The sequence below is a fragment of the Furipterus horrens genome, unplaced genomic scaffold (assembly GCF_987537825.1).
Source record: "Furipterus horrens unplaced genomic scaffold, mFurHor1.1.pri manual_scaffold_8, whole genome shotgun sequence".
NCBI lineage: Eukaryota > Metazoa > Chordata > Mammalia > Chiroptera > Furipteridae > Furipterus > Furipterus horrens.
The window spans coordinates 52348612-52420700 of NW_028327178.1; the positions used below are offsets into that span (position 1 = coordinate 52348612).

The 72089-nt window shown below is 40.2% G+C and overlaps 1 protein-coding gene and 2 pseudogenes across 1 annotated transcript; 2 read left to right on the top strand and 1 right to left on the bottom strand.

Annotated features, from left to right (window-relative positions):
- The first annotated feature begins 15486 nt into the window (after positions 1-15486).
- Positions 15487-50557, top strand: APCDD1 (APC down-regulated 1). The gene is made up of 5 exons (XM_090285817.1): positions 15487-16017; positions 28313-28496; positions 31413-31944; positions 47759-48080; positions 49464-50557. Exons 1-5 carry the CDS (start codon positions 15720-15722, stop codon positions 49913-49915), a joined length of 1788 nt encoding a protein of 595 aa, XP_090141943.1. The 5' UTR covers positions 15487-15719; the 3' UTR covers positions 49916-50557.
- A 10309-nt stretch (positions 50558-60866) lies between these two features.
- Positions 60867-61594, bottom strand: LOC150002906 (protein MEMO1 pseudogene; annotated as a pseudogene).
- A 1275-nt stretch (positions 61595-62869) lies between these two features.
- LOC150002907 (small ribosomal subunit protein eS17 pseudogene) lies at positions 62870-63321 on the top strand (annotated as a pseudogene).
- The last annotated feature ends 8768 nt before the right edge of the window (positions 63322-72089 follow it).

Below are 72089 nucleotides of genomic sequence, written 5' to 3' on the forward strand. Positions count from 1 at the left end.
ATCTCATCGTGATTTTAATTTGCATTTCTCTGATGATTAGTGATGTCAAGCATCTTTTCATATGTTTGCTTGACATCTGTATGTTGTCTTTGAAGAAGTGCCAATTTAGGTCCTTTGCCCATTTTTGAATTGGATTGTTTGTTTTATTGGTGTTGAGTTTTATAAATTCTTTATAAATTTTGGGTATTAATCCTTTATCATATGTACCATTGTTGAATATAGTCTTCCATTTCAGTGGGATGTCTTTTCATCTTGCTCATGGTTTCCTTTGCTGTGCAAAACTTTTTAATTTGAAGTAGGTTTATTTTTTTTCTTTTATTTCCCTTGCCTGAGGAGATATATCAGAAAAAAATATTGCTACAAAAAAAATGTATGAGATTTTACTGACTATGCTTTCTTCTAGGATTTTTATGGTTTTGAATATAACATTTAAGTCTTTAATAAGTTTTGAGATTAACCTTGTGCATGGTATAAAAAGATGGTTTCATTTTTTTTTTGCACATATCTGTCCAATATTCCCAACATTATTTATTGAATAGACTATTTTTAGGCCAGTGTATTTTTTTTTGCCTCCAGTGTCAAATATTAATTGACCATAAAAGCATGGGTTTATTAATGGGCTCTATGTTCTATTCCATTGATCTATATATATATGTTTCTGTCCCAGTACCATGCTGTTTTGATTACTATGGCCTTGTGGTATAGTTTGATATTAGGTAGCAATCTTTATCAAGATTGCTGTGGCTATTTGGGGTCTTTCGTGGTTCCATATACATTTTTGGAATATTTGTTCTAGTTCTGTAAAATACGCCATTGGTAACTTGATAGAAATTGCATTGAATCTATGGATTGCTTTAGATAGTATGGACATTTTAATGTTAATTCTTTCTACCTATGAATACAGTATATGCTTCCACTTATGTGTATCTTCTTCAGTTTCTTTCTTCAGTGCCTTATAATTTTCTTTTTATAGGTCTTTTACATCCTTATTTAAATTTATTCCTAGATATTTTATTCTTTTTGAAGAAATTGTAAGTGGGACTGTTTTACTCTCCCTTTCTGTTAGTTTATTATCAGTGTATAAAAATGCAACTGATTTCTGGATAGTTCTTTTGTGTCCTGCTACTTTGCTGAATGCATTTATCAGTTCTAGTAGTTTCTTGGTGGAAGTTTCAGGGTTCTCTATGCACAGTATTATGTCATCTGAAAATAAAGACAGTTTTACTACTTCTTATAATTTTAATGTCTTTTATTTCTCCATTTTTTCTGATTGTTGTGGCTAGGACTTCCAGTACTATGTTGAATAAGGGTGGTGAAACACATACCCATCATGTTCCCAATCTTAAGGAAAACGCTTGTAGCTTTTGCCCAGTATGATGTTGGGTGTGGGTTTGTCATATACGGCCTTTACATCAAGGTATATTCCATCTGTTTCCACTTTGCTGAATTTTTTTTATCATAAATGGGTGTTGTATTTGATCAAATGCTTTTTCTGCATCTATTGATATGATCCTGTTGTTTTTATCTTTCATTTTGTTTAGATGGTGTACCACATTTATTGATTAGAGGGTATTGTACCAACCTTGCATCCCTGGATCCCGTTTGATCATAGTGTATTATCTTTTTAATGTATTGCTGAATTTTGTTTGCTAGTATTTTGTTGAGAATTTTAGCATTTATGTTCATCAGGTATATTGGCCTATAATTTTCTTTCTTTGTAATGTCTTTATCTGGTTTTCAAATTAGGATAATGCTGGTCTCATAAAATGAGTTTGAAAGTCGTCTTTCCCCTTGAATTTTTTGGAATAGTTTGAGTATGATAGGTGTTAGTTCTTATTTTAATGCTTGGTAAATTTCACCTGTGAAGCCATCTGTTCCAGGACTTTTATTTGTTTTGGGAGGTTTTTGATTATTGCTTCAATTTCACTAGTTGTAATCTCTGTGTTTGTATTCTTAGATTCTTTCTGATTCAGTTTTGCAAGCTTGTATGTTTTTAGGAATTTATCCATTTCATTCAGACTGTCCAGTTTGTTGTGATATAGCTATTTGTAATACTATCTTACCATCCTTTGTATTTCTTTGGTGTCAGTTGTTACTTCTCTCCTTTCATTTCTGATTTTTTAAAAAAATTATTTATTTATTTATTTGTTTGTTTGTTTGTTTGTTTTTAGAGAGAGGGGAAAGGAGAAAGAGAGGGAGAGAAACATCATTGTGTGGTTGCCTCTCACTCATGCGCCCGACTGGGGACCTGACGTGCAATCGAACCAGGCGACACTTGGCTTGCAGGCTGATGCTCAATGTATTGAGCCACAGCAGCCAGGGCTTCATTTCTGATTTTATTTATTTGGGTCCTCTTTTTATTTTCCTTTCTCTTGATTAGTCTGTTAAAGGCTTGTCAATCTTGTTTATCTTTTCAAAGAACATTCTTGGTTTCATTGATCTTTTGTATTGTCTTTTAGACTCTATAGTGTTTATTTCTGCTCTGATCTTTTTATTTCTTCTACTCATTTGAGATTTCTTTGTTCTTGTTTTTCTGGTTCCTTTAAGTGTAAAGTTAGATTGTTTATTTGCAATTTTTCTTATTTCTTGAGATAGGCCTGTAATGTTATGTCTTTCCCTCTTAGAAGTGCTTTCATAGTGTCCCATAGATTTTGGGTTATTGTGGTCTCATTTTCATTTGTTTCAAGGTATCTTTTGATTTTTATCTTGAGCTCATTGTTAACTAATTCATTGTTTAGTAACATGTTATTTAGCCTTGATGCCTTTATACAATTAAAAATTTTTTTCCTGTTATTAATTTCTAGTTTCATGTCATTGTGGTCAGAGAAGATGCTTGATATTACTGTATTACTGTCAATCTCTCCCTTATGTCTACCAACATTTGCATTACATATTTATATGCTCCTATAATGGGTGCATAAATGTATACAAGGATTATATCCTCTTGTTGGATTGTTCCTTTTATCATTATGCAGTGTCCTTCTTTGTCTCTTACTAAAGCCTTGGTTTAAAAGTCTATTTTGTCAGATATAAATATTGCTACCGCAGCTTCTTTTTCCTTTCCATATGCATGAAATATCTTCTTCTATCCCTTTACTTCTAGTTTCCGTATATCTTTTATTCTGAGGTGAGTCTCTTGTAGACAGCATATATATGGGTTTTGTTTTCTTATCCATTTAGCTACCCTATGTCTTTTGATTGGAACATTAAACCATTCACATTTAAAATGATTATTGATAGGTATGTATTTATTGCCATTTTAATCTTTTAACTATGTTCCTCTGTTTTTCTCTTTCTCCTTCTCATTCTTCTTTTTCAAGAATGCCCTTTAACATATTTTGTAATGCTGGTTTGGTGGTAACACACTTTCTGGGAAGATCTTTATTTCTCCTTAAATTTTAAATGATAGACTTGTTGGGTAAAGTAGTCTTGGTTGTAGGTCCTTACTTTTCATTACCTTGAATATTTCCTGCCAATCCCTTCTGGCCAGAAACATTGCTATTGAGAAATCAGCTGACAGTCTTATGTAAGCTCCCTTGTAGGTAACTAACTGTCTTTCTCATTTGGCTTTTAACATTCTCTTTTTGTCTTTATTGTTTGTCATTTTAACTATGAGATATCTTGGTGTGGGCATCTTTAGGTTCATCTTGTTTGGAACTATCTGTGCTTCCTGGAATGGATGTCTTTTTTCTTCACCAGGTTAGGGAAGTTTTTGGTCATTATTTCTTCAAATAGTTTCTCAATCTCTTGCTCTCCCTTTTCTCCTTCTGGTTCTTCTGTGATGTGGATGTTGTTACACTTCATGTTGTTCCAAAGGACCCTTAAACTATCCCATTTTTTAAATTCTTTTTTCTTTTTTCTTCTCTGTTTGACTGTTTTTCCTACCTTGTCTTCCAAATTGCTCATTTTATCCTCCTCTTAATCCAGCCTACTCTTTATTCCTTCCAATGTATTCTTCATTTCAGATATTGTTTTATTTATTTCTGACGTTTTTTTATGGTTTCTATGTCATTTTCCATGCTGTTGAGCATCCTTGTAACCATTACTTTGAACGCTGTATTTGATAAATTGCTTACTTCCATTTTATTTAGCTCTTTTTCTGGAGATCTCTCCTGTTGTTTTTTTATCTGGGGCATATTTCTTTGTCTCCCCATTTTAGCTGCCTCTTTTTGTTTATTTCTATGCATTAGATAGATCTTTGACTCTCAGTCTTTGTGGGTGGCCTTATGTAGTGTCATGTGGGGGTCCAGTGGTGTAGTCTCTTTGATCACCTGATCTAGGTGTTCCTGGAATGTCTCTTTTGTGTTATATGGGCCCTGCTATTGTAACTGAATCTTTATTGCTATTGGCTCATTCATGCATGGGATTGACCCTCAGGCTGGCTGACTGTGAGGTTCAGCCCTGACCATGGCATGTGAGCTGCCGTGCAGGTGCTGATCACATGAAGTGAAATTTGCCTCAGCAGGGGTTGGAACCTGCCAATATATCCCTTTGAATATGCTGCTTGTGAATCTTATTGGATCCTGGCCTAATGTTGTCTGAAGCTAGCCACTGGGTATACTGGTTCTGGGCCTCTTAGAAGGGACTCTCGTGCAAATTAATGTCAGACATTGCCTGTTACTAGTCCTGGGCAACCTGTTTGGAGTTATAAGCAATCCACTGTTTGTGGCTGCCTCTGATGGATCTGGGTGTGCACGAGAAGTACCAAGCTGCACACCAATTCCAGCTTTTACCAGCAACAGTGTCCTTGTGGCAGATCAGCGAGAGTTCCAAAGCACCCCAAGATCCAATTCTGCCTGCCTCTACCTCTGGCTGCCTGTTAGGCTCAGTCACTGAAAGAGCTTCTGGCCTCATCAAGTTGCATGAAGTAGGTTCTCCATGAGTCAACAGGTAGGGGTGAGTGGTGTGTGTTTACCAGATTGATACAGGTTCAAAATCAGTGCCAGTGGTGGATCTAAGACCACTCAGCAAATGTTCCTGGGTATAATGACTCTAGCTGCCACCTGCTGAGTTCTTGTATAATTTTGTGTTTGGGCAGGCTCTTGGAGTTGTCAGGGTGAGGCCAACAGAGTTTATCAGGCCCAGAAGATCAAGTTTTGGCTGTGTGAAAGGAGGGCTCTTCTCTGGTTGGGCTTTCAAGGGAAAAATGGCCCCTGTCCTAGAGCCACACAACTCAGTCTGTAATAACTACTTCCGTACAGTGTTTTAGGCCTCTTCCATGCCAGCACCCTCCTTCTCCACCCTGCCTCAGTCCTGCACAAACACTTGGACTCCATGACAAGGGCATTTCTCTATGGCAGAGCAGTGCATGAGTGTATGGGAGGTGAGAGGAGAGGTGGTCTATGCACTGTTTTTGTACAAGATCTAGATTTCAAACTTGTTACTGAATTCAATACAACATGTGGGGTCAGCCCTCTTCAAATGACCTTCTTCTAGCAAGCAGTTCCATCTCTATAAGTGTCATGTTTAATGATGCCTGTCTACTGCAGTGGCTTTCATGGAACTGGAGACAAGATAGCACCATGTTAAATTCAGCACAGGCTGGTAATGCCTTAGTCTCACTTCTGTAATCATGGAATCAACTGCTGCCCCTCTCCTTATTCACCATGTTCTTGAGGAGCTACTAAGCCTCCATCCTCAGCATTTCCAGCTGTTCAATGACAGGAAAATGTCTTCCATATTTCATCCTGCACTAAAGTACTAGAATGATGGGTCAGATTATCTGGAAAGGTATGGCAGAATGTATATCAAAATGTAGCCTCTAATTTCTGTCCTTTGTTCATCTCTCTCCAGGCCTGCTCTGAAACATGAATGAACTCATCAGGAGTACTTATCCCTATGGCTCACTCTCACCAAATCACAAAGGCTATCCTATACAGAGGGGCACAAGGGAAATAGCTACTATGACAGAGACAAAAAAAACATAAGTATTACAGATAAGGTTCAGTCAATGAGTTTCACAATGTTAGAAATGTATGTAGTGATTATAAACCAAGAGCTTGTTGTGAAGTAGAAAATACTTGGGTACTAGGACAGAAGAACCTAACATATCTCCAGGAGCAGCAAAGCCAGAATTGAAGCAATGAAGGAAAGAATTAGTGATGCAGATATACATGTGAGAGGATATCCAAAATACAACTAATTTAACAAACATAATGCCTCATAATGTTCTGCTTTCTAAGTTTTTAATCTTTAAAAGAAAAAATATGAGTCTGTGAAAGTAGAAGATGCTCTAAAATATGATGGGGAACCTGGTGTCTGACCCCCGCTACAGACCTGGCTCACAGCTCATATGACTTAGGGGAAGTCTAACTTCAAGAAGCCTCAGTCTCCTCATAGCTCTGAGCCCTCTGGCTGTGACCTATGGTCTTTGCCACCCATCACAGATAGTCTCTACCTCTGCGAGTTTAAGTGTATCTGCTTGGAGTTGCTGCCATCTACTTTATGGTCAGTTGTTTCACTCCTGACTGTTTTGGAGTTGCTCGACTCTTCTCAAATTTCAAGATGATAGAAGTGAAGTCTGGCCCAGATGCTAAGAGTCTGACAGTACAGCTTGACCACCTGCTCCATCTGGAGCATATGTGGACACCATGTGTGATGTTGACTATGAGCTATCTTCATTCATAGTGATGCCCTATGAAATGTGGTCAGCCGACTGGTCAAAGATAAGCTCTTATACCCAGAGAATCCCTCCTAATAAACAAGTTGGCCCTTTAGTTCTGGGCGAGCTTACCATCATGTGACTCTTGTTCTAACAGTTCGTTTAGTGGACTTAACCCAGTTTCTTAACTCCTTGTCTATTTTCCAGCATAATTTTGCCAGTATATTTGCTGCTTTTCATTTGACTCAATGGGTCCTTTGCAAGAAAGTATTCTAATCACTTGAGTTTGGACATAGCCACTAATTTTGGTACTGGGCTAAAGCATACAAAATTTTTAGAGAGAAAATGTGAGAAAATAATCTATATACACATGCCAAGATTTCCTACATTGATATGGCTAATTTATTTTCAGTTGAACTCTGGTGTTTTTTGAGTGTCTGTGTCTATTTATAAAAGTTTCCCCCTGTGGTCTGCCTAAGGGTAGAGGCAACAATAACAAGTTTTTGTATAAAAAAATGAAACAGATTCTAAGTTAGAGCCTGATATGTCCCCACATGAATAAACTGTATATTGCTAGTGCCTGGAAATACAGAATTGTGAAGTGTTATGTGTCTTGAGGAGGTCTTGTAGAGACATTGTAAGCCTCTCCAAACCTCAAGTTTGCATCTCTAAGTCAGAACAACCTTGGTTATTGTCTGGCCTTCATAAAATTGCATGAAGATCAAGAGAGACCATGCATTTGAAAGTATTTTGAGAATTACAAAGCACTAACAAAAATATGGAGATGAAGCATCATTATGGAGTTCATGGCATTCAGTTTGGTGGCCCAGAAAATTGTTTCATTTAATCTCACCGCTGCTTTAGAGACCTAACATTCAGGTAGATGAAATGTGTTTGCATATGGCCATAATTACCTACACAGCTCGTTGCTCTGAATATGCGCAACCAAAAACATGATAACACAGATGTGTACATTCTGAAAGGACTGGCCAAGTCCTATGTTGAAAAGTTGGGAAATTCACAGCAGTCAGTAGACAGCATTTTAGTGACTATCTGGTTTACCCACATGTTTTATGGATTACAGTAATCTGTTCTAAAAACTAAACTGTTTGTGTATTTTACACATAAGACAGTAAAATGCCACACCAAACATTTAGATCCTAACTACAATAAATGTCCAAGTAGCCTATATAGCATTCCCCTTTTAGCTCGAAAGTCTCAAAATACATCAAAATCAATTTCCTGCTTCTGAGAGGTAAAAAACATTTTTTCTACAACCTTAGAGCTGAATATAGCACTTTACTGGGAGTTCAAAAACCTGCTGATTCTACCCTATAAGCTGTATTATTTTCAGGAAAATCCCTCAATCTCTTTGACCTTAGTTTTACAATTTATAAAGAGAGGTTAGTAATAGCTGAAGAATCTAAATCAAAGATAAACAATATTGAATATGATGTTATGTTAGAATGCTGCTCCAGATGGTCAGTTGAAGAAAAATATATATTTGGTTTTGTATAATGAAAACATATCTGGTGAATTAAAGAAATAGTTATTATAAATGTTTAATATATGATTAATTATAATAGGATTAATTGCATACTTTATTCCTCTCAAACTCTTTTTCATTATTTCCCATCAAGGAGCCTCTCCCTCCCCTTATATTGAAGGAAATATAGATATATTATACCTGTTTAAGCGCTGTGTCATTTTGGAGAGCCACAAACCATTGTAATAGCTATTTTTCTCATACAACAGCCCCCACCCCACTGCCAAGAAACAATTTTTGGTTCCTTGGAGGCAATTTCATGATTGTTGAGAATGTATGGTCTAGTCTAAAGTCATTATTATCAGTGAGTTATTTTTTAGAGTGCAGTTACATAGTGCTTGACTGCATGCAGGTATATCCCCCCATTTTTAAATCATTTTCCATTTTTCAATTACAGTTGACATACAATATTATCTTAGTTTCAGCTTTACACCCTGGTGTTTAGACATTATATAACTTATTAATTGATCATCCCGATAAATCTCATACCCATCTGACTCCATACAGAGCTATCAGAATATTATTGACTATATTCACTATGCTTTACTTTACAGCCCCATGACTATTCTGTAACTACCAATTTGTACTTCTTAATCCTTTCACCTTTTCACCCATCCCCCAACAATCTGGCAACCATCAAAATGTTCTCTGTATCTGTGAGTCTGCTTCTGTTCTGCTTGCTCATTTATTTTGTTTTTTAGATTCAGTTGTTGATAGATATGTATTTATTGCCATTTTATTGTTCATAGTTTTGATCTTTTCTTCTTCTTCTTAAAGAAGACTCTAACATTTCTTGTAATACTGGTTTGGTGGTGATGAACTCCTTTAGCTTTTTCTTGTCTGTCCAATTCGAAATGATAGCTTTGCTGGGTAATCTTGGTTGTAGGCCCTTGCTTTTCATCACTTTGAATATTTCATGCCAATGTGTTCTGGCCTGCAAGGTTTCTGTTGAGACATCAGCTGACAGTCTTACAGGATCTCCCTTATAGGTAACTAACTGCTTTTGCTGCTTTTAAGATCATCTGTCTTTAACCTGTTGCATTTTAATTATTATGTGTCTTGGTGTGAGCATCTTTGGGTTCATCTTGTTTGGGACTCTCTACACTTCCAGACTTGTGTGTCTATTTCTTTCACCAGGTAGCGGAAGTTTCTTGTCATTATTTTTTCACATAGGTTTTCAATATCTTGCTGTCTCTTTGCTCCTTTGGCACCACCATGATATGAATGTTAGTATGCTTGAAAATGTCTCAGAGGATCCTTATACTATCTTCATGGTTTTGGATTCTTTTTTCTTTTTGCTGTTCTGATGTCTTTTGCTTCCTTATATTCCAAATCATGGATTTGATTCTTGGCATCATCTCCTCGTCCTGTTGATTCCCTGTAAATTATTCTTCATTTCAGTTAGCGTATCCTTCATTTCTGACTTTTGTGTGTGTGTGTGTGTGTGTGTGTGTGTGTGTGTGTGTGGTTTCTATGTCCTTTTTCATGCTGTTGAAGCCCTCATTAGGTTTCTTCAGCATCCTTATAACCATTGTTTTCAACTCTATATCTGTTGGTTTGCTTGCCTCTATTTTACTTAGTTCTCTTTTCTGAAGATTTCTCTTGTTCTTTCTTTTGGAATCTGTTTCTTTGTTTCTGCATTTTGGCTGCTTCTTTATGTTTGTTTCTGTGTATTAGGTAGAGCTGCTTTGTTTCCTGGACTTGGAACAGTGGCCTTGTACATAGGGCCAGTGACACAGCTTCCCCTATCACCCAAGTTGGGCACTCCAGGTGCACCCCTGTGTTAGCTGTGTTCACTGTCCTCTTGTATTTGAACCTTGGTTGATGTTGGCATCACTGGGAGGGATTAACCTCCCCTCCCAGGCCAATAAGGACTGGCTGCTACTATAGTGGATGAGCAGCTGTGCAAGAATCAACTCTACAGAGCAGGACTTGTTTCAGTGGGGCTTTGGCGCTCACTGAGTCCACCCCTTGGTGGGAAGGCTATAATCTTGTGTGGTGTGAAGCTATCCACCAGGTGACCTGGTCCTGGGACCTCCAAGGAGGTGCAAGGTCAGCCACCATCTGTGCCCTACATGGGGCCACCCAGCATGAACTACAAAGTGATCATCAGCAGATGGCTGTTACTTGTTCTGGGCTTGGAGGTGCCCAAGAGAAGCCAACTTGTGAACCAAGGTGAGCTACCACTATTGCTGGGCCTGGGGCCATTTAGCAAGAGGTAGGGGGTACACAGAGGCCAGATGCTGTTTGTTTGAAAGATTTTTGGAAAGTCTGAAGCATGAGGAAAGAGAAGCCAGTTGTATGGAAAAGCCACTCCAAACAGCTTGGATGGTTCTGTAAATTGGGCGTGGTGGAGTCTCAGGGAATCACCAGGGTGGGGCAAATAGTGTGAGACAGTTTGATGGAGATGCAGATACCATTCCCACCTGTCCACTCTGTGGGGTGGATGGTAGCTCAGAAAAGGAACAATGATCTCTGCAAGGACTTTTTTTTTCCTGTAAGAAAGCTGGCCCCCAGCTCTCGCCCTGATGTCAAACAATTCAGTTTCTTCCTGTATGTCCCTGGTGCCTTTCAAGCCACTGCTCCCACGCTGGAGCACAGAGGGAGTAAGTCTGACTAAGTCTGTGCATAGGCCCTTTCAGAGGAACTTCCTGGGATTCCAGAAGCATTTGGTCTCTCTCAGCTACAATCCCTACTGGTTTTTACAGCCAGAAGTTATGAGGACTTCTCTTCCTGGCACTGGAATCCCGGGCTAGGGGTTCTGTTGTGTGGCTGGGACCCCTTGCTCCTCAGGGGAGTCCTCAGCAGGGACCTCCACAGCCAAGATATCTCTCCTGATTTTAAACCACCACACATGGGTGTGGGACCAGCCAGTCTAGATGTGGCTTAGTCTTTAAATCCCTAGTAAATAAGACTTCTGTTCAGCCATATTTCAGGTGGTTCTGTAGTTTAGTTGTATTTTTGATGTGGTTGTGGGAGGATTCAAGTACCACATTTACCTACACTGGCATCTTGACCTGAATCATATTCTCCCATTTTATAGCCATGGTAGGTAACTTGCCTAAGGCTCTTCAACTGAGAGATTTGAGCCTGGTGCCTCCAGCTCCTTAACAAATGGGGCATACTGCCTCTCACTTGTCAAAATATTTGAGTGTTGCTATGTGTGCCATAACAACCCAGGGCATGCTTGGATTGAATACCAGTCTTTTGTGTGTGTCTTCTTGTGGCTGCTATGGCTTCGGGTGGTGTTGGCCTCATAAAGACTCATTCTTGATGGTCTGATCTTATCCTGCCCTATCTATTAGCTCAACAAATGCCCATTATGAAAGGACTTGTGAAGGGGATGAGAGGGAGATGAAAACATAAAACCCGATTTTCTTCCTGCCCTCAAAGACCAAATCTAGTTAAGCAAATAAAGCAGTTAGATATACAAGGGAGCCAGCACTACAAGAAAGAATATTATGAGAGTTACATGAAAGTATAAACAAAAATGTTACTGAGGTCCTTTATTGACTCCTGCTTTTAAATATTTTCCTCTAATGGTAAAGGTCCTTAGTCTTCTTATCAGCTCCCTAAATAAACTTGTGACAGAGGGTGAACAGATAGTTAATCTAAATATATCCTTAGCTTTGGATGGTTGCACATAAATATCTGATAATGCATATTGGATGGATGAATGAATGAATGAACTAACAAAATAAAACTGACATGAATATAAAATGCAATGTTATCTTTAATTTTATAAGTTCAGAAGATGATGCCACTCAAAGATAAGTCTAAACTACATTTTATTTTCAAAATAGTTTGTTCTAATTAATGTTTTTAAAGAATATAACTCAGAAGTATACCCTTTCCTAAGGACGCCTCACAATAATTTTATTAGCTCTGGTTCTGAGGAAGTGCTATAATTTTTTTTCAATTTAAAATCTTTACCATTTATTAAAGTAAGTTCTCCTGTGGCTGGCTTAGGTGTTTTCTGTATTTTGAAAATGGTGCTGAAAGGAGTATAGTGATGACTAAGCACCATTCCTGTCCTCCAGAGAAATAACCCCAGGTCACATCTAGCAACTTTCAAGAAAAGTGTACATACTTACTCCTGGTGATATTTCCTAAACTCTGAGGATGCAGAGGTAGTAAAATGCTTTCAACCATACACATAGTTGAGTACGATTTGAAATTAATATTTTAACTCCTCTGACCCTTCTTAAAACTATCATTTCTTCGAGACCTGAAAAACCTGAACTCGCTGAAATTTCAAATGATTTGCATGACAGCACACCTTTGGATCAGTTTTCACAGGGACAGCATTAGGAAACCAAATTGTGGCACAGGTTTTAAAGGACAGTGGTCCTTGCATCATCCAGGGTAACAATGTATTTGTCAACTCTGTGTTGACAAAAAAATCAAGACAGCTTCCTAAGAAAATCAAGCCAAGGTCATCACTCAAGTTTTGTGCCCAGAAAATTTGCTTATGATTTGAAATGACTGCGGAAGAGCAAAGAGCTGGTTCTGACTCAAAGACTGAGTCAATTATAGAGGCCCTTAGTTATGATCAGCAGTGTTTGTGGGAAAAGACCACTTGGTAAACATGTGAGAGGCCCTGTGAGCTGGTGGCTGAACAATCATGGGACTTCCAAGTGTGCCTATGATGTGTTGTGTGGCTGAGAACTCAGCTCCTTTGAGTTTCTTGTTCCCCATCAATGTGACCAAAGTTATTTATGAGTAGCTCTGAATATTGTAACATAGTTATTGATGCTGCTAAAGAAGTTTTGTCTAGCTGCCCTGGCCAGGAACTCTTCTGCTATAACCAGAGCCTGGCTACACACACTCCTGCTCAAGACTTGGTCTTTTCAAATGGTCTGTGGAAGTTCTCAGTGTGGGTTCCAGGTGGCCAGATTTGGAATAAGAGCTCATAACCTGGAAATGCCTTCCTGCCTATTCTAATACTCTAAGCATATATCCACATATAATCACTCTAAGACAAGAATGTAAATCTGTGACACTACATGTGGAAAATAAACTGGCAAAACAAACCTGAAACTGGTGACATAATCCTGGTTATGTTTATACCACACCAGTGAAACCAGTTGGAAAAACAAAAATTGTATCAACTTGACCGTCAAGACACAAATTATGGCTGGTCTGCTTGTTCTCTTCTTCTTTTTTTAAGTAACAGAATCAAACAATTATTTAAGTAAATGTATTATCTAATTGTTCTGCTAACATGTGATAAATGACCTTAACATTTTTCAGTTACTATCAACCCAGTTGCTTATACATAAATGCAGCATCCCTAATACTCTCTTATGTTGTTTGCTTCTTTCAAATATTCCCCGTTAAGTCTAGAAAAGCTAGACACTGCCTAGCTGTATGCTTGGTGACAAGGCTAATGTTCTTAAGCCACCAAATATGCTGTTTACATTATTTTCAACTGTCCAGCAGTTGTGAGTAAATCAGGTTCCTACTTTAAACCCAATTGACTATTAGGCAACAAATCTACAAGTTGTAATCTGCTACCCAAGCCCAGTAACAGAAACAAGCAAGAGAAACAATGAAGAAATAAGGAACAGAGGTGACCCAGAGAGATGCTTGCAGAGCAAGCCCAGCTCAAAATAATGCTCACAGCTTTATTACGACAATCTTCCCTTTTTTCACAGGCAGGGAGTCTTTTATCTTCAAGATTTGCAACCACTGGCACTTTAATCCTCACAACATCCTTGTGAGCTAGGCAGGTGTATGAGTTATGATCCTTCATATTAAAGATGGAAAGATGATAATGATGGTGATAAAAATTAAAGCACATCAAACAGTATCAGCTCCCTCACATCAAAAGACCCATGGTTTTCTCAGCAAAAAAAAAAAAAAAAAAATGGTGGGGGGGGACTGTCAAATGTATTCTTATCTGTTTTACTAAGTTTCACTAAGGTCCTACTAGTTTTGAAAGTCTAAAGCATAAGGGGTTTTTAGTTATTACATTTTTCAAAGGAGCAGAACACTCCCTTAGAAAGTCAGGCGTTCTTTTTTAAGTGTTTTATTTACAAAAACACCAGCACAGGTGAGTTTGGTCCCATGACTGCTCCTTAGCATAGTGTGAGGAGGAGGTGACATTTAGCCTAGGAGACTGAATAAACCTCCTCCTAGGAGTCATAGGATGGCTGGGGAACCTTTGCAGAGGAGAGACTCCAGATAAATCAGAGTCCCAGGGACTTCAGCCCAGCAGGGGAGCCATCACTTACAGAAAGCGTCTTGTTTCAGCACCAGTGGAAGTTGTTTCTGTCTTTGGGTCTTAAAAGCCAATGCAAAATTGAACATACCACTACTCCTAGGCCCATAGAACGTAAATTAAAAAAATCAAGGCTTGGCCTGGAAGAGAGGAGTACTCACAAAAGGGGCCTGGGTGCACTTTCTCAGGGACAGACAGGGAGTTTTTCTCTAAGATTTCTCCCGTGTTTCAACAAGTCCCTTGCCTCCTGGAGGGGTTAGGGAGGGGGTGGAGAAAGGGTTCTCCTGCTGCCTACACAATTCCCTTCACAGGTTGGGACCTGTGACAGGGCTCCCGTGCTCACCAGGGAGCCCAGGCACTAACTTGTGATGCGGATTTTCAGTTAAAACAAGCACTGCACTACTGAGGGAGCCAGACACTGCATCATCCCCACCCTGAGCAATTTTCCACAATTCAACTCTTCTCTTTTTCTCTCTGTCTCACACAGACAGCCCCCCCCCCGCCCCCGCCAAATCTTTGCAAGTCAACCTTTTTCAAACCTCCCTTGAGACTCCTAGCCTCGCAGCGCCCCCCGCCCATCCTTTTGGAACACCTTTCACAAATGGTGCATCCACCCGTGTCAAGGGAACAGAAAGGGTCCCAAGCTGCCCTGAGTGAAGGCAGGGAGGTGAAGGACACATTTTCTTTCCTCGCTGGCTGTGCCAAGGGCTGTTAGCCCTTAGCAGAAGGAAGTTCCCATAGAATGGGCAGCTGGGGAAGAGGAAAGGGGGGTGCACAGAGCCGGGGGACTGGAGAGAAGGGGAATGAGGAGAGTCAGGGAAAGGTGGTGGAGTGAAGTGGGACGCCGGGAGAGAGGGGTCGAGGGGAGAAGATGCGAAAAGGAGGGAGGGGAGAGGAGGAGAAGAGAGGGGGGGAGGCGGCAAAAGAGGGCGGCGGGGAGAGAGGGAGGTTAGAGACGGAGGCAGGAGGAGGGAGAGGCGGTGCCCGACGCGCCCTTTCAAGTTCCGCGCCCCCATCCCCCGCGGCGGCTCTGGGGGCGGTGGCGAGGCGTCACCTCCCCGACCCCGCCCCCAGCCCCTCCTCCGCCCTGCAGCCCCGCAGCCCCGCCGGCGGCGCTCGGGAAATATGAAGAGACGCTGCAGCTGCGCTGGCTGTGGAGGCCACTGCAGCTCTGAGTGGCGCGCGTTGCTGCTGCGGCTGGGACGGGGCGCGGCCGGGCCGGGCACGGAGAGATCGGGGGCGCCGAGCCGGACGGGCCGGGCGCGAGGGGCCCCCCGGCGCCGAGGGAGCTCGCGCCCCTCAGCCGCCCCGCTGCGTTCCCCGGGTATGGGGCCCTGCTCCGCGGCCGAATGATCGCGGGCCTGGCCTGGCAGCACGCAGGCTGGAGCCGAGGAACGGACCCGCCCCTGTGTCCCAGCGCCGAGGCACTCATCCCGTTCGGCGCCGCTGCCTCGTTCTGTCGTCCCAGGCTGGAGACTGGAGAGCAGAGTGCGCGGGGCGCCGCGGCGGTTCCCGGGGAGCAGGGGCCCCGGACGGCTAGCGGCTCGAGTGTTTCGGGGCGCGCGGGAGGTCCCGGAGGTGGGCTGGAGATGTCCTGTCTGTGCCGCCTCCTGCTCACATACCTGTTCCCGGCCCTCCTGCTTCACGGTGAGTTCCGGGGAGGGGGCGGGGGTGACTGACCGCTCGCCGGCACCGGAGGGTGGAAGCCCCGAGAGAGGCAGAAACCTCCCAGCGGAACCAGTCTCCTGCGCAGCGGCTCCTGTCCCCGCGCCTGCCGAGCAGAGCCCCCGCTTCCTCCTGCTCACCGCTGGGAAAGGGACTCGGCGATTCCTAGGCTCTGAGCGCCTCTCCCCTGGAAGCACCCAGAGCCCTTTGGCGGCCGGAGTTTTCTTTCGGGAAGGGTTCAAACGTCTCACACACAACTTTGGTCTCCTGAATGGATTGCCCCGAATCCTAGGGAAAACTTTTATCCACTGTTGGATTTTCAAAATGTAGACTTTCATGAAATCGCAGGCTTTGCGATCCCGTTTCCCAAGTGTCAGAGTGCAGGAGGGGCTCTTGGTGTGGTCCAAGCTTTTGATGGGACTGTAGAGAAACTATGATTATTTAAGCGGAAATATAGCTCGCGGGTGTTTCTGTGTGCCCTTTCTAGGACTAGTGTTTTTTGAAAGGGTGGTGATGGGGTTCTCGCCCAAGTAGACTGGATGCCGTTTCACGATGACTTCTAGTCGCCCAGGTGTAATAATTAAAAACAGTCTCCTAAGTTCTGCAGAACTTGATGCCTCATTTCCCTCATGCCGTTGCTTGATCATTTTGTCTCTGTGCTTCATGTGCCACATTTTCTAAGGAGCTCTAGTGAACTCTTACCCAGAGGACATCAGCACTTTAAAAGAGTTCCAGGAATTGACTTGAGAAAAATAAGACAATTGCCAGGGAGCCGCCAAGGCAGATTTTGTGGCAGACTGATCATCAGCAAGGGCAGTGGCAGAACACATGGTGCTGATTCGGATGTACTGAGCGAACTTTCCTTAATGGTGGACACCTGACTTTTGAGCGGAGTGTACCACCAGGAGCATGTCTCTCCTCCTCAGCACCTACTGCAACCACCCCAAACCTCCGCAGATGAGATCAGCACCCTCAGAACACTCTAAATTTCTGAGTAGGAAGTTTAAATTTCCGAGCTTAAGAATACATTTAGCTATCAGTGAAGATCAGGCTATGACCACCCCAGAAGCCCTAGGAAGGTTATTGTGCCAGTTGTACATGGCTGGAGTTTTGTTTTGTTTGTTCTGTTTTGTTGTTTTTGTAGTTGTGCTTTGGGCAGAGTCTTGGACAGCACAGCTCCACAGGTCTTGCAAACATGTTGGGCTGGGCCAGACCTGCCTGATTGCCAAGGTGTGTTCTGAACTCTAGTGATCCCAGATTTTAAAAGTCAGGATGGAAGTCTTGCTATTTGAGGGCCAAAGAGAGAAGGTATAATTATAGGGTTGCACTCCTAGGCCCATCTGCTTAGAATTATAGAGTAGTTTTAATCTTTGGCTGAAACATGAAACAGATCAGAGCCAATGAGCAGATCAAACAGCAGCTGCCACACACACCAAAAAAAAAAAAAAAAAAAGAGGGTGAGAGAGATGAAACAGAGAAAATTGTGCCCTTTAAAAAAATCTGTTGTAATATCTGTGAGGAAAAAGGATACTACGGCCAAATGACTTTAAAATGAAAAATTACTTGAAATTTGGCAAAAACAGAATTTAAAAAAAAACAACCCATTGACATTTAGACTACAAAAGCGATCCTCGGAGATGCACCCTGGCCCAATTCATACTGAGATGTTTCTCCCTCCTCTGAAGAGTGCTGAAGAGAGAGAGAGAGAGAGAGAGAGAGAGAGAGAGAGAGAGAGAGTGTGTGTGTGTGTGTGTGTGTGTGTGCGTGCGCGCGTGGAGGGGGTGGGGGGGATGTGATTATACTTTCTACCCTACTGGTCCCAGATGGGATAACAAGAACCCATAGTGAGATCTGGGTATAGCCCCAAAATCTCCAAATTCGAATTTGAGGTGGCCTGAACTCTTTGGGAGCAGCCATTATTACCCAGACCCAGCTGTGCCCTGTGCCAGGTGAATAGTGGAGGGGGCAGTCTATGCAGTAAATGAGAAGACTGAGGCCAGACCCTGCACATGTGTGTGCACGTGTGCTCACACTATGCATGTGAATGTATGACAAAGAGGATAAAAGTAAAAAGCAAAAGTTTGTGAAGTTTAATTGGAGGATGTGGATAACCCTACAAAAAGTTACCCAATTTCAAAGTGAATCTACAATGGCAAAAACACTGAAGTCCCCAAGTGATTTGCTTAGATCCTGAAAGGAGTGTCCAACTGTAGGGAAGAATATAAACAGGGAATAGTTGTCCAATATATAAATCCTTGGATTTAAGAAAGGCTTGTTGTAATTCATTAGGATAATGTAAAACACCAGGAAAGAATTGGGTAGTCTCCCTTTCCTCTTGTTTTTTTTTTTTTTTTTTGACTGATTTGTACTTAATTGAAGTAGTTTTAACAGAAAATGGGTATTAATCAACCTAATTCAAGAGAATGGCTGTGTCGTACTCTATAGTTAGGGGTTTGGCAAACATTTAAAAATTCTGTAATAACAAATGGTGCTTGATCATATATTTTAATAGATATTATAAGTATGAAGGAAATTACCTGAAATCTCCTTAGAACGGCTTAATGACTTTTTTCCTGATAAATAAGCATTTTATTTTGCTAAACATAAGGCACAATTTGTCTATTAATGGAAGTGATTAGTAAGTAAAAACATATTTTTTGTGATTATGTATGTACTCGTGACAAACATTAATATATTTAGTTTCAGGTATCACTTATAGATTGTTACACTAATAAGTCACATTAATATGATTAAAAAGTGCACAAGACCTTCATGAAGATTCTGTGTGAGGGTACTATTATATTTGGCATTCAATCTTTGTTCAGTCTTTTGGTTACTTTTATTTCAACTAATTGCAAGTTATAAATCACCTTTAGGTCCTATTGAGGAGTAAATTAAGCTCCAACAAGACTCAACTCAGTTGTTTATTTTACCTATTTTTCAAAACTGGAAATGTGCAAAACTCAAGTTCAAAATTTGATGGCATAAAAGTATACATGTCAGTGTTACTTTCCTCTCCCTCAACTCCTGAAAACAATTGCATTTCTTAATCCAAATAAAACCTATTGAATGCCATGAAGGTATGCAGCTGGAAGATGTCCATTATCACTGTTTTCTCTGCTTAGATGAAAAGCCACAAAAATCATTCAGCTCCAAAAACACAGATTAGCATGAGGTATTCCAGAATAAGTGGTGCTTTAACACACAGCAGAGTGCTAACATCTCTTTGCTTTAATGCATAGCAAAGTGCTTAATTCTCTTTGATTTTGAGTTTTGGAGCTGATGTTGGGAGAGATGTTCTTATTTCCCAATGCTGTTTAGTTTTGCAAAATGAATTGACATTTCTAAAAGGCAAAGACATTTTTGAACTACTCCCTTTCATTCAAGCATATATTTTTTCAAAACATTTAAAAACTATGTATATTACCAAATGATAGCTTATCCAACAAAATGTGAGGAAATATTTTAAATAAGGTAAAATTTTTTTTGAAATAACATTTTATGAAGACAGTTCTTGTAAACAAGAAAACATTGTACTTTCTGCACCTTTTCCCCCTTAGTCAAAAAATGAAATGTTAAAAAGGAATATGACTCATAATGGGGCAAGATTCTTAGGTGCTAAATGTTATTTTGTGAAATAAGTTGACTTGCTTTAAACATATGGCTAAGCAGATCTATAATTGCCATGTTCTTTCTTTTTCTCCCTAAATGAGAAAAGAACTAAACATGAGTGGATGACGGGATTGTGTAATTGCATACTGTTTAGGGAAAGACTGATAACAATATTAGGTAATCACTCAAAGCATAAAACATTTAAGACTAAAAACATAAAAAGATAGGTTAGTGATTGTATATCTCTACTGAAAGCTTCCGTAGCAGAACATGTCAATAGACTGCCTACTGACTCAAAGTGATTACACAAAAAACTTCAATATAAAACCCGCTATCATTATCCAAGGGTGACTTCTCACTGTGCCAAGATTTTATATGTACAGGTTATTTATCCTCTTCAGTTGGGGAATAAAATTATTCTGGAAGGTCACATGATAGGTATCTAGGTTAGAAAAAGAATATGGTGTCACCCCAAAATAATTAACAGTATTCTGTTCTATAAAAGTTTTCCAGATTCATTTATTCAGCTACACAAGCACATTTATGAGAGCCAACTATGTGCCAAGTGTTACTGCTTACTAGGGATAGGGGTTGTGAGGCAGGATAGTCTCTCTTTCCTGAAAACTGTCTAGGACTGAGGAAGAAAAGCTTACTGCAGAGCCCCAGAACTGGGAGGATGTCACCTCGTGGTTGACTGTAGCAGTTCCCCTAGTCCAGTACACTAGGCACACTACAAACATGCACAAACACACCATGCACACAATTATGCACACACTACAAATTATGCACATGCTACACATGCACACAGCTGTGCTTAAGAACATGGATGTAGCAGCAACAGTCAGTTACAGAGCCAACCTGCAAATTTAGCAATTGGTGGTTCAAGCCCAGTGTCTAGCCTGGGACCATGACATTGGAAGAAAAAGACATAGAAAATTACTTTGTGTTTGACTAAACTTAAATTGAGCCAGGAATTTGAAATCTTGACTTCATTATATGCCTCATAAAAGGAAAATACTTTTAGACACAAAGTTTTAAAGATTGGCAAAAGCGGCTCTCTTTGCTTTTATCTAAAAAAATAATGGAACTGAAAATAAGAGCTTGGTAAGCATAGGTACCCATACAGTAGTAAAATCCAGTATGTCTGTGATACATACATGCTTTTATTCCAAAGCATGAAAAGCTGTGCTGGAGTTTATCCACTTCAAAGCATACATTTATAGTAATGACTGCTTATTTAATTGGGCAGGGCAATTTCATGGCTAAGTAATTACCTGCATTTAATCTAATCAGTCTCATTTTGTCTGCTTCAAGTTTGTAAGTATCACACCAGTTCTAACTTGAGAATATTTTCTTACTCTTATCATCAAGGACTGTATGTCACATTATATAAAGTACAGAAACATGCAAAATGAGCTAGAGTAGAATAATTTAAAATGCTCTACTGAGGAACAGCCATTGTTAATACTTTGACATTATACTAATATTTCCGTTTTCAATTGCTTTTTTTAAGCATCAAAGTACATATATAGAGACTAACCTGATCAAAGATTAGTTTTCAAAGTGTGCTTGAAAATTGTTTCCTTCCCAACTAATTTTACATTTTATTACATATAACCTGGTTTGGAACTTTTGGTCCTCAATCTAGATAGGCAGGTGAAAAACTTCAGAATGTATCATAAAAAATTGGGAATATGGACATGGAGTATACTGTTTTTTCACTTTTCCTATCATATGTAAAAACAATGGTCCATGCCTAAATGATAAACTCACACATAGTAGACTCTCAACTGTTTGTTGAGTGAATGAATATTGACTTTCAAAAGGCAAGCCATCGCTGTACTCCTTCCTCTCCTGCACCCTTTATCCCTCTCTTTGGTCCCATCTATGGACTGGATTGCTTTTAGAGAGCACCATGGGTTTAGGAATAAGCTTTGCTGTGGATAACCATAGTAGAAGTACTACATTTGTCCCCTTTGAAAATGGTACTAAGGACTGCTTTCTGAATGCATGATCTGGCCAATTCAGTGATATAAACAGTTACCTGGTCACATAGGCTTTGTATTTAGGGTGTAAAGCTCTGCATAAATGGTCAACCCTATATGCTTCCTTTATTTGGGAAACCTGGTGGGTTTTTTTTGATAGAATTGGGAACTTTCCCTCTGAAGAGTAGATTATTGCAATGATGATAGTAATTAAGATCATTCTAAAGTCATTTAGGATTACTCTTGTGGAGTAATTTATTCCTTTGGATTAGATTACTCATGCACAAGTTCACACACTTACACACACATGCCCATGCAGGCATACACATGCTCCAGTTCTCTAGGAGTGGTAATCTATAAATTGTATCCTAAAGTCTTCACAAATTAATTTGTTTTCAACAAGTAAACAATTTCCTTCCACACTTACTTGGCATATTATTTGTCATAATAACTTTATCTGGGCCCAGGCCATGGACCCCTGGTGTCAGAGACCATTTTATAGTGAAATTATTTTGATAATCTCTGTATTCAGAATTTTACTGGGCTGGGAACGGTGCTATGGAGAGCTTCCAGTTTAGCTGGTATCATGGAGTGGATTTTTATGTAATACTTCACATAAAGTGTAGTTCTCCACTTCTTTTTAGGCCTGTATAGCAAGTACCATCTGATAAATGCATAAAGTGGATTTGTCAGGTGTTATACAAACTTTAGTTATTGCAATTATTATAATTTTTATTTTAAACAAGAAAAAAAAGCACATATTAGATTACTTAACCTAATGCTACCTTGAAGACTGAAAACTTACACTACTTTCTTACTGTATAGTTGTTGTTTAATGGTTAGAGATACTCTTTTCCCTGGATTCATTTACAGCAAAATCTTAATGAATAGGAACCCAATTAATTAGTCTTTTCAATTAAACAAAACATCTAGAATCCTCTGTAAACCAAAATGTTGATTTTTTGTGTGTGTGCTCTCATACACACATACTTTGTCACTCTTGTCATATAAGAAAAATAAGGGGAAAAAACCTTTCATGGCTTAAACAGAGCTGTTATACATTCTCTCCAGTACCTCTGTATCCAAAGTACTATTCTTTGGGCAGTGATGTTCCTAATAAGGTCCTTGCGCCACTTTAAGAACCAAAATCATCTGAGAAAGATCATCAAGTCAACTGCATTCAACATACAATGGCAGAATTTTCACCAACCAAATATTGTAATTAGTCAACATTTCCAATTATACAAAAAATCCAACTGAGTAGAGATTTTTAAAGCACATTTATTATTATAATAATAGGTACATTCAGACAGAACTAACATTATAGTTAGTTGCCATACTTGATGTACTGCATTGCCAATCACCAGGATGATTGAGTCACACAACTTAAGATGTATTAAAATAGGACATATAAATATTTTACAAAAATTTCTCTTCATATGTACTGCTAAATTAATTGAGGTTTTTTTTATTTTCCTCCTTTCCTTTTCCCCTCCTTCCCTCTTTCCCTATTTCCTGTCCTACCTTTCTTTTAATATAGCTTCTTGGTAATACCTTTCCCTTCAACATGCAGGAGATGGTGCTGCTCCAAGACTACAAAAAAGATTTGCTTCTATTTGTTGAAAGCAGTTCCCTTTTTTTTCTTACTTGTTTAGGCAAAATGATATGCTGAACCATTGTAGAAACTTCATAATGCAACTTCCTCCTTCCAATCTGCTTCCTATCCCTCCAAAAAATGGAAAAGCGATCTTTCCAGATGGAATTCTTATCATGCCATTATATTGCTTAAAATCTTTTGGCAGTTGCTCTTTACCTTTCCAGTTAAATCCACACTCAGTATGACATATATGGCACTATTCATCATGGCCCTGCCTCTTTTGCTGCTCCTCTGTCCTGAGCCATCCTATGATCTCCCGTTCAGTCGTCTCCAGTTCCTCCTACACAAACTCTCTCCTACCTGCCTCCTTGTACTCTGCCTAGGTCACTTTCATTCAGTCTTAAAGGGCTAGCTGCCCCTCCATGAATCCCCAACAAGGAGAATTCAGAGCCTGCTGTCTGTGTCCCTGAGTCCCTCTACAAGCTCATCTGAGGCCTGGTTTCTCGCACAACTAAGACTTCTTTAAGGCATAATGTTTGTAGCTTCCATGCCTAAAACAGAGCCTGGACCTTCTGAATGAATGAATGAGTGAGTTGCTAGATTCAATCCCACATTGTATTTGATACACTCCAGGTGATGCAGTGAACATGGGGGTGGTTGGTTGATGAGAAGTCCAAGTCTGGTCTCTTTGGAGAGCATACCATGGCTGATCCTAAGAAAGAAGTCTAGTGTTATAAAGATATAGCTGCTACACTTGGCCTCTCCTGTGGCTGAACTTGGTGCTTCCAATGACCTTTTAATTCCCAGCCATTTAATACAAGTAGAATGCACAAGAAGGTTGTCCAAATTTGTCAACACCAGATGAGCCCAGTAAATATTGGAAACCACTGTCAGTTTCTTTTACCTACATCAACTCTTGCTTTTACCTGACACATTTAATTTTGCTCCCTAAGAGTAATCAAGGTGGTGAGTACTTTGAGGGAAAATATAAAAAGGGAAAAATACCTACCCCATTTTCTCCCACCCTGAAAATACAGTATCACTGTAGAGTGGGAACCCAAAATCACTGGCTGCTGAGTGATGCTCACTCCGACCTTTTCCCAGACTCACAGCCTTGCAAGGTTCATGAGCTTTGCTCACTGTCCAATAAAGCACAATAATGAAATGGAGATCTGACTCTAGAAACTGAGTAATTTATTTATTTATTTTGACCTGCTTTCTAATTATTGCATATTGGTCACTCTTGGATTTTATTTCATCCACCTCTGGTTAAAAAGCATAACTGTCCTGTGTGACTCTAGCCTTATGAATGACCCATGCACATCCTGACGTCACTCCCCCTTCCTCTGCCTTTGAACTCCCAGCTTTCTTCTCAGAGCCTCCTTCATCATCTCTACCTTTGTTCTCTGACCTCTAGGCCAGTGAGACCTTAAGAGTCTCAAGGTCAGAAAAACGTATCTTATTTTCCTTTATGCTTTGGCCTCTAAAATATATGGAGTAATAGTGAATAGTATTTGTTAAACTGAGTGAAACTTGTTAACAACCAGAGACTGGCACTTTGGGTCCCACTCTCTTCTATATCAGGGTTACCCGTTAACTTTACCTGAGAACCCTTGTCTCTACTCTGAGCACTCTACCTTTCCCAGAACTCAGAGTGAGGCTGACTGTGGATGACTTTGACCATCATTTTAACTGTACTATTAGCTAAGAAGGACATTTTAAGAGCCTCGTTATTATTTAAATTAACAAGAGCTAACATTTAATGAGAACTATGTGCCAGGCCCTATGTTAGAGAAAATAGTTTCAGTTAATCTTAACACCAACCCTAAGGGGTGGGTAATGTTATCCCCACTTTACAGATGAGTAGATTGAAGCTTGGAGAGGTTAAGTAATTTAAGATCACAGTGCTAATAGCATGTTTCATCAGTGGTAAGATATATATATATATTTTGTTCATATTTTAAGATCTTTGCAATGGATGTACATCTTAAGGTTGATGGGAGTTCCAGTCCCTGTTAGCCTGGAGACAGCAGTTTTGAGTGGATGACTGTCTTTGCCTGTGTGAACCTGGACACAGCCACTCACCACATCATGCACAGATGTTATCCCTTTACGCCCTTTCTTTGTGTGCGTTCTTGGTACTCTGTATCTTGAGGTTAGTTGCAAATAGGCTGGTTTTGAAAATAGAATAAACAGTTGAGCCAAACTTGCTTGATTTTTTTCTCTATAGCTCTTATAAATTACACTCTCAGCATGAAAGAAAAGTCACTGAAAATCAGGCTTCTTGACAGATCAGTGGAGTGTTGTTTGATATTAGTGAAGCAACTATTGATCACTGGAGGAACTTAAATTCCATATTTTCTCACATGGCAACAATCAAATTGCTTAGAAAGAAAGATACCCACAAAAAGATGAGGAGTTTCTGTTTTGTTATTGAGATCTGGGCAGAGCAGAGGGATTACCTGTCACATGTGAAGCAATGCAAACAATGGCAAGATATTGCCACATCTTTATGAATAGGTAAGAGAAATGTCAAAGCAACCAGAGGCTGCTCTGCATGATTCATGAGTATCTCAAGACAGTTGTTAAGGCATTGTGTCATCATTTAAATGCAAGTGATTTTGCAGCTAGTAATAAAATGATGATGTATCTTAACAATCATTGAAGTCTTGGATTGGATTAATTGGCAGATCCAGTTTCAAACTCAAGCAGCCTGGCTCTGGAGATTTCACTCATACCTACTATTCCCCAGGCTTTTTATCTCTACAGGAAAACATGTGCAGGGTGTAAAAGGGTTTATAAATCAATTTTTAGAAAATAGCATGGTTGATATGTTTAATTTCATATTTAAAGTAGAATCTTCCACAACTCTCAATGCATTGTGACTTGAGTTAAAATCTGTTTTAAGTTAGCCACATCATAATTAATCACCAGATAGCAAGTTGTACTATGTTTTATTCTCTGATTGCCTAACAAGGGACTCAGGAAATGCTTCCTGTCATCAAGATAATTATAACTATTAGAGTTGGCAGAGGTACAGTGACAAGTACCCTTCTCCCTACTCTATTAGAAGGTGAACTGAAAGATCAAACAGGTGTCAGGCAAATGGCAATTAGAACATTAGAAATCATGATAAATTCTTGATCAGAAGACACAGTATAGACACATGTCCATGGCAGGATTGATAATAGTTCATCCCTGGATTTCCACCTTGTGCAGTGCCATAGTCTAACAACTGAAGGGGCAGGCTCCTTACTACATGGCAGGGAGCTGATCAAAATATGTGCATTTTGAAAACTGGTTGGTTTTTGAAAAGAGAAAGAAAAAGCGAGTCAAATACACTTGTTTCCTCCTCCATCACATACACTGCTTCACTTGGGGAGGGATGAACGAGGGATAGGGAGAGGTCACCCAGGAAATTATTCTAATGGCAGTGTCTTCCGTTGGGTGCAAGTACAAGGCTATAGGGTAGGAGGTCCTCCCTTCATAGCTATGAACATTGATATTGATACCACTAGGCTTAGATTTCTTAGTTTCAGTGTTTCATTCCAGCTCAGGTTTGAATCACCTGGTTTGACTAAACATGGTTTATTGGTGATAAGATTACATTTAATTTGAACATGACACCATCATGTTGTTCTACAGTCTCTTTTTACAATTTTCACTTAGTTGAATCATACTCATAGTGTCTTTGCCTCTTTGTCTTTCACTTCATTTAAGATCTGCAAGAACAATTCGAGGCTGTTGTTCCATGCTAGAGTAGACTTTCCTTATAGAGACTTGTCTTTTCAGTGCTTTCGATAAGACTTTCAAAAGACCGTAGAAGTCAATGCTCTGGTCAGCCCTTGGAATCTTGGCAACTGTCTGCATGTTATCAGCCTGCAAATCTGAGTTCCTGCAGTAGATTTCCATCATGTTGGTGTAAGTCGTTTTATTCTGGGTCTAACTTCTCATTTTCAAAAAATTTGTGATAAACCATGTCTTCTTTATGAAATTATTCAGGAATTGATTTAAAAACATAATTGCTTTCTCATAGGTAGTATTTTAATGAATGCATTTTATCTATTTTGCATATATTTTAATTTGATTTTTGTACATATTTCTAACTAGTGTATTCTTTGCTAATAGGGTGTTGAAAACATGGTAGGTCCACAAAAAAAGTCTATCAATTTCTTAATGACTTCAAAAGTGAATATCAAAGGAAACAGTGGCCTTTCAGATTATAACTCCATTTGTTCTCATTGCTTTATTCTGGACACTAGGCTGCTGAGAGTTCACTACTTTTTATAGGATAAACTACTTATACTAAAGATGAACTTAGGTCTAGTATTCCTTTACTCATGGAAAATGAAAAATGTCCAATTTTCTTGTAATCACTCTTATTTTTAAACTCTATGTCATATATTTAGCCACCAACTTTGTAGGGGTGAGAAGGGGCCAGATTTGGAAGAAAATTGGGGGAAAATATTGTGCCCTGCCCTGCACCCACTGAGAGAGCATCCATTTGGAGACTGAGAAAGCAGAAGATACATGACCTGGTGTGAGCACGTGGGAGCTACACAAGGGAAACAGATCACAGTGGGGGGTCTTTGGAGCTGTTCTCTGGGCCTTTCTCCATTCCATCAAAATTCCGTTTACACTGAGGCTGTTCTCACTCTTTCCCTTCCTCACCCTGTACATTTCACCCTTTCTGATAACCCCTCCCTCACGTCTCCCTTCAGTCCTATTTCTTTGGTGGCTCTAGAACATGTCCATTTCTCTCCTCTACATCCCCTGTGACATTCATTTGTCTGTACTGCATAGTTGCATAGATGCATGAATTGGAGCTCAGTTTTTTTAAGGAACCAGCCAAATGACTTCACGCAAGTCCATGTTTGTTATCACCATGGACCTCAGTTTGTTATCACCATGGACCTCAGTTTTCTCACCTGGGAAATGATCTCCCAGGACACTTCCCACTGTGGACTGTGTATTTATAAAAGCAGAGGCAGTGATAAAGCCAGGTGGGGTGGGAGTAGGTGTGCATTTCCCACTTGCAGTGCTGTTTCCCATCTTTCTACTGACTTGCACTGTTCTTTTTCAGGGCTGGGAGAGGGTTCGGCCCTTCTTCATCCAGATAGCAGATCACATCCTAGGTCCTTAGAGAAAAGTTCCTGGAGGGCGTTCAAGGAATCACAGTGTCATCACATGCTCAAACATCTCCATAATGGTGCAAGGATCACTGTGCAGATGCCACCAGCGATCGAAGGCCACTGGGTGTCCACTGGGTAAGAGGGGTGCAGGAGGGACCGGGGAGCATACTTCTCTGGAAAGCCTTTCTTCAGGTTTCTCAGATGTATGTAGACTTTTTATAATATACAATGATTTAAGTGTTGTCTAAATTCTAAGAGCCAAACAACGCTTTGAAATTCTGGTTGGTAAAGAAACAGAGCTAAGTTCTGTAGAAATCTTAGCTAAAGCAGAGATGATATTGTACCACAGTTAACCACAGGGTGTGAGTGAATGGGTCCTTGTTTACCGAACTCTGTGGGACCACTGCTGTATAAAAAGAAACCATTAGCAAGTGAAATTAGGAATCTGTGTTTCCCCAACCCTGAAACATGACTTGCAAGTTTCTGATCATGTAAATATTCGAGCCATATTCTGGTAATTTAATATATGGCTTCAGGATTCTAAGAGTAAGTTAAAAGGTTCTCAAGCTACCTTACTAGCCAGGCTGTAGTTCTTGGATTCTTTTCCAGGCTGTGGAGCTGAGATTTATTCCAGTTTGAGCTCTGGCTTATCTTCCATTAGAGCTTTTAAAAATAGCCAGAGGCACACCTGCAGTTTTTCTCCTACCCATTAAATTGTTGAGAATTACCTAGGCTAACTCTAGGATCTGACTACTCCTTTGCAGCCTGTGGGTACCTTGGGGAGGGATTAAATAAATATGGAGAAGAAAAAGGAATTTTATAAAGTGATGAAGACCCAGAAGATTTTTTTTCCATAAAAATGGGTTTCTCTAAATAAATACACGATAAATACTTACACAAACAATCTTAATGTGATGCACTTTAAAGTAGTTTAGCAAATATTTATTGATTATACAAATATTAACTGTGTGCTAAGCATTAGTCTAGATTTTGTGTGTATAACAGTGAACAAAACAAACATGGTCCCTGTCTTCAGGAATTTTACAAATAAACATACAAAGAAGTACTATGATGAGGGGAAAAAATGACATGCGCTAAAAGAGAATACCAGGGGCCCTGTTTTAGGATAGAGTGGGGTCAGGGAAGGCTAGCAAAGAAGAGGACATTTGAGCTGAGATTTGGTTGGCAGTGCAAAGACTGAAGGAAGAGCTTTCCATCTGGAAGAACTAGCAAAGCCTGGGGTGGAGAAACCACTGTCACAGAGTCCTTGAGACTGGGGTGTAGTACACCAGGGAGAACAGCTCTAAATATGGCTGCCCAGGAGAGTGGGGTCATCTCCCAGGGCACCTTGCAAGCCAGGTCTTCTCTCTGAGTTTTGCTTTCAATCTAAGAGAACTGAGAAGTCATTGAAGAGTTTTCAACAAGGGCCATGCTTGAGATATGATTGAGCTCTGGTACTCTGGTTGCTGTGTGGCAAATGGATGGTAGAAAAAGTGGTTTGGGGATGATCAATTAAAAGGCTTGCAACAGTTCCCTCTAGAGATGAAGAAAGTTTAGGTAAGTATGGTGGCCGGACTGACAGAGAAGTAAATGGACTTGATATAATGCTGAGCTCTGGAAGCCAAATCAGCAGATCGGCAGTACTTAGGCAAAATATTAAAAATAAATTACAATAAATAAATAAACAAATAAATAAATATGATCTCCGCTAAACCTCAAGGGACATTAATCACTGCTCTCACTAAATTTCTCTTTCCACAGGGGAGAAACCTTGGGTTTTTTTCTTACTCATTTTTACAGATGTTGAATGCTTAGAGTAGTGCTGAGTGCTTCACATCCATATGGTGTTATTTGACATCAATTGACAATCCTGACCTACTGAAAGGTACCCATTTCAAAACAGTGTTTATCTTTTACCAGTTTAACTAAAAAATGGAAATATTAGAAGTTTTGAGAACCACTGCCCTTTGGGATTTCAAGACCCACTGTTTGATTTAGCAATGCTGAGTCAACTCAAACCAGAATTATTTTATATAACATAAATACATAATATATCATATATGTTATAGGCATGAGCAGAGTTATACGGCCAAAATTAATGAGATGAACGTCATGTAACTGAGATGAGGATCTAGCAAAAGGTATAGACAGACAAATGCATTGCCTAACACACTGAAGGAAACCTCCATCATTAGCCTGGTGTGGACTGTGTTGCATGTCTTTGAATTGATTACAATTCAAGCAGTGTAAGGAATGTACCTAACTTAAAACCTATTGAGAAATTTGTGCTCTGTCGACCCAGTCCAAGTATTTCTGGCCTAGGGATCTATAATTTATCTAATGCCACAGCAAAAAACATTTGATTGTCAACAGCACCCTTATTACTGTTGTTATATTAGTTGAATTTTACTAATTGCCTCTTTATTTTTCTAGAGGGAAAGTTGACTTTGATTGAGTGGGAGGATGAATTTCTGACTGTTAAGTGACACCTCCCCAAGACTAGATTCCATTTCAGGATTCCTGCCTGCTCTAGACATGGCCCATAAAACAGAAGTTGTAAGGAAATCAAGTCCCTGCTTAAGGGAACTTCTTTTATAGTCTAGAAATACACTCTTTTTTCCTTCTTCCTACCAGAAAGGAAGAAATTTCTCTGTGTGTTAGACCCATGTATGCAAGTATAGATGGCAGGCTGTGCTCTCCTGGTTTGTTCATCAAATGAATGAGTGGCTTTCTGGTGTAGAGTGATTAGGCTCATAGGTGCTGGGGCTGGACTTCTCTGGTTCACCATCTGTCGGTGATGCAGGCTGGTTATATGACCTTGGCCATGTTTCTTAATCTTTTGTGCCTCTGTTTCCCCATCTGTAATATGGACAATAATAATACCTATCTAACTCATAGGTTTTTGTGAGGATTCAGTGAACTGGTATGTATACAGGACTTAGAACAGTGTAAGCATTTTGTTATTAGTACTGTAATTTCTTGACACTGTAAAGGACCTCTTCCTCATGCCTTTGGGCTTGAAAAAGTCTTTCTTCCCCTTTTCTTCTTTAGCTGTGAAGTGAGGTCGGGCCCAGAGTTCATCACAAGGTCTTACAGATTCTACCACAATAACACCTTCAAGGCCTACCAGTTCTATTATAGCGGCAACCGCTGTACAAGCCCCACCTATACCCTCATTATCCGCGGCAAGATCCGTCTGCGCCAGGCCTCCTGGATCATCCGCGGGGGCACTGAAGCTGACTACCAGCTGCACAGTGTGCAGGTCATCTGCCACACAGAGGCGGTTGCCGAGAGACTCAGCCAGCTGGTGAACCACACATGCCCTGGCTTCATCCCCGCTGGAGGTGCCTGGGTGCAGGACATGCCCTATGACCTATTGCAGGAGGAGGATGGCTGTGAGTGCACCAAGGCTGTGAACTTCGCCATGCATGAGCTGCAGCTCCTCCGAGTGGAGAAGCAGTACCTGCAGCATCACCTGGACCGCCTGGTGGAGGAACTCTTCCTCGGTGACATTCACACTGATGCCTCCCAGAGGACATTCTACCGGCCATCCAGTTACCAGCCCCCCCTGCAGAATGCGAAGGTACCCTGAAGCTGACTGCCCTCAGGGCCCTGCAGCCTCCTCTTTGTGAAGTAAAATGAGGGACCTAAAGGCATGTTGTGTCAATGGGGTCAAAGGGGCCCCATGACAGAGAAGAGCTGAGTCATGAGGGAGGGACTGCTGGGAGGTGAGAGGATTCTCAGAGGGACATGTAGCCACAGTCAGGAGGCTGAGGAGAGCCACCACCTTGCTCTGATTTGGGGCCTTGATTTTCCTATTTGATGTGAGTGGTTGTTCTGGGGTTCAGATTGGTGGTGAGGTAGGGTTTCAGGTGGTTGTCCTAGAAAATTCCTGAGGCTCCTTTCAACTCTAATACTCTAGGAATACGTCTGATTCTAAGAGGAAAGCATGAAGGAAATACAGAGATGTTCTAACCACACGTGAGAAAAACAGACACAGGTGATCTCAGCCCTGGAGGAGTTGTCGAGGCTCCGGGGTAACAGCAACAGTGCTGTTTGCATAGGTCTGTAGACCCCATGAAGTTCTCCCACCCTCTTAGGTGGATACTGCCATCCTGATGGTCAATAAAGGCAGCTAAGGTTCAAGGAGTTAACCTCCTCCCCAAGGTCACCCTGTTAATTTCAGTGGAACTTGAACACAAACCTCTTTCTCCAGATCCACTCTTGACTGAGTTAAATGTAAAGTCACAAGTCACTGTGATCAGAAGGGAGGATGGAGAGGGCCAGGAAAAAATTAAAACCTTACAATGTTCTTTTCTTAAATGATAGTCCAATAATTATATTTGGAATTCACAAAGCATCTCCTTCCCACGCTCTCAAAATTCATGTCAGCATGTAACTCAATTGTTGTCACTGCAGGAGTTAGGGAAGCTCGAGGTGGGGTGGGGTGGAGGTGCGGGGCATGCAAGGGCTCTGATCACAGTGGGCCAAGGTGGCAGATAGTTTTCTCTAGAACAGCAATTCTAATTGCAGGGTCCTGTTTGACTTTTGTTTGGCAGGTTTTTCATTCTTTTTTAAACTTTTTTTCTTCTTAGTCTTTTGAACTCATTCATGACTAGTGGAGAGATCACAGAATACTTCCCCTGCCAAAGACCACTCAGTGTTATCTTTTTAGCTGTGTTATTGTGAGCTTGTGTAATGAAAGTCACCCTTATTATAATGGTGGGAAATCTGCTGAGGAAGCCCATTTGGCAGAGGCTGCTTCCTTTCGATGTATCTGAGCTGGTCAGGAACGATCTCCTGTGTGAGGTGAGGCCAACGGAGGGCCAACAGCTTCAGATCCAGAGTTCCCTGGGCTCCCCACACTCAGGTAGCTCACCAGCATGGCTCAGATGCCACTGGGGGTAGTTCCAATGGAGAACAGGTGCCAAGTCCACTATGTTGTGCCTCAGAAGTGCCAGAGGCACTGAGAAGGAAAAGGTGAGTGATGGCAGTGAGCAAGAGGGCCCCCTGCCGCCCCTCATTCATGCCTACTTCCAGACATCTTATTGGGATTGGGGGGTAGCTAAGCTCTGACTGGATGCAAAGCCATCAAGAGGGAGAATATTCCACAGAGTGGCACCTGAGTGAGTGTCTAGTTTTTGGGAAAACAAAACAGTGATGAGCTTCCATCTCCATCATGGGACCTTTCTAGTTGGTAGCAATATCCAGAGCCTGTGTTGAATATTGCAGCTAAATAGCACTTTTGTTGAAATCTTTGGTGCGTGATAGCAGCATAAGAAAGGAGATTTTCATACGTACATTTGGCTTCCTCTGAGTACCGCCAGCCAACTTTTAAATTATCTCTGGTGACGGGAACTAAGAATGTCTTGAATAAAAATGGTCCACAGATAATTCAGAAAACTCAGGCAAGCCAAGAACACCAGCCCCTGTCTCTACCTGAACCTGTGTGAAGATTGGCTAAGCCAGCAGAGTCCTTTTCATCCCTGCAGGGGAGACACTAATGAGCAGCAAAACAGCCAAAACCCAGGGGCAGTGAGGCAAGGAGCCGATGAAGGAGGAAGGAGAAAGGAGGGTGCGTTGCTCAAGGAGGAGGTACAATGTAGCCCTAGAACTGTCTGGGCTGGAGTCAGGGCCCCTCTCCCAGCTCTGTACCTGACCTTGGGATGGTCATTTGCAAATACATAGGTTCAGATTCTGTTTCCTCACTTGCAGATGCCTATGTAGGGTCTTTGAGCTCAAGTTCTTTTTAGAACTCTAAGAAAAAGTATTATTATGATCATTTTGAGTTCCCACTCCTCTCTCTTCTCCCTTAAATTCACTGTTGTACTTCTGATGGCATGGCTTGTCAGAAAGTCTAAAAGGTAAAATCAATATTCCTAAGACTTGTAACTACAGATGATGCCTCCTCCCTCACTCCCTCCCCTGGGCCTGGAGGAGGGAGTTCTACTGGTCAGCATCCTTCACTAAATAGAGCCTGGTTTTGGGGAGAGCAAAGACAATCAGTTGTGGTTCTGGGAGGAAAAATGTCTTAAAAGTGAGTTATTAACTTTGGTGTGGAGAATTAAGGATGAGAGTGGTTAGGCCGACATTCTTAGAATTTTTATAAACAAAAAATGATTGAAGAGTTTTTTTGTTTTTTTTTTTTAAACATTATCTGGATAACTTGGCAAGAGTATGAACCTGGAGAGGGTAGCAAATCCTGGAACCCAATTCTCTTGTTGTCAGCTGTGGGGCATAGTAGTATTACCTGACCTTTTGGAGTGTTAGTTGTTCTTTTTTATAAAATGGTAAAAATAGAAGATTTGATTGGGTTAATGTGCAGAGTGCTGTCTACATCTGGAAAGGGCCCCTCACCAAAGCTCCCTTCTCCCCTGGCCTGGAGTAAGTAACCATTCTGGGCAAGTGGCTCCTAGAGGAAAGAGAGTGATAGCTGGCCCAGGACATCAAAGTGTTTTATGATGCCTGGCTAGAAACCCTGCCCTCCCACCTTCTCCCCTCCTCTGATAAGGCAGTTTGGGAACATTTACCCAGTTTCTTAAGAAGTAAACTCTTTAAACCCCAGGTCTGATTCCCTCATTCAAGAGATATTATCCAAGATGTACCATTAAAGAAAAAAAAAAAGGAAGGTACAGAAAAGTATGATACCATGGTGTAAAACTAATCATAAAAGAAGATAAGCTTACAAAGGTGCATAGGAAGTGTAACAGTTGCTTCTGAGGAGGTAGACTGAGTAACTGGGGGACAGACAGAACTTATCACTGTATACTTTTTTGTACCTTTTGAAATTTGTGCCATGATCTTAAATTACCTAAATACAATCACCACACAAAATCAGAATACATTTTTAAAAGTAAGGACTCCAGGGCTCAGAGTGCTGTGACCACAGACAGAGATGGCAGCAGAGCTGGGAGGAGAAGGATGCAGGCAGGCATCCAGGGCCCAGCATGGACTGCCAGCTGGGAAGGGGGTCCTTCGGAGACCAGGCCCCGAGCTCTGTGTGGCTCTGGGAGCTGAAAGGGCTCGTTCTTCTCTTGTTGTCCTTGGCATTGTACATCTTGGCCTGCAGTGTGCAGCGGAGTCTTCAGGAAGTTTTTAGATCCTTCCCCAGGACAGCTATGAGAAGGAATAAATGGACTTGGCCCTTGGTGCCTTTCCAGACACGAAAAGCAAAGCCCCAGGTACTCCCTTCCCACTGGGTCTGCAGGAAGGACGGGGGCTAAGAGTGCATCTGGAAAGACCACATGACCCCACCCTTTTGAACTCCTTGCCCTCTCTAATTGCTAGTCCACAGAGACCTGACTGAAAATTAGTTTAAATGCTAAATTGAGTTTGAAACTACTAGTCTCAACCCCTCTGGAAATGGGACACCATGTAAAAATAGAATTGTTAAATCATCTTGTTTTTCTAAGTTTTATACAGCTTTGCTGTGATATTCAAAGTCCTTTGGCAAATAAATTAGGTTTGAAGAAAATCAGGTGTGCTGGAAGGATTCTCTCAGGATGAAATTGGCCACTCTTTATTTAAAAAAATGAAGGCCACCTAAAATAACCCTGAGAAAAGATGCTTTGCCTGAACTGAGTTTAACATTTGAGCAGCCATTACTCTCTACCTCGATTCTTGCACAGTTGAAGGGTTATCAAGGTACATATCTTCCTGAGGTAGAATCAAAATGTAATTAAAAGCAAATGATTGCTGGGGTCATTGGCAATGCCAAAGCCTCAGTATCAGACTCATTAGAAAGTGGAATTGGTCTTTCTCCAAAATCCTGCCCTGATTTAGCCAAAGAGTTGTAAATAAAAGTGTTTGTCAGAAAACCAGAGAGCTTTCCCCAAGCTATGTATCTTAAATATTCTGCTCCAGCACACTTAGAGCAGTGGGACTGTACGTCAGAGGGAGGAAAGCATCAAATGTCTTTAAGAGTAGCTGGGCAGTGTAAGTGAAAATTTCTTGTGCACTTTCCTAAATTTGTAGAAACCTTTAGATTGAAGGAACAAGCATTTGTTTATAAGGAATCTTGCCTTTCTAAGTCTTTTCAGGGTATGTGGAAAAATACAGATTAACTGTGAGACTTTCTGATATCAATGACATCAGAGGGACTTTGGACCAGGTAGCCATGGGTGCGGACTTTTCAGTCCAGCTCCAGGAGAAAGATCTGCAGCAGAGAGGGGTCTCTCCCTAGGTGTGTGCTGGGTGTGACTCCCAGGTGGGAGGGTGAGTGGATGTCGCAGGAGTTAAGAGCAGAAGGAGTCAGGTGCTCATAGAAGAATTCCTGTCCCTTCTTTTTCTGCCAGTGTAGGGAAAGGAGGGGGCTTTGCTGAGGTAATGGGAGGCGGAAGAGACAGTAGAGGACCAGGAGGTTTAGGGAGTCATGACCTAAAACGGTCTTAGGTTCCCCCCTTACGTTAAGGTTGATTCCTAAAGAAAAGGGTGGTTTTGCTCACTGAGACTGGGTGTTTAAACTCGAAGGTGGCAAATATTGCATGTTGTCTGAAATTGAGATTGAATGATGGGATTTTAACTATGAAAGACTTGCTCGTGTGGACATTTTATGTGGGTCAGGTATAGAGTGCCACATGATTGTTGCACTACACAGATGCTGGCATCTACTTTTATTGCAGAAACAGTTTCTTATATTTCTTGACTCCACAGTGTTTCAGCAGATAAACATGCATGCACAGTTGCTTTCTTTTTTTTTTTAAAGTATATTTTATTGATTATGTTGTTACAGTAGTTCCAATTTTTTCCCCTTTACTCCCCTCCACCCAGTATCTCCCTCCCCCAGCATCCCCCCCCAAGTCCGTACCCATGGTTCGTAAAAAATAACTATCCCTCCCTCTCAGATATTAAGACCCTTTGTAATCTTGTAAAGGACAATGGGCGAAGGTCTCAAGCTCCTCTAGCTGCTTCAAGCTGGACATGGTCGTCGTCCTACCTACCCTTGGGTCCAGAAATCCCTAATAATAGTGGGGGTGTGGAGGGGAGGGTGGCCTTCCCACATGGGGAAGGATTGTGCAGACTCCAGGTCAGTTGGCTGTCTCCGGACAACGGCGTGCTTGGTTTAGCAGGTTGGCATCCTTGTTGTGTTCTGGGGGGAACAGATTTGGCAAAAAGGGTTAAAAAGCATCATTCAATCCATAACTACTAGGTGACAAAAGGCAGGGATTAATTTTTCAATGTTCCACATTAGGAGAAAAAAAAAAGGTGGGGGGGGCTTCTTTGGAGGAAGGTGTGCTAGGCACATCTCGCCTGTCCAAAACCCTTTTGCCCATTATATTTAGTTTGGGCTGAGGGAAATAGTTTATGTTTCCCCCTTCTCAGACCTCTGGGCCCTTTCTGTCCAAGCCATTAGGATAGAAAAGAGAATTCAGTTTTAAAGTGAAGCCCACAGACCACCCTATTCTTCATCAACCCAGCCATTTAGTTCAGCCAAACCGTTGAGTCTCAGGAGGCAGCGCTGCAGAGAGGATTAAGTGAGCCTTTTGCGTACAGACAATCACTGAGGTAATGCGGTCATAGGCTTATGCCCTTTGAAAACAGAAAACACATGTTAATTTATGTAACATAGCCAACAAACAAGTCTCTAAATCTGTAAGACTGTCTTATTGGGAAGACATCCAGTTGCAAGGCACTTGACATTCTACTTGCCTGCAACTTGAATCTCTTTGGTGATATCACAGATATGGTTTAATTTTCAAGTGAAACCATTTTTTAAGTGAGAAGAAACTTTTAAGACGGTTAGCTGCCCTACTTTACAGTCTGCCACTGATCATTGTGATTTTCCTTGAGTAATGATTTTTCTCCCTAAGATTACTCTCCTTGTCTTTAAAGGGGCTACATTAAGTCCATTTTTAATTTATCCTGTTCGTTTGCATAAACATAACAAGAGCAGCAAATGATCACTTATGATCTTTAGTTCTGTTTTGCTGGAACTTACCCAAGGAACATTTAGGGTGGCCCTCAGTCTGCTCTTCAGGGCACAGAAGCTGGGCCACATACCTGGCATTCATCCTTGCCTGTACACACCTGTCCTTTCCAAGTCTTTCTGGTTTTCCATTGTGCCTTAAGGTCCCTTCTAGCCATCTTTCAGGAAAACAACCTTCATTCTTTCCCTGGAGAGATTGCTGTGGACCGCACAACCAACCATGGCAGCAGGCCTTTTATTTCGCGGGCTTTTATTACCTTTGAAAGTCATTCCCAGTCATTCCCATGCCCATTTGCTTGAAATACTTTTTTCCATCCCTTTACTTTCAGTCTGTGTAGATCTTTTGTTCTAAGGTGGGTCTCTTGTAGACAGCATATATGTGGGTCATTCTTTCTAATCCATTCAGCTACCCTATGTCTTTTAATTGGAGCATTTAATGCATTTACATTTAAGGTTATTACCGATAAGTACTTATTCACTGTCATTTTTCCCCTTTGTACTTGTGTTCTTCTCTGTCTCTCTCTGTTTCTTTATCTTCTTAGAGCAGACCCTTTAGCATCTCTTGCATTGCTGGTTTGGTGGAGATGTATTCTTTTAGCCTTCTTTTGTCTTGGAAGCTCCTTATTTCACCCTCCATTTTGAATGAGAGTTTTGCTGGGTATAGTATTCTAGGTTGTAGACCTTTGTTTTTCATTGCTTGGAATATTTTTTGCCATTCCCTTCTGGCTTGTAGTGTTTCTGCTGAGAAATCTGATGATAGCCTTATTGGAGTACCCTTGTATGTTATTAGTTGTTTTTCTCTTGCTGCTTTTAGGATCCTCTCTTTGTCTTTGAATGTTGCCATTTTAATTATGATGTGTCTTGAGGTGGGCCTGTTGGGGTTCATCTTCATTGGGACCCTCTGTGCTTCCTGGACTTGCGTGACTCTTTCTCTCGTCATGTTAGGGAAGTTTTTTGTCATTAGTTTTTCAAAGAGGTTTTCTATCCCTTGCTCTTCTTCTTCTCCTTCTGGAATTCCTATGATACGGATATTATTACGTTTCATGTTGTCCTGCAGCTGTCTTAGAACCTCTTCAGTCTTGTTCAGTCTTTTTTCATTTTGTTGCATTGTCTGGGAGTTTTTGTGTAGGTTGTCCTCCAGCTCGCTGATCCGATCTTCTGCTTCCTCTAGCCTGCTTTTAATTCCTTCTACTGTGTTCTTCAATTCAGAGATCGTATTCTTCATTTCCTCCTGGCTCTTATTGATAGCTTCTATGTCCTTTTTCATGCTCACGTAATTTTCTGTGAGTTCCTTGTAGTTTTTCTGGAGTTCTTTGAAGTTTCCGCTGAGCTCATTCAGCTTCTCCATAATCCATGTTTTGAATTCCATATCTGATAGTTCGCTCCCCTCTATTTCATTTAGCACTCTTTCTGGGGATTCTACCTTTCCTTTTGATGGGAGGTTGTTTCTCTGTCTCCCCATTTTTTTGATTCCTATTGTTTGTTGGTGCTTCCTAGAATGATCTGCACTTCCTGGATCTGCCTCTGGTGGCGTCAGATCATGTACCAGTCTGGCCCTAGGCAGCCTGTTGGAGACTTCCAGGGATCTACTGCTGTTGTCTGTCTTCTTTGATTGTTAATCTATTCAATCTGTGATTAGCTGTCAGGCTTAAGGACTGTGGGTGTGGCAGCTTAATTCCCGTCGGCAGGGCTTTTGCTTCCCCTCAGGCTGACGCCACTTGGAGGGGAATGGTCTACCCGCAGTACTGGGGATGAGTCAGCACTGGGACCCAGTCGGCTGCTCCTCCAGTTCTTCCCTCAAAGCCACCGTGCCAAACTCTCCCCAAGTGTCTCCAGTCCTCTCTGCCTTCCCTCTGCTTGAGCCCAGGGTAAGTGGTGGCCAAAATATTTTCGTATGTGATCCACTTAAGAGCTCTTTTTCTACTGCTGTTTCTCTCCGGCTAGCAAGAAACCCTGTGGCTTTTCGCTTTTCACAGCTGATACTGTTTTACTTTCCACTCTGTTGCTGTAGGCTGGGAAGCCCAGCTGGGGGTTTAGACCCTGCCCTTCTCAGGGGGAATCCCCGGCTGCTGAGCTGTTTCTCAGTCCCTTCAGCTGCCACCCATGTGAGCCCAGCCAGCCCTTCCGCGTCTCCGCACTCCCTACCGGTCACGTTGTGATGTAGCGGCCTTTTCTGTCTCTCCGTGGTTATAAGACTTCTTTCCAGCTAGTGTTCGTTGGTTGTTCCAGATGATTTCTCCAAAATTAAGTTGTAAACCCAGACTGGTCCTGGGAGGAGGTTAGTGTAGCTTCCATTTACTCCTCCGCCATCTTGGATCCTCCCACAGTTGCTTTCTTTAAGAACTTAGCAGACCAGGAAATAGTTGTTGTCAGGGACAATACAAGTGGTAAACATTTCATCCCTTAAAAGGCAAAAAAGCTGAGAGGACAGAGTGAAAACCTGAGCAAGCAAGAAGTCAGCCATTCAGAAAGTTGGTATTAAGTCCCTATCGTGTGGTAGTACTGGCTACACACTGGGGGAAGAGGATGAGGAGAAATGGGTCCAACTGAGGGGTCCACTGCACTTACAGCAAATTTAATTATTAAGATGAGTCTACTTTACTTAAATTAATTTAAATTAAGAAAAGAAACAAGTAAAAAGTAAATAAAGTTTTTCTTCATGAAACCATTTTAAAGTCATTTCTATTAAGGAACCAAGTAATTAGGGTTCTTTTTATCTAGCTGTTGAATGTATACATAGTGTGTATGTATAGGCATGGTGGAGGCAAAGTTATCTTTTATGTGATTTTCTGATAACATAAAATAAGAATGACCTTTGTGAGCTAATGTCTTAGAGTCTAAACTTCTTAGACAACCCATTTCTGGAAATGTAGTGTTGCTGTCCCAGGCAGACAGACAGCCTGTTCCCAGCAGTGGCACCTCAAAATATACTTAAAGAGACTCAACATGTATGACCATGGCTATTCACCCCACTTCCTTCAGGGTATGGAATCATCATGAACCCTTTAGGTGATCAAAATGAGCCTGAGATCATAAATTCTCAGGATCCCAGATCTGAGAAGCACCCCAAGAGGCCCCTATCACCAGGCAGTTCTGCTGTCATAATTTGTGATAAATGCAGCCTTACTCTATTCATATTTTAAAATATCCAGTGATATTTTAAATCAGCCATTCAGTTTAGAACCTTTATTATACCCTCTGCACTCTCCTAGATGTCATGGGAAATAAGACAAAGAGAAAGCACATTAGTCTTGGCCTTAAAGAACTTAAAATGAAATGGAGAAAATCTGGAAAGGACATATGTGTAGGAATACCTATAGTAGAAATTTAATCAAAGACATGGTGAAAGCAGTTGTAAAAAGTTGTCAGCATCAATCATTGGTTATGGCAGGCTTCTTCCTGAGACGCATTAATGTGTTTTTTATTGCGTGGAACAAATTCTATGAAAGGAACTTTTCATCATCTATTCCTATTTCTCCTCTCCCTTGAACAAAACTTTTAGCCCAAGAAATGTTTTATTCAGCCTGTTTCTCTAGTTGGTCTATTCACAGCAAGATCATATCAAATAATTTCTTCCATTCTGGGAAGATACTGGAAACAAGTGAATACTGTCAGCAAATGTTGACGAACCAACTCTCCAGAAATGAATACTGGCAGAGAATGGGAGAATGCCTGGAGAATCCCTATCAGTCATCCAACAGAGGAAGCCTTTTCCAGGGACCGGAGCCCTTCATGGGGAGAGGTATTCTTTGCAGGACCTTCAGCCACTGAGGCAGCCGGGGGACAGAAATAGCTCTCAGCAAGCCCCAAGACCAAATTATGTTCCAGTTTCTACTTTTGGCTTATAAAGTCACCTGAGCCATGTTATTCTCCCTCTGTGCCTTGCTGGACTCATTTGTAAAGTGTACCTATGGTCTCTGGGAGGTTGTAAAGATAAGGAGGCAATGTACTTGAACTTTCTCAGAATCAAATGCCCTGTCCATGCAACCTGCAGTTATTTAATGTGTTAACAGACTCTGGACAGGAATTGTAAAGTAGAGTGGACAAAACCCCATTCTGCCTAGAGCACTGCTCACTTATAAAGTTTAAGGTTGATTTTTCATTTTTAGAATAAGTGTGCATTTTTTTTCTTCAAGAGATTAATTGTATAAGAATCTTTTCTCTTCCCTCCGTCTTTGGAATTAAAGCTTTTTATAGTTGGTGTAAAGAATAGGAACAAGGAAACATGTTGTGTTTCAATCTTCGGAGGTTTTGTGACTTTAAAATAGGCCCTTTCTCAGTTTCAGGGGGAGGGGAATAATGTGGAAGCCCAGATGAGAATCATTTGTTAAAACATGGTCCAAAAAAGAAAGAGAGTAACTTCATAAAACAGATGATATTTCATAGTACAAATTAGTCTTCATGTTGAAAAAGTCTTCCCTTTTATTAACCTTGAAAGGCTACTATTTAAGAACAGCATCTTTGAAAAGAGAAACACTAGAGCTAATACAATATATAGGCTTTGACTTCTTCCCGTAGCTGTTTCTATAGGTATTTTGGTTTTTATTCAATCTAAGGGATTAAGAGCACAAATTAAATTTTTTAAAAATCTGTCTACAAAATAGAGAGGTATTCCCCTTATCCAACCATAGCTAAGCTGCCCCCTTGTTGACAGTATCCACAGAGGGTCCAAAAGTTCCTCCTTGTTTATGGTATCTTTGGTTTCTTAATGCCAGCAAAAGAGTTATTTTAAAAAGTAACTGGTCAACTAAAAAAATAAATTCTATTAAAAACTGAGCAAGGGACTGTAATAGACACTTCTCCAAAGAAGATACACAAATCATCCATAAGCACCTTAAAGATGGTCAACATTACTAATTATTAGGAAAATGTAAAGCAAATGATACCTCCTTATACCCACTAGAATGACTATTAGAGAAAAAAATAACAATTGTTGGTGAGAATGTAGAGAAATTAAAACACTGGTACATTGCTGGTAGAAATGTAAAGCAATGCAGCTGCAGTAGAAAACAGCATGGTTGTTCCTCAAAAAGTTAAACAGAATTACCATATAATCCAGCAATTCCACTTCTGGGTCTATATCCAAAAGAATTGAAAGCAGGGTTTGGAATAAATTGTATATCCATGCTCATAGTATTATTATAATTATTACTGTAATACTATAATACTAACGTACAATAGCCAAAAAGTAAAAGTAACCCACGTGCCCATCACCAGATAAATGAATAAACAATGTGAATACTATTCAGCCTTAAAAAAGAAGGCAATTCTGACACATGCTACAACATAGATTGAACCTTGAGGACATTATACTAAGTGAAATAAGCCAGTCACAAAAAGGACAAATACTGTACGATTCCACTTATATGAGTACGTAGAGTAGTCAAAGTCATAGAGACAGAAAGTAGAATGGTGGTTGTCTAGGGCTGGGTTGGGAGGAGGAAGGGGAAGTTACTGTTCAATGGGTACTAAGAGTTAGCTTGGAAAGATGAAGAAGTTCTGGAGATGGATGGTGGTGGTGGTTGCCAAACAATGTGAATGCACTCAGTACCACTGAACAATACACATAAGGTGGTTAAGATGGTAAGTTTTACATTATGTTTATTTTAGCACAATAAAAAATATATAAGTAGTTTAGAAATTTGGTAAGACCAATACCTAAGGGCCTCCCATACCCTCCCTAAATTCTCACAGACCCAACTGATGGATGGCAAGTTTCCCCAAAACGACCTGATGTGCTTTTCTTAGCTGGAAAGCTGAAATGCTTCAGCCCAAGACCATCATTAACCTGAACTGACTACAGTTCAGCCAGGTTCTCGTCTCAAGAGCCCTGGCCTGTTGTTCTTAAAAGCACCATATGAACACCAGATGTTACCATGCTAGGTGTGGCATCTTTCTAGAAGAACTTAGACCTGACATCTGTGCCCACATTCCCTCACCAAGCCTGTTCCTTTTCTGATCTAAGAAACTACTGGGAAGTTTCTGAATTAATATTGGCATTGGAAGAAATAAACAAATCTTTTCAGGGATTGAGACTCACACCATTTTCGAATGGCCAAAAGTGAAGTGGACACAGTTGATGTTTTTAAAATTCCCAAATGACAGCAAAGCAAGTTGGGAATAGGAGGAAGGGGAGGTAGAGGCTGGGTTGGTGTTTAAGTAAACAGGCAGTTCGCTTGGGCTGTTTAGGATCTGCTCAGTAAGCAGGTAGAGGATCAGTTAGCAAGTTGCCAGCTGGGGAGCTGCAAGTGGAATGGCGTGGACCTCTGGTGGGTGATTTGGAAGCTGCCTGGCATGTGCTCCTAGAGCATTCTCTCTTTCCACGGCCATCTCCTGCAGAGCTCATTGTCCTTGTTAATAGGCATCAGCACAAGAACACCTCTTTCCTGTCCATGAGATCTCAGATATTTGACTCTGAGTACTGGGCTGACTTTACTCAGACCATACAGAACTGAGATAGGGGAGCAGGGACAGCAGGTGCAGTTTGATAAATAATGCTGATCATAACAATGTTTGCTAGCAGTTAAGGGGCTGCTTCCTGGGTGCAGGAGCTAATGAGATGTTAAACGTAAGTCCTATTAACTTCCCATCTCAGATTTAGAGTATCAGAACTCCCAGGGACAAAAAACCTACTAGGGACTTTCACCTCCTGGTAGTTTACTAAGAAAATACTTGATGGTAAAATTACTGAATTTGGTGATGCTTTCTTTTAACTAAATGTGTATCTTATTCATCCTAATGTGCATTTGAATGATAGTGGCACATATAGTGTAGGGCATGCCATTTATTTAGTTTTCCTGTGAAGTGCTCTACATGCATGTGTTCCCACCCCTGCTTCACCACTCTAAGAAACCTCACCTCACAGTGGTTCTGGGTGCACTGAGTGGGAACCACCTTAATCTGTCACTCATTTCTTGCAGCAGTTATGCTAGTAAGTATAACAATCCCCATTTTATATATAAGGATATTGAAATTTGAAGAGATAAATAACTTGCCCCAGGTCACCAGCTGCTAAGCAACAGTCTCTGCTGAAAGCTTAGGCCTGGGGACTGGCTCTCAGGACCTGGCTGAAGCTGTCTCTTTCTGGGCATTTAAGCATGGCTGTATGCTGATGTTCGCTCTTTGTTTCCTCACTATTGATTTCAGACAACAGCTCGCTAACCAGCTACTCCTGCAACCTGCAGAGCCCTTTATAGGAAACCATAAGGCCCACATATGCATTGGGACCCAGGACAGCAAGTCCTCTGCCTTTATCTCACTCTGTGGCTATCCACATGATCTCCTTGTCTACAAGCTGCAAACAGTATTAATAAAGGAACCCTTCTCTCTCATGATGTACAACTCTAGGTAGGCCCATCTAATGAACACAGCAACGAGTGAGTGAGTGTTGAGTTCTCCTTGGAGGAGAATGTAGAGGGCTGGCAGCTGGGAGACCCTCTCCTCCACTGCTGTCTCACTCTGAGATGGCCAGGCATTTAACTGAACAGCAGTCATAGCAACATCACATTAATTCAGTGCTGGAGATGAAAAGAACTTTGAGGTTTGGAATCCTGACTTCTAGAAAAAATCATGCACCTGCCTGCCCACAGCACCCACCTGTTGGCAAGCTGCTGTACCTCATGAGCCCCTGGGCAGGGGAGTGCAGGGGCTGGAGTCCATGGGCTGTTCACCTGAATGCTGAGCCTCAACAGTCACCCCACCGCCATAGCATTGATCAGATTTGATTGTGTTTCTAGTATGGCCAGTACCTGTGAGGCCAGCTGACTTTACAGCTCCCTGTGTGGGAGGGATTATAGCAGAGAGATGGTCCCCACATCCAGGCCAGGAGGCCCTGGTATCTGTGACTTAGGCCAGAAAGAGCCACAGCTATCCTGCACTCATTAAATGGCTTAAAGCTATAAAGCAGGAAGCATATTAAGAGCCCTATAAACCTTCTAAACCCTGAGGCCAGCAGGTATGGTCAATAACCCAGCTCTCCTGCCCTCCAGACTTTGGCTTTTTATGTAACCTCTGAGTCCTCCGGGCCACCAGCATTTATATAGCGGACCGTGTCTGGCCATCCTACTAATCGGTTTTCTAGCCACAAACCTAAAGAGCCCTGTTCCAGGGTTATAAGCAAACTCAGCAAGAGGGGAGCTTCTGAAAGAGCCACAGCTATCCTGCACTCATTAAATGGCTTAAAGCTATAAAGCAGGAAGCATATTAAGAGCCCTATAAACCTTCTAAACCCTGAGGCCAGCAGACACAAATGGATGACAGGTGTGTGTGGCAACTTCTAAGGCTCTGCTCTTGCCTTCCTTCTGGCCTTCACCTTCACACCCTTCTTTACTAGACAGCTCCCTTTCTCATCCACAGCAATTGGAATGCTGTCCTTTTTCAAAAACATTTTTGTGTCTCCTAATTGTTTTTAATGAAAAAAATCTAATTGTGGTGAAATATACATAACATAAAATTTATCATCTTAACCATTTTTAAGTGCACAGTTTAGTGGTATTAAGTACATTCATATGCAACCATCACCATCATCCACCCACAGAACATTGTCATTGATCTCCAGCTGAAACTGTGCTCATTGAACACTAATTCCCTATTTCCCCTCCCCTACCCCCTGACAGCCACCATTCTATTTATCCCTATGAATCTGACTACTCTAGGCCCCTTGTATACGTGAAACCACAGTTATTTGTCCTTTTGTTTCTGGCTTATTTCACTTGGCATAACATCCTCAGGGTTCATCCATGTTGTAGCATGTGTCAGAATTTTCTTCTCTTTTTGAGATTGAATAGTATTTCATTGTATGAGTATACCACATTTTGTTTATCTTTTCACCTGTCAATGTACATTGGTTTTCCATGTTTTAGCTATAGTGAATGATAGCTATGAACATGGGTGAAAAAATATCTCTTTGAGATCCTGGGTTCAAACTCTGTTGGATATAAATCAGAAGTGGAACTACTGGATTATGTAGTAATTCTTTTTCATAGCAGCTGCAATACTTTATATTCCCACCAGCAGAGTTTGCACAAGGATTCCAATTTTTCCACATCCTTTTCAATACTGTTATTTTCTGTTTTTATTTTATTTATTTTTTATTTTTTTATAGTAGCCATCCTAATGGGTATGAGGTGCTACTAATCCTTCTTTTTAAAAGTGTCTAGCACATGTGGTCTGAAAATGTAATAGGACTCTAAAGAGAGTCCATATCTCTATGAAATATTTAGGTTAAGTTTCTAATGTCAGCCAAACGCATATGCACTTGTGAGCACACATACACATGCACCAACACACACCCCATCTGTGACTTATAGAATGGCTCCAGGTGCTTCTTGGGTACCCAGGTCACAAGTGATGGTGCTCAGGTGCTTCACACACACACACACCCCCACTCTGGTGATCACCATTTGCACAAAGCAGACATACAATGCTCTCTCATGAAGACAGATCTCTCCTTGTGTTTGTCTTGTGACTGCAGAACCACGACCATGCCTGCATAGCCTGTCGTATCATCCACCGGTCAGATGAGCATCACCCTCCCCTCCTGCCCCCCAAGGCTGACCTGACTGTGGGCCTACATGGTGAATGGGTGAGCCAGCGCTGTGAGGTGCGGCCCGAAGTCCTCTTCCTCACACGCCACTTCATCTTCCATGACAACAATAACACCTGGGAAGGGCATTACTACCACTACTCCGACCCTGTCTGCAAGCACCCCACCTTCACCATCTATGCCAAGGGCCGTTACAGCCGGGGCGTACACTCCTCCAGGGTGATGGGAGGAACCGAGTTTGTATTCAAAGGTAGGTCTCCTGCCTCAAACTCCAGTGTAAAAGACTAATTGGTGAGAGAGACTGAGTAGTTTTGTGACTTTTCTTGAGACAGACCCTAAGGGAAAGGGCCTCTTTTCTGCTAGAGATGTTAGAGAAGAGAATAGGGTACACTTTTTGCTCCAAGATTGTCATTTACAACAGCGTCTGAGCTCCTATCTGCCAGCCAGGGTGGGCTGCTCAACCTGCAGGCCATGGTGCCAGGAAGCCCATAGCACTGTGTATGATGTCAGATGTGGCCTAGGAGTATGTGACTAGAAATGATATCAAGTCTGGGTGTTTCCTTTCCTGTGGGAAGCTTACGGCATATTCTGAGCTACTTCCGTGATAATATCACACTTCCTATATGCATTGTGCTTTCTTTAGTGGGCAATAAAGAGCAGGTGTTAGTTACATGTCAGGAACTCGGCTATCATTTCCAATGCTGAGTTTGTCCTACTCGGGGAACTTGTCACATGCTCTAAGGTGGGAGGTTTAGGGTGCCTGATGAGTGAAAAAGGTAAGGAATTAGATTTACTGGGCTATTATCAGGAAGGGAGGTCTTTTGGTCTCTATATCTAGGTTTGTTTTTTTTTAAGTTTGTACATCTTTGTAAGATGGTGTCAGCCCTGTCACAGCAAAGAGGGACAATCTGGACACCCAAGTATGACCACTTTAAGGATAGCATTTCATGGTTCAGTCTATTTAGTATAAAGTATTACTGATAACCCTGGTAAGTCATAGGGCATGGTAGCCCTCTTCTTAGGAAAGGAAGATTTTCTCCATGAATGGCCCTTTGATAGCTGTAGCTGAGATAATGGCCATATTTGTCTGATTTCACCCCAAAGCTCTCTTATATACACAGAATGCAGTCTCCTTGGAGGGCCTTCAAAAGACATCCTCTATAAATGCTGGGGTTTATATTTAATATATTTACTCATTTTTCTTGCTTGCAACCTAATTTATTTTAGTTGCCTGATTTATGGGCCAGTATTAATTTGCAAGACTTCTAACTAGTATAGGTGTTTGACACCAAATCTATTTTAAAACCTTAAAATTTTTTCTTAATAAACCAAATTCCAGTGTCACTAAAGACAATTGCAATCAGTTGCAACCTGGGCTCAGCGTTCATATGCTAAATGTAGTAGGTTTTTGGGTCACACAAATCTGGTATAATTGTCACTGAGAGCAACATGTTGATCTTTCCACCTGAGAATGCTTTTTTTACTCAGGCTGCAGTTAAGTGGATGTGTATCAGGCTTGGTTTTAGATCAGAAAGCCTTGTGGAGATTGAGTGCTGCCAGCAGGTGCTCGTGGGCTTTCTGCACTGTACGCTCACTCCCCTAGAGTCACAGAACTGTCCTCTCTCCTTTGCAGTGAATCACATGAAGGTCACTCCAATGGATGCAGCCACTGCCTCGCTCCTCAACGTCTTCAATGGAAATGAATGTGGGGCTGAGGGCTCCTGGCAGGTGGGCATCCAGCAGGATGTGACCCATACCAATGGCTGTGTGGCACTTGGAATCAAACTACCTCACACGGAATACGAGATCTTCAAAATGGAACAAGACACCCGTGGCCGCTACCTGTTGTTCAATGGCCAGAGGCCCAGTGACGGGTCTAGTCCAGATAGGCCTGAGAAGAGAGCCACATCCTACCAGATGCCCTTAGTCCAATGTGCTTCCTCTGTGCCCCGGCCCGAGGACTTCGCTGAGGACCACAAGGCTCAACAGTATGGGAGCCGGGCACCTAGGAGGAGCACTTGTTCCTGGTTCTTTGCTGCACTCCCCTGCCTTTTGACTCTGCTGCACTGGAATGTCCTCAGATAGAAATTTTGTTAAAGTTATTATTTTTTCCAATTTCCAAGTTTCCTTACAATTTAAGTTTTTTCCTTATGAAAAATGAGGACTCTTCTTTCGATGCACTTGAGTGCCCGAGAACTGTCGTGCTTTTTCTCCTCCACCTCGCCCCCTCCCTCCCAGTCTGAGTCATGAACAGCACTGTTTGAAGTTTCTGCTTTGAACTCTGTCCAGTTGGATCCCTGGCCTGGGTGCCTTCACAATAGTAATTGCACTTTAAGACCACAGAGTGTTTAGGGCTAGTGTGTTTGGTAGAGGGAGCAGGGTGAAAGCTAGGTCCTCTTCTTCCTCTTAATTATTGTTTCTGAGTTGGACTTAGAAGAAATGAATATCAAGCTACAGCTTTTTATTGTGGTTGCTTCCTGTCCTCTTTTGAAACTGTTTCCTCTCTGAGTTTTACAATCTGGAATCCAGTGCAGAGTTGGTTTGGGACTGTGACCAAGACACCTTTTATTAATAAAGAAGAGACTTGGGTGTAGATATGTACATAGGAAAAAGACACACAGTTTAGCTTAAGCATCTTGACAGTCTTTGTGCAAAAAAGGAGAGAATCCAAACTTTCAAATGTTAAGTGGAAAAGTACCTGTAATTAAAGTTTCAAAGTAATTTAAACTGTTGTTGTTTAGCTTGTTGAGAAAAGAGATGATGGTTAGAAGCTGGTTTCTGGGGGGTTGGGGAATGCATGCAGCTTTCCTACCTGCTGAGGAGACAAGGGCAGCCAAGCAAACATCAAAAGCAGTCCTGTTATCAGACAGACAGGAACATGGGATGGTGACAGGTGTTAAATGCCACATAAATGATAAAGTGGCTGTTGGTTCCATAGTTTCCTCTTCATGGGATCTTCATCCTGGCTTATGCTGTGTCTAGTCAGGTGCAAGCAAATGGCACTTCACTGTGGCATCTCTGCTCCCTTCAAAGATGAATACTCAGAGGTCACACTTTGGTGTTTAAGGGCCTGGCTGGTCAAAGAGAGTGCCGTCGGGGCTTCCAAGCTGGGTACTCCATTAGGCCCTTGACTTGTGTGAAACCCAGGCTTTGGGTGTAGTCCCCTTACCATGGGGCATGGCGATTTCTGTCCTGCCATTGCCTTGGCTCTGTCACTGCAGAGTCTCAGGGTCACCTTATATAGACTCTGTGAGCTGCTTTCTCACAGACAGTGGGAGGGTATGTGAATCATGTCTCTGCATTACTTTGGATTATTACAAATGGTGCTATCTGAACACCAAGTGTTATTGCCAGTAGAGACTGATGGAGGGAAATAATAAGTAACCGAAAATCCTGGATGTAGCTAAAAGTGAACATGGAAACCATGACCAAGTCCAAGAGTCATACCTGTATTTAAGAAATAAATTTATGAAATGCTATAGTATTCGATGTGGTATTAAGTTATAAGTATGGTATGGAGTACCAAAGTGCTTTATGTTTAGATTATATTTTAAGTTGTGGTACATACTAAATGGGTTTATTCAGATGAAAATACTAACTTACTATCTGCCAAGTCTCATAAACAAAGATGTCAAAATACTCCCAGAAAAAAACCCCAGTTTACTTGTGAATATATTTAATTAGTATTAATGCTATCTTTAAAGGATATAATAAAATTATGTGAAAAACTATGTTCACTGCTAAAGAATACCTCAGTGATTTACTATAAAAGTAGTAGATTTATAACCACTTAATTCACAGCTGCTCACCTAGATTTATCTATTCACACTTCTAGAAAGTACATTACATATATATGTACATACACATGTACATATACCCAAACATATAGGTATTAACATGTACACAATGTAATATATATATAATTTAGGGATAACATGAAATTCACATGGTCATATCACTTCCTAATGCAGAGAATGACCAATATATTTATCTACAAATTAGTGACACAATTAGATTTATGCCTGTTGCTTGCTTTATCACCCACATGTATCACAACTTGCTTATGTCAGTCATGTTAACACAAATAGGCATTTCTAAAAGTAAGCCCCAGGTATCCCATGAAGATCTTTCCAAGTGATTTCCCATCATCTTGAAGAAACATAGTAATCTATCTTTAGGATTTATTCAGGTTTAAGGTCAGAAATTTTAATTTAAGACCAACATGCTATTTCTGAGGAAGGTATGACTGAGTCCACAATATTCTTAAAATCCTTCATAATATTACTCAGGTGCTGGCAAGTCTACCCCTAAGTTAGTAGCAGGCAGTTCTCACAAATACTAAGTTTGGGGAATGTAGTAAGTAATTAAAGGTTGGCTGTTCTAGACTCCACTGGCTTGCTGGGGCTGGACTTCTTTTCCTGGCAGCAGTCTGATAATGGTCAGGGTCAGAAAGTTGTTCCTTGGGAAATGATAAAATTTTGCTGTGATCTAGGCTTCAAACTCTATAAACTCCAAGTTTACCCTGGACTCAAAAAGGAGCTTCCTGGAGTCCCAAATCTATCCAGTACAGAACAAAGGTAATTAGTTCAGATATGGCAAATTGGGTCATGTGTTATAGAGTAACACTGGTCATATCCAGCATCTAACTACTGTAATGTTCAGCCTAAACAGTCCATTACAATGCCCCAGGGCTGGTGCAGCCCACTAGGGTAACTCTGAGGGTCCTACACAAAGGATCCCAAGTAGGGAGGCTGGCAGTCCAGGACATCCTTGATAGGGCCTCCTCACACCCACCTTATGGAATGTACTATAAAATAAGACTTGTGGTCCCTGGTTGAAGGGAAAGCTTTAAGAAATAACACATTAAAGTGCCATTCTCTATTCCACTAACTCTCAAAAAATATATTGAAAACAAAAATGGTGTTCATAGCAGTCCAAGAACATTACAATGTTTTATTTTAAAATAGTAAACCCAACCTATACTAGGTACCTGGCAATGGAATATGGACACCAACAGCTAGCATCTAATTAGGTATTCCAGGACACTGTCCTCAAAGGAGAATGCTTAGTATCCTGACTTGGGGTTATGGGAGAAGGGGTGGTGGGTGGGGGTAGAGAGAGAGTGAGTCTAATCTGATAAAGAGAGCTGTTCTAACCCACACAGACTTATCTGGACTTTTTGAGATGTCTGAATTTTCATGAGTCCAAATATCTCACATGAGACTTCTTCATCAAAAGTAAATGAAGGGCCCTGGCTGGTGTGATTCAGTGGATTGAGTACCGGCCTGAAAACCAAAGGGTCACCGGCTCAATTCCCAGTCAGTGCACATGCCTGGGTTGTGGGCCAGGTCCCCAGTTGGGTATGTGTGAGCGGTAACCACACATTGATGTTTCTCTCTGTCTCTTTCTCCCTCCCCTTCTCTCTATAAATAAATAAATAAAATCTTTAAAAAAAAAAGGTAGTTTGGATATATGTTCCTCCCTGATTTCTAGCTTGGTGAGCAAATGCATAAGCATTCTTATCAGTAAGAGAATCACATGTCCTGAAATACTAATTGAATTCTTAAAATCCCTGTGATGGTCCAAGAGTGTCTTGCAGGGTAAACAATCTCTGAATGTACAATAAGGCATATAAGTTATTTATCACAACCCCATTTCCCTGGTGTTCAATAGGCATAAGTAACACTGTCATGAGAAAAAATATTGGGGAAGTTATGGCCTCCAACTTCTCCGTTGTCTAAGATGTGGTGAAACTGACAATATGGTCACACCCCTCCAAGGAGACCTAACTCACATCAAGTTGTATGCCACCAAGAGTGTAAGACTGGACAAACATCTTTACTCAAACGCAGTCCTACTAGAAAGCAGGTTTCAGGCTCTGACTGGTGGCCTCCCATTCTAAGAACAAGGCTGTGGTTTCCATTAATTCATTTTGGTCTCTTAGTTTCTGGCACCTACCTGTATTACAACCACCTCTGTAGCTCCTATGCCCTTTTGAACAACACCATTACCACTTCTTCATTTAATGAATCAGGCATAGCCATTACATTGGAATTCAGAGACATGAGAGTTTGGGGAGAGTTTGAGAGCACAGAGAGCTACACTTTATAGCCCTGGACCCCCAAAACTCTGTTGACACTAGCTCAATCTTCATCCTCCTGAGCTGGAGGAACAACTGGCACTTTTGTCCACCTCCAAAGAGCTGCTTAGGCTTTTTTATTTCTCATGAGGTTACTTTCTCTCAATTCATATTTTCCAAGAACTTTAGGCATTTGAGGTCCAGTCTCTTCTGAAGCTGATAAGGAAAGATATGTAAGAGGACTGAGAATCTATTACCCTCAAAAAAATCAAGGTTATTGTAAACAAGTAAGGGCTACTGTGTATTAAGAGTTCATTTATAGAGTATCTTTCTTTCCCCTATATAAAATAATTCAGTTTCTCACAGGTTGGGCCCAGGACAATATACCTGCCTGCCCTGTAATCAGTTTATATAGATTGAAAATTTGAGATATCTGTTGTATGTTATGGTTTAATCCTCCAACTTATTTGGAAAGTGAAGCTATATTATACCTATGTTCCAGCATTGTTTATGTGAAAGAAAGTAGTTAATTAACCTTATAGCATCCTTAACTTATAGCTCCTAAGTAAAGCACTAAAAAAAGTTTCTAAAGAGAGCCTGTAGTCTCCAAAGGGTCTCAGAGCGAAAGAGAATGTATTGCATTATATTAGAAGCAAGCAGCTTGGCAGGGTAAACTTGGGTAGACAACATTTCTGTGAAAAAAACATGTAACTAGAAGATAGCTCTCCTCCACTCTTGCTGCCTTGCAAAATAACTGGAAATAAAAGGTGCCTTAGTAACACATAAGGCTAGTTAGCCTTAAAATTTCTTTGCAAGTATTAGACTTTATTGAAATGGATTCTTTTCCTAATATCAAGTGGAGAGCACAGTAATAAAACTACTTATGGTCTATTAAAAAGGAATAACATTCTTTATAGAATTCTCTGCCTTTTATGTAACAATCAATCAGTACCTGAATCCAGTATAGACCTTTATGAATTTTCAATGTTTTTTTCAACACATTATCAATGTGAAGATGTTACTTTTTCAATTACATGTATATTTTGTCCATGTACAAATCACTTCTTCCTCACTCCATGTTTCAGAATACATTGTCCAAAAAATTTGACCAGTGATTAAATATTTATTAAAAAAAGACTGGTGAATAGCTAAATTCCTTGGAAATTATAACCAACTCTAGAAAAAAATCAAGAAGTTATTATTAATCTCGCTTTACAAATGACAAGAGTGAAACTCCCTGAGCTTTCATTGAGCTGTTCTTTTTTTGCCCCAGAATTTCAGCCTAACTTTCTCAACAACAGCAGCCATTTCTTGAACGCACACTAAATACATGGCATCATACTTGGATCTTTACATACATTATATTGTTCAGTTTTTCACAACAATCTTGCATGGTGTGTTAGTCTTTTTGAATTCTTACTGGGAAAAAATGTAGTTATGGTTTGCAGAGTGCTCATTCTAATTCCTGACAAATGAGTGCCTTTATCATTGACCCTTCCAGAGAATGGGAAGACAGAAGCTTACAAAGCAGATACTTTCTTCCTAACTGTGGGAGATATAAAGCAGAAACTAATGAGGCATCAGTGTTTGCTCTTAAATTTCCTTGATCAGGTTTAGGAAAGCCAAGGCAGCCTCTTTACTTCCATGAAGCTTCAAGAACCATCCTGACAGAACAAAGAGTGTCCTCTTTGCAGCACATGGTGATTTTGACCTCCAAATGTTCTAGGGCTTGAGTTACCTTCTGTTCCACAGCCAGCCCGAGAATTCCTTCCAGATCTTTCCTGGCTCAAGGTCTCCCGTCCAGTGAAAGAAGGTGTCTTCAAGTTGGATTCCTCCACACATTAGCAGACCCTTGATATTTCAAGTTCAAGTGACAGATATTGGAGCAGCTCAGGTCAAGATGGAGAGAAATTTAGTTCATTCAGTGAAGCATGTTGCATGTGCAGTGTGGAGGATCCTTTGGGTGGAACTATATAACTGGTATCTGTGTTCTTTCTAGCCACCAGTATACCCCAGTGAATTATCCTGCTAGCACTCTGCTTTCATGTTGGCCCTGGATGAGCTACAGAGTGTGGCAAATAAGGTTTACAGTTGTTCATATAAAAAATAAATTAATTAATAATAATACAAGAATAAACTCTGTGTCTCACATACTCACAGCAGTAAACCTACTTTTGCCCTACCCTGTATGTACTTTCATTCTTTATGTCTTCCCATAGATGACTTAGGTAGCCACTATCACTTTGAACTAATTAATACTCTTATTTTCAATATAATAAGTTCAATGCCAAAGACATGCAGTATGTTAAATAAATACATTACTTTTTTAATTGTAAAAATATTTAGTATGAGGTCTACCCATTTAACAACATTTAAAGTGTACAATATAGTATTGTTAACTATAGGCACAATATTGTATGGCAGATCTCTATAATTAACTTATCTTGTATAAGTGGAACTTTATACCCATTGGATAACAACACCCTATTTCTCTCTCCCTGAAGCCCCTGACAATCACCATTCTACTCTCTGCTTCTATGAGTTTGTCTCTTAGATATCACATACAAATGGAATCACACAGTATTTGTCTTTCTGTGACTAGTTTATTTCACTTAATGAATGTCCTTTTGGTTCATCTATATTGTTGTATTATGTAGGATTTCCTTATTTTTATAGGGTGAATAATATTCTACGAGCTAAGTGTCACTGGTTCGATCTTCCAGTCAGGGCACATCAGAGAAGGAAAACTCTGATTCCAAAAAACCTCCGCTGCCTTGCGGCATACCTCTTCAGGGGAAAGGCTAAGGGAGTAAACCCCGACAGAAAATCCGGAGCTGGAGTCCCTAAGGCAGTTTGACGTTGTAGCCAACACCGGCAACTCCTGCGGCGCACCTGAAGCCAAGCTGTATTGACTCCGTCTTTCCCTTGGATCCTTCAGCTGCGAAGAGAGGGGGTATCTGCTGCATGGGCAACAGCAGACCCTCCATATCACCCTGCCCAGGCTCTGTAGCTTCAGTTTCACTGGAGAGGACACTCCAGCGTCATCGCAAGATGTCGATTCAACACGGGAGGAGACAGATACTGTGTCACTCCCAAGTCGGACTGCACAGCCATTCTCAGCGGTGCAGATAGACTCTTAAGAAGCTACACCATCGTCTCTCGAGACGGTCGGCTGCCGACAACAATAATATATACCACATTTTGTTTTTCCATTCATCCACCTATGGACATTTAGGTTGTTTCTACAACTTGGCTATTGTGAATAATACTGAAATGAACATGAGAGTATACTGATTTCAATTCTTTGGGATAAATACCCAGAAGTGGGATTGCTGGATCAGATGGCAGTTCTATTTTTTAATTTTTTGAAGAACCACCATATTATTTTATGTAGTGGTTATACCACTTTACATTCTCAACAACAATATGTAATGGTTCTTATTTCTTTACATCTTCTACAACACTTGTTATTATTATTTTTTATAATGGCCATTATAGGAGGTACAAAGGAATATCTCATTGTGGTCTTGATTTGCATTTGCCTGATGATTTTAGTATACCTCCTAGCCATTCACATGTCTTCGTTAGAGAAATGCCTATTTGAGTATATTGTCCATTTTTAAAAATTAAGTTTTTTTAAAGAACAGTTTAAGGTTCACAGGAGAACCGAGGGGAAGGTACAGAGATTTTCCCTACGCCTCCTGCCTCCCACATAAATAGCCTCCCCGTTATCAACATTCACCACCAGAAGGATACATTTGTTACAAGTGATGAACCTTCTGGTGATTGAGACATCACAATCACCAGAAGTCCATATTTACATTATGGTTCACTCTTGGTGTTGTGCATTTTATGAGTTTAGACAAGTATTCATAATTATGCCATTGTGCAGAGTGTTTTCACTGCCTTAAAATCCTTTTGTTCTGCCTATTTATCTCCCCACCACCTGCCAACAGATGGCAACCATTGATATTTTTACTGTCTTCATAGTTCTGCCTTTTCCAGAATGTCTTGTAGATGGAATCATACAGATTGGCTTCTTTCACTTAGTAATATGCATTTAAGTTTCCACCAATTTTTTCATGGCTTTGTAGATCATTTCATTTTAGCGATGAATACTATTTCATTATCTATATGTACTAGTTATTTATCCATTCACTTACTGAAAGAGATCTTGGTTGCTTGCAAGTTTTTGGTAGTTATGAATAAAATTGTCATAATCATCCCTAGCAGGTTTTGTGTGGATATAAGTTTTCAACTCTTATGGGTATACATCAAGGACTATAATTGCTGGATCACATGGTAAGAGTACGTTTAATTTCATAAGAAACTGCTCAACTATATTGCAAAGTGGCTGTATCATTTAGCATTTCACAAGCAATGCTCAACATTTGGTGTGGTCAGCATTCTGGACATTGACCATTCTAATAGATGGGCTATGGTATCTTGTTGTTTAAATTTGCATTTCCCTGATAACACATGATGTGAAGCATAATTTCAGAAGCTTATTTGCCATGTGTATATCTTTGATGAGATGTTTGTTAAGGTCTTTAGCCTATTTTTTTTTAGGATCTTTAGCCTATTTTTAATTGGATTGTTTGTTTTCTTATTATTAAGTTTTAAGAGTTCTTTATATATTTTGGATGACAGTCCTTTATGGATGTGTCTGTTGCAAACATTTTCTCCCAGTCTGAAGTTTGGCTTCTCATTCTCTTGACATTATCTTTCACAGAGCAAAAGTTTTTAATTTTAGTGAAGTCTAGCTTATCAATCATTTCTTTCATAGATCATGTCTTTGGTTTGTATATAAAAAGTCATCACCATACCCAAGGTCACGTGTTCTTTTTTTATGTTATCTTCTAAGAGTTTTATAATTTTGTGTTTTACATTTAGGCCTATGATTCATTTTGAGTTAACTTTTGTGAAGGGTGAAATGTCAGCATCTAGATTCTCTCTTTTTTTCTTTTTACACATGGATATGCAGTTTTTCCAGCACCATTTGTTGTCCCATTGTATTGCCCTTACTCTTCTGTCAAAGATCAGTTGTCTACTTATGTGGCTCTATTTCTGGAGTGTCTATTCTTCTCCATTCATCTACTTGTCTCTCATTTTCTCCTATGCCACACTGTCTTGATTACTATAGGTTTACAGTAGTCTTGAAGTTGAGTGGTATCAGTCCCTTAACTTTGTTCTCCTTCAATATTGTGTTGACTATTCTTGATTTTTTTGGTTCTCCATATAAATTTTAGAATTAGTTTGTTGAGATATACAAAATACCCTGCTGGGGTTTTTATTGGAATTACACTGAATCTATAGATCAAGTTGAGAAGGACTGACATTGGCAATATTGGGTCTTCCTATCCATGAATATAGAATATCTCTCTATTTGTTTGGTCATTTTAAAATTAGTTCATTTTATAGTTTTTCTCATACAGCTCTTGTACATATTTTGTTAGATTTAGAGCTAAATATTTAATTTTTAGGGTGCTGATATAAATGGCATTGTGCTTTTTTTTATTTTGAGAGTACATTTATTAAAGCTGGGGACAGTGAAACAAAGAAGGGCTTAGGATAGAAGAAGCAACAGGAAAGAACCTAGGTGGGGCTGCTTTGGCTCACTGAGAAATAAAAGTTACAGTGACAGAAGTGAACCAATGCAGGACTGCTATTGGCTCACTGAAGAGAAAAGGAGGCCTTGGAGAAAGGTTCAGGGGATTAGCCTGGGATGAGCTGCCACTGGTCATTGCTGGTTGCAAGTCTCATGGGAATCCTTGGAGTTTAGGAGATGTACACTTAATATGGAACAAAGTCATGGACATGTTCCTAGGAGGGAAAAGACTGTTCTAATTTCAAATTTCACTTGTTCATTGCTGTTGTATGGAATAGTAATTGACTGTTGTATACCAACCTTGTAATTCTGCAATTTTGGAATAATTGCATATTAGTTCCAAGGGTTTTATTGCTGATTCTTTCAGGTTTTCTACACAGATGATCATGTCATTTGTGAACAAATACAGTTTTATGTCTTTCTTCCCTATCTGTATAACCTTTATTTCTTTTTCTTGCCTTATTGCATTAGCTAGAACTTTTAGTATGATGTCAAAAAGGATTGGTGAGAGGGGATTTCCTTATTTTGTACTTTACTTTAGTGGGAAAACATCAAATTTCTCACCATGAAGTTTGATATTAGCTGTGGGGTTTTGTAGTCTTTATCAAGTCCTGTATTCCTAGTTTACTGAGTTTTTAATCATGAATGGATTTTGACAAATGCTTTTTCTGCCTCAATTGATATGATCATGTGATTTTTCTTTTTTAGGTTATTGACATTATGGATTACATAAATTGATTTTTGAATGTTCAACCAGTCTTGCACACCTAGAATAAATCCCACTTAGTCATGGTGTAAAATTTTAAAACATTTTACCCATTTTTTTTTTTGAGTCGTATAGCCTTTATTAGCAACTAAAATGGAAGATAACTGTTGTACAACACAGGTAGTAATTAACTATATGTGGAGATTTATTATATTCTTGATCATTTATAAATGCAATTTCTTTATAAAAATATTTCACCTTTTTTGTTTGTGTACAATTTGCAAAACTATAGCAGAATATATACGCACAAGTCTGCAAAGAGTGAAACTTTAGGCTATGGTAAATGCTTTACAAGTTACTTTCAAAAGTCTGTCTGCCACCACTGGGCCTTTACATTGCCATTATTATTATTATTTTAATCAAAATATTTGATGCCAACCTTCTTTCCACTGCCCTAAACTATAAAAGTTTTTTAATGAGTTGAAATTAAGGAAGGACTGCACCTACTAGAAGAGAAGAAAGTTCTATAAGTTTGAAGTTTCAGAATTCCCCCAAACCAGGACCTGTATCTTGGTAAGAGCTAGGCTGGGACTTGGAACAGAGTATAGGTATGTGCAGGTGGCATCCTTGAGAATTCAGTGCTTCAGAGGACCATGAGTACTCCAGCTACATAACTTACTAAACTGTCTTGCCAGATTTTACACTGGCTTGACTGGCATAACTCAAAAAGAAAAAGGTCATATTCATTCCATTCTTCTGGAGCTCCATGATAGCATTTAATAACATCCTGAGATGTCTTCCACATATAATATTACATTATTTCTTCAAGTAATTGTTAAAAGGTACAGGGTCATTCTATAATACTCATACCCATTTTATGTAGATGTTCAATAGATCTATAAATCTCCCCCCTGGAATTTATCATAGTAATTGTAACAGAATCTTTGACCTTCCCAGGCTTTAGTTATGTATAAGGCAAATTCATTTCAATACTGTTTGCCTTCATCTGTCTGCAGAGATTTGTGCTCAAACATTCCTGTCTTCCTTAGTTCTCTGTAAATCTCTCTGGCAATACAAGGTCATACATTGGTGTTCTAGACGTATATATATATCCACATTGGCAAGTGCAAATCCAGAGAGGGACACATGATGGGAAGGCCCAAGGAAGAAAATTATCTGGGTAATAGATGGATCCACTTGTTTGTAAGCTTGAGCAGCACAAAACCCACAGTGCATATTTCCTGCGTGGAGTGTAACAGTGACACTAGCAGGTCTTTTGTAGACTGTACCTGTGGAAAACCCTGCAGTCCTGAGTCTGTGTACCAGCAACTGGCGACTGGCTTTCCAGTGGCAGACCACGCAGTTGGACATCTTGGTGCCTGTACCTCCCTCCCAAGGTACAAGTAGATGAGTGAGCCGGCAGAACGGCAGGAGGGCTACTGGAGCAGTTGAGACACTGTGGGCGGCTAAGGAAAGGGGATCATCTCTGCCCAGGGGGAGAAGGAAAATGAGGTGGTAGCAGTGGCATCAGCAACAATCACCACAAACTCTGGTGACTACCAGAAGATGGGGACCAAGTGGGCTTCACTGAAGCTCGGGCCGTGCCCCTGGTGTTGCTGCTGCTTTTCAGCCTTGGCTGGTTCCACGAATCTGCTCCCAAGTCCTCCTCCCCTCCCAGCCTGGGGGAGCTACAACCAGTGACCCCACCCCCTTGATTCTGTGCCTGCCCCTCTTCCCACCCCCTGAGGGACTCCTGCTCATTTTTAAATCAATTATTATTTTTTGTTATTGGGTTGTGGAAGTTCTTTATATATTTTGAATATTTAACCCCTTGTCAGATACAGGGTTTGCAAATATTTTCTCCAATTTCACAGGTTACCTTTCACACTAGCAGTAAACTAAGAAGGTGAAAACCTTGTACACTGAAAACTGCAAAACACTGATGAAAGAAACTAAAGCAGAAGCAAATAAATGGGAGGAGATTCCTTGTTCATAGATTAAAAGAATTAATATTGTTAAAATGTCCATATGACTCAGAGAGATGTACAGATTCAATGCAATACCTATCAAAATCTCAGTGGCATGTTTTGCAGAAATCCTAAAATGTGTATAGAACCACAGTGGACCCCAAATAACTAAAGCTAACTTGAGAAAGAAAGACAAAGCTGGAGGCATAATACTTTCTAATTTCAAAATATATTGCGAGGCCAAAGTAATTAAAATAGTATGTTATAGACCAGTATAACAGCCTAGCATAAAGACAGACATGTGGACCAATGGAACAGAATAAAGAGCCCAGAAATAAACATACACTTATATGATCAACTGTTCTCTGACAAGGATGCCAAAATGCATTAGGATATTCTCTTCAACTAATGGTGTTGGGAAAACAGGATATACAGATAAAAAATAATAATAAAATTTGACCTTTAAACTACACACAAAAGTTAAATCAAAATGTATTAAAGGCATATACACGGAGACCTGAAACTGTAAAACTCCTACCAAAAAAACATAGGGAAAAGGTTTCATGACATTAGTCTTGGCAATGATTTCTTGGATCAGATTCCAAAAGCAAAGGCAACAAAAGCAAAACTAAACAAGCAGGACTAAATTTAAAAAAAAAAAAAAAGCTTCTGGCTCTTTCACCAGGGACCCGCCAACATGGGCCGCGTTCGCACCAAGACCGTGAAGAAGGCGGCCCGGGTCATCATCGAGAAGTACTACACGCGCCTGGGCAATGACTTCCACACCAACAAACGCGTGTGCGAGGAGATCGCCATTATCCCCAGCAAGAAGCTCCGAAACAAGATAGCGGGCTATGTCACGCATCTGATGAAGCAGATTCAGAGAGGCCCTGTGAGAGGCATCTCCATCAAGCTGCAGGAAGAGGAGAGAGAGAGGAGAGATAATTACGTGCCGGAGGTTTCAGCCCTGGATCAGGAGATCATTGAAGTTGATCCCGACACTAAGGAGATGCTGAAGCTCTTGGACTCTCCAACCTGCGGGTCACTCAGCCTACTATTGGGATGAATTTCAAAACACCACGTGGAGCTGTTTGAATCCTTCTGTTGTGCTGTAATATTATCAATAAACCATTGATGCCAAAAAATAAATAAATAAAATAAAAATAAAAGCTTCTGTGCAGCAAAGGAAACAATAGCGTGAAAAAGCTACCTATGGAGTGGAAGAACATATTGCAAACTGTATCTAATAAGGGGTTAATATTCAAAGTATATTTAAGGAACTCTTAAACTCAATAGAAACAAACAAACAACCCCCCAAATAAACAAGCCTAGATTTAAACAATGAGCAAAGGACTTGAACACAGCTTTTTTAAAAATTTACATTTTATATTGTGCCTTCCTAGAATTTTTTTTTTTTTTTTTTTTTTTTTTTGCCATCGTAACAACTGAATGATGTCACAGATGGATTGCGTAAGTATGGAAGTTGAGGCTTCACAAAAGAATTGGTCGAAGATGAGAACTAGCTCTGATTTCCAAATATAAATAATTTCAATAGCCAAGAAAACAAAGTCCCCGGTATAATAAAATGCATTCTCTAAAGAATCTTCTTTGAGTGTGTTCCAGCACAAATGTCTAGCTGCAGTATTCATAGCAAACTCTAGCCAACCTCTGCATTTCCTTATTAGCTTGAAACTAAATGGCAGGAAACACCCAGGACACCAATAATATTTCAGAATCTTGTGCCAGTTTCAAACTGAGTAGATGTACTATGGAGTTAGTTTCTAAGTACTTTGAAAAATTCCATTGACATGAGAGATAACAAACTTGAAAGGCAAGTCATTTTCTGAATCAATAAATAAAACATCAAAGTGATTATTGAGTCAGAGATCCAAAGAAGTCATGTGAAAATTTCAGCATAATAAAGCAGTGAATATGAATTTAAATGAGCAGCCTGATTACAAAAACAACAACAACAAACAAACAAGCAAAAATACTTTATATTTCTGGACCAACCATTCTCCTAGGGAATGATGTAGGCATCATCACTGTACTATGCACAATTGTTAATTTGTGCCTGGTTTCTGAATTTATTTTTAGACAACAGAGAGCCAGAAGTTTACTTTTCATTTGTAATTCACTTGAAGAGCACTGAGATGTTGAAGAGAATGGTGGTATTAAAAATAATTTAAAAGTAATTAGAACTCTGGAAGCCCAGAGTTCTTATGACAATACATAAATTTAAAGAAGAGAATGTAAAATCTCTTGCCTTTAGCTGATCTATCTAATGACTGGTAAGATATCCAGAAAGACAGATCTTGTCCTGGAAACTGCTTTCTCATTTTGCTGTTTCTCTGAGCAGGTTGGGCAGAACTGTTAATTCCTACAGGCTTTCCATTGGTGCCTTGTGCGCTGTGCTCTCGCTTTCTTAGACATGCAGTGAAAAGAGTGTGGGCGTCTGAGCCAAACAGACCTGTGTTTGAATTCCTGCTTGTCCTCTTCTCTCTGGTGCCCTTTGGGTTAGGTCCTTCAGCTTCTCTTCGTTCAGTTTCCTCACTTATGTAACGAGAATCATAACCTAGTAGAACAGAAGCTTTCATAATAGGCTTGAATTTGCCAGTGTCCTGGATCCGTGGACTATCCCATTTCCTCAGGAAAATATACTGGCTGATGCCGATGGCCTGCTTTAGCACCTTGCTCCCCAGAGTGTGAACCATCAGCATTGCAACACACGTGAGTTTGTTAGGAAGGCACATCCCAGGCCCCATCTCAGACCCGGGGAATCAGAATCGGTGTTTCAATAAAATCTTTCTCTCTGTAGGTGATTCTTGTGCATCTTAAAGTTTGAGAGGTGTGACTTAAGTTTACCTGCTGCCACCAGGTGAGTTGTATGCCTATTAAGTTATTTTAATTCCCAGCCTTATTTATGCTGGCTGTATTTTTTGTTGTAATTATAGAAATAATTTCAAAGCTGATTTTTTAATAGAAAAATATTTATAAACAAAATAGTTACTAAAATTTTTTAAAAGGACATCGTTTTCTCCACGAAACCCAAGTTGACTGTTTTGCAGAGACAATATAAAAAGTGACTGAAAATGTTGCTGCTGAGTAAAATACATATCAGAGAACTGTAAGTTACTGGTTAGCATAGGGGACAAAAATATGGAGGGAATCTAAGCTCTAATGATTTCAAAAGCATCTCTAAGCTCTTCCTTCTCATTAAAGAAATCAAAACTGAAAATTGTGGGCCAAGCTTTACAAGTGAGATGTATGCAAAAAATTACTGAACAATGAGGAGAGAAAGTCCCTGATTCCTTATGAAAAGATTGAGGAGTAAATATATGCTCATATGTTTTTGATTAAAATATCCAAATTCATAAGATCTTCTCTAAAACCAAGGTCCTTAAATTTGGTACCTATGTTTTCTTCTATATAATTTATTGTTTCAGATATATATTTAGGTCTTTGATCTATTTAGAATTAATTTTCTACATAGGTGGTAAAAGGTAAAAAGGGCCAAATATATGTTAACAGATGATTTGATTTGACTTTAGGTGATGGGCACACAATATACAGGTCACGTATCATAAAAATGTACTATATAATCTTATTAACCAATGTCACCCCAGTAATTCAATTTAATAATCAAATGAAGTCAAATATTCAAGATATATTTGGATCATCATCTTGGTATTAGCTGAACAGCTATCATTCCTGTGGTGCATGTACCCTGTCGAACCCACCTTGCAGAATTGTTGTAAAGATTAGAAATGATGAATATGTATGGTTCAGAGTAGTTGCTAAACAAATGAAAGTTACTAGAGGGTGATCCTGTTGTTTATTACTGTGCATCTTGGGGCCTTGATGCATCTTTGGAGCCCCTCTCCTTCATGAGGCATTTTACTTTAAGGACTATTACATATAAGGTGTTGGAAGTGGCACTGTGAACATTACAAAGAGACTGATGCACTGACTCCAACTTCTAAGAATTTGCAGTTGAATACTAATAAGGTAACAGAAATAATGATCATTTAAGGTAAGGTGCTTTCTGTGCATTTTGATAGTTATTCACTTTCAGAAAAATTTGACACAAAGTGAGGTGTAGACAACGCCTATAAATAACCATTTGAATGATACTGATTTTATTGTGTTTAAAGTCACATGACCTAAAGTTCACCATTTTAACCACTTTAAAGTGTACAGTTCAGGGCATTTAGTACATTCACAATGTTATGCAAATATAAACACTATCTGGTTCCACATTTTCATCACTCCAAAAGGAGACAAATACCCTTTAAGAAGTAACTCCCAGAATCCAGGAAATCACTAATCTGATTTCTGTTCTCTATGGATTTGTCTATTCTGGATATTTTATTTAAATGGTATCACATAATATGTTGCTTTTTTCTTTCTGGCTTCTTCACTTATATTTTCTAGGTTCTTCCATGTTGTGGTATTTATCAGTACTTCATTATAATATTCCACTGTATACCATATTTTGGTTGTTCATTCATCAACTCATGGACATACTTTTTTTAATTTGGGGGGTATTTCAAATGGTACTGTTATGAACACTCATGTACAAGCTTCTGTTTGAATACTTGTTTTCAGTTCTTTGGGGTATTATACCTAAGAGTCAAGTTGTTAGGTCACAGAGTAAGTCTTTGGCTAACTTCTTAAGAAACATCTGCTTCATATTACACTCCCACCAGCAGTGTATGAGAGTTTCAATTTCCCTATATCCTTGGCAACACTCACCATATTTCATTTTTTTAAATTATAGCCATACTAGGAGCTATGAACTGATTTTGCATTGTAGTTTGATTTGCATATCCCTAATGACTATTGATGTTGAGCATCTTATCATGTGCTTAGTTGCCATTTGTGTGTTGTGTTTAGACAAATGTCTTCCAGTTCTTCATTCATTTTGAATTGGGTTGTTCTGTCATTTAGTTGTTGAGTTATAAGAATTTTTTATATATTCTGGATCCTAGACCTTGTCAGAAATATGTATACCTCAAAGATATGTGGGTTCAGTTCCAGACCACTGCAATAAAGTATCACAATAAAGTGAGTCACATGATTTTTTGGTTTCTCAGTGCATATAAAAGTTATGTTTACACTAGTCCTGGCTGCTGTGGCTCAGTGGACTGAGCGTCGGCCTGCAAACCAAGTGTCGTTGGTTTGATTCCCAGTCAGGGCACATTACTAGGTTGCATGTCAGGTCCCCAGTTGGGGGCACGAGTGAGAGGTAACCACACAGTGATGTTTAAAAGAAAAGAAAAAAAAAGTTATGTTTACACTATACTGTAGTCCATTAAGTGTACAATAGCATTATGCCTAAAAAAACAATGTATATACCATAATTTAAAAGTACTTTATTGATTAAAAAATGTTAACTATCATCTGAGCCTTCAGTGAGTCATAACCTATTTGCTGGTATAAAGTCTTGCCTCATTGTTGATGAAGGTACAGTATTTGGGAAGCTCAATAAAGCAAAGCACAATAAAACAAGGTATGCCTGCATATAATTTAAAAATATTTCCCCTGATTCTGTGGGTTTTCATTTTTCTTTCTTGATTGTGTCCTTTGATGTACAAAATATTTTAATTTTGATGAAGTCCAATTATTTGCTTTTTTTCCTTGCTTGTACTTTTGATATTATATTTAAGAAACCATTGCCAAGTCCAAGGTCATGAAGATTCATTCCTATCTTTCTTCAAACAGTTTCATTGTTTTAGCTCTTACATTTAGGTCTTCAAACATTTTTGAGTCAAGTTTTGTATCTGGTGAGAGATAAAAGTCCAACTTCCTTCTTTTACATTGTGGATATCTTGTCCCAGCATGATTTGCTGGGGAAACTTTTTGTTTTTTCCCCATTGAATTGTCTTGACATGCTTGTTGAAATCAAGTGACAATAGGTATATAGATTTATTTATAAAGTCTCAATTCTATTCCATAATATATATGTATGTCGGCAGCCGTCCGTCTCGAGAGACGATGGTGTAGCTTCTTAAGAGTCTATCTGCACCGCCAAGAATGGCTGTGCAGTCCGACTTGGGAGTGACACGGTATCTGTCTCCTCCCGTGTTGAAGCTACAGAGCCTGGGCAGGGTTATATGGAGGGTCTGCTGTTGCCCATGCAGCAGACCCCCCCTCTCTTCGCAGCTGAAGGGTCCAAGGGAAAGACGGAGTCAATACAGCTTGGCTTCAGGTGCGCCGCAGGAGTTGCCGGTGTTGACTACAACGTCAAACCGCCTTAGGGACTCCGGCTCCGGATTTTCTGTCGGGGTTTACTCCCTTAGCCTTTCCCCTGAAGAGGTATGCCGCAAGGCAGCGGAGGTTTTTTGGAGTCAGAGTTTTCCTTCTCTGTGTAAGAGAAGAGGGGGGAAAAAAAAGACTCCAGTCAAGGTTCACACAATAAAACCTTTCAACGGAGACCAGGGTCCGGTAGAATTTTAGGAGGAAGGCGAATTTCTGTGAGCGGAGCAAAGTCACGGAGAACCAAGAATGGGGGGCAATTCCGTCTGTCCGGATGAATTAAAGAGGAAGAAGTGGGGTTTAAAGATGAGGTCGCAGGTGGCACTCCACCACGCCGAAGCCAGGTATCTCCTGCCACAAATCACGTCCCGCGGAGGCGCTACCTGGCCCGGAGAGCCGGGAGGCTTGCGGCTCATCAGCCCTACGGGACTGTACAGCCCAGGTCGTTCTTCTTCCAGATCGAAAGCCTCCCGGGTGGGAACCAACCAAGGTCGACACGACTTCGTTCCTCTCCCCACGCCATGGCCGGGACACCTGCCCGCACCTTCTCCACTAGCCGGTCCCTGCCCCGCGGCGTCGTGCCGCTGCCAGGCCGCCGCCCTCCCGGGAGGCCAAGCCCTCAGTTCCCCAGAAACCGCCTCCGGTCCGCCGAGGCAGTCAGGACACACATTTTATTTATATCTTTATTTATGATATATCCTATGTCAATACCACATTATTTTGATTACTATAGCTTTGTAGTAAGTTTTGCAATGAGAAAATGCACTGCAAATTTGCTCTCCCTTTTCAATATTGTTTTGGCTGTTGAGGCTCCCTGGCAATTTTTGTGAACTTCAGGATTGTTTTTTCCATCTCTGAAAAAACAGCTATTGGAATTCTAATTGGGTTTGTATTAAATCTTTAAGATGCTTTCAGGAGTATTGCCATCTTGACAATATTGTCTAATTTTTGAACAAAGAATGTCTTTCTATTTTTTTAATTTGTTCATTGCTAGTGTAAAGAATTATAATTGATTTTTGTATGTTGATCTTGTGCTGTGCAACTTGCTAAATTCATTTATTAGCTCTAATAATTTTTATGAGGGGTTTTAAAGATTTTCTACATATAAAATCATGACATCTGTGAATAAAGTGTTTCGGTTTTTTGTTTTTGTTTTTTACAATTTGGATGTCTTTAATTTCTTTTTCTTGCTAAATTGTTATGAATAGAACATCTAGTAACACTTTGAAATAAATGGCAAAAGTAGGTATCCCTGTCTTGTTCCTGATATGAGGAGGAAAGTTTTCAGTTTTTCATCGAGTGCAATGTTAGTTGTGTTTTTCTTTCATAAATGTCCTTTAGCACTTTGAGAATGTTACCTTTTAATTATAGTTTACTAAGTATTCTTTATCATAAGAGGGTGTTAGATTTTGTCAAATACTTTTCTCTAACAACTGAGATGATCGTGTGTGCATGTGTGTGTGTGTTTCCTTATTTGCTCTATTAATATAGATTGATTGATTAATATTGATTGAATTGATTAATTTTCTTATGTTGAACCACTCTTGCATTTTTGGGATAAATTTCACTTAGTAATGGTGTATAATATGTTTAATATGCTGCTGGGCTCAGTTTGCTAGTATTTTGTTGAGGATTTCTGCATCTATATTCATCAGAGATGTTGGTCTGTTATTTCCTTTTATTCTAATGTTTTTTCTGGCTTTGGTATCAGGGTAATGCTGACCTCATAAAATGTGTTAAAAAGTGTTCCTTCTCTTCTATTTTTAAAAGTGTTTAAAAAGATTTGGTTTTAATTTTTTAATATTTTGTATAATTTACCAGTGAAATAATCTGATCCTGGGCCTTTCTTTATTCCCAGGTTTTTGATTAATGATTCAATCTCTTTAATCATTATAGGTCATGTAATTTTCTATTTCTTCTTCACTTTTGGTAGTTTGTCATTTTTATTAATTTGTTCATTTCATCTAAGTTATCTAATCTGTGATGTGCAATTTTTTCATAGTGTTGCCTTGTAATTCTTTTTATTTCTATAAGGTTGGTACTTTCATTTCTGGTTTCAGTAATTTGAATGTTTTCTATTTTTTATTAGTTTGTCATTTTGCTGGTCTTTTTAAAGAACTAACTTTCACTATACTTGTTTTTCACTTCATTTATCTCTATACTAATCTTCATTATTTTCTTCTGCTTGCTTTTTTTTTTTTTTAGTTTTATCTTCTTTTTCTACTTCCTAAAGGTGGATAGTTATTGGTTTGAGATCTTCCTTCTTTTTTAATGCAGCCATTCTATTACAATTTACCCCTGAGCATTGCTTTTATTTCATCCCATAAGTTTTAGCATAGTGTGTATTTGTTTTCATTTGTGTCAAAGCATTTTCTTATTTTCTCTTGCAATTTTGTCTTTGATTCATTAGTTTTTAGAGTGTGTGGTTTAATTTTGACATATTTTTATGTTTTCTAGTTTTTCTTCTGTTATTAACTTATAGTTTCATTTCATTGTGGTCATAGAAGATCCTTTGCATGATTTCAGTATTTTAAAATTTATTGATAGTTATGTGTGGCCTAATATGTGGTCATTCTGGACAATGCCTCATGTGTACTTAGAAAGAATGTGTATCCTGCTCTTGTTAGGTGGAGTGTTCTATAGATGTCTGCCAGGTCATGCTGTTCAAGTCTTCTGCTTTCTTATTGATCTTCTGTCTAGTTGTTCTATCCATTATTGAAAGTGAAGTATTAAAATCTCCAATTATTATTGTAAAACTATCTGTCTCCTTCATTTTCATAAATTTTGCATCAGATATTATGAAGCCCTGTTGTTAAGTAATAAGTGTATAATCACATCTTCTTGAAGAATTGACACTTTATCTATCATCTATCTATCTATCTATCTATCTATCTATATTTTCTCTATGTAGGTAAAGTTTTGGTTTACCAGGGTGCAGTTGGACACCACAGGTTGTGCTGTGTGACTTCAGGTCTGTGGGAGGAGTAATTGTGGGTCCTGATGGAGAGGCAGGGATAAGATGGATAGGATCTCCTAAGTGTCAAGGGTGGCTCAGAGAACAGCAGAATCAGGCCCAAGATGCTTCAGCCATGACCACTCCTCTCAGAGAAATTCTATCTCATGAGATCTTGGGAGTCCCTTGGGAGCTGTCAGGGGAGCTCTGGGATGAGGAGAACCTGGGTGTCCTGGGTACCAGAAGCCTCTTGTCCCAGATTCATCTGTAAGGAGTATGGCTCAGACCACCTGTCAGGCAAACCCCCCCTTTTTTTTCTTTCAGAACTTTAAATATGTCATCTAACTGCTTTATGGTCTTCATGGTTTCTGAAATAAGTTGTTAATCTTTGTGACGATCCCTTGAATGTAAAGATTAGTTTCTCTCTTCCTGTTTTCAGGATTATTTCTTTGCCTCTGGCTTTTGACAGTTTTTCTTTTGAACAGACCCTACTTTTTGTTTCATTACATGCCTCATAAATTTTGTTGCAAATTGAATATTTGAATGCTATCACGTGATGACCTTGTACATCAGATTTGTCTACCTGCCAGTATTTGTTGTTGCTTCATGTCCTGGGCTGCAGTACTTCTTCAATAGTTTTCTAAAGTATTATTGTAAAGACTATTTGTTATCACACATGGTCACTGAA

Coding starts and splice junctions, on each gene's coding strand:
- APCDD1 (XM_090285817.1), top strand. CDS start 15,720: ATGATCGCGGGCCTGGCCTGGCAGCACGCAGGCTGGAGCCGAGGAACG. Junction 28,497..31,412: donor GGCCACTGGGTGTCCACTGG/GTAAGAGGGGTG, acceptor TTTCTTCTTTAG/CTGTGAAGTGAGGTCGGGCC. Junction 48,081..49,463: donor AACCGAGTTTGTATTCAAAG/GTAGGTCTCCTG, acceptor TCTCCTTTGCAG/TGAATCACATGAAGGTCACT.